This window comes from Taudactylus pleione, unplaced genomic scaffold (genome assembly GCF_031769625.1).
Source record: "Taudactylus pleione unplaced genomic scaffold, aTauple2 ptg000038l, whole genome shotgun sequence".
Classification (NCBI taxonomy): Eukaryota; Metazoa; Chordata; class Amphibia; order Anura; family Myobatrachidae; genus Taudactylus; species Taudactylus pleione.
Genome location: NW_028284440.1, coordinates 535,269 through 607,357, shown reverse-complemented (window position 1 = coordinate 607,357; position 72,089 = coordinate 535,269). Strand labels below are relative to the sequence as shown.

Here is a 72,089-nt window from a genome sequence, read left to right as displayed (position 1 = left end):
AGGCCACAATTCCCAATACCAGACCCAGCCACATAGACTCACCTCAAAGAAACGTTTGTAAAGTGGTCCAAACCAGACCAACAAGAATAAAACAGAAATAAATAATATGCACATCAGCTGATCAGCTGGTATCTCTACAGCTTAGGCAGCAACTATAAGAACACACCCCACCCCCATTTCCCCCCACCATATAAGACACTAAGCACCCAACTTATGTCATATCTGGATCCCAAAACTAAGCCCCACCCCAACTATACTTAACTACCTAATTCCCCACCCAGATAAATGAGGTGCAACAATACCCATGTAGCCAAGGGCCAGGGAACATCCAGCCCAGGGTCAATAGGCCAACAAAGTAAACTCCAAAGCAAAAGAATAAATCTACGGCAACAGTCTCTGCCGTGCTAAGGGGATATGGAGTGCGTACCGGGTGTCACCAGAACTGGTGACACCTTTGCTTAGTTGCAGCCCATACACAAAGGGTGCTATGATGCTGACACCGTAGAATAAATGGCGGCAACGATTGCGATCCATTTTCATCACATTGACTATCGATTTATGATCAGGGTCAGATTAACAATGGTGTGGGTGGGTCTCCACATAATCATTGGTCACTTTTACGGCTGCCTGCTTACTACACTATGGTAATGCGAGAATCCGCTCATGTATACTAAATATCCGCGTGACTGCTGTGGAAGCCTATCCCAGCCGCTGTTCTTACAAACCAGCAAGGAAGTCGGTCTACACAGCCACAACACTCAAATTAAATTGAACAGATCAGTGCTATCTCATGCTTTCCATTACTTTCTTGACATTGTAAAAGCTTTGTTACATTTATTATTCCTATAACGAAAACTATTCAAAATAAAGCAACACATCAGCGTCAGTTTGGCCCTCTCATCTCACGACATATTTATTGTCCTACTTGGGTACATTCAGCATCACTGTGGAAGTGGAGGCAGATTGATAAGTAAGCATAGCCAGCACTGACTAATGGTGCCGATTTTGTCACTGGTCAACTCTGGTTGTTAATGACTGGGGACAGTATTTTTCATTATAATCCATAGATACCAAGACAAAAATCACATAGGTATGACAGATGCTGCTTCTGCTGATTACACAGACTGGTGATGTCACAATGTATTACCATGTCTGGCCATTATGAGGTCACATATGGATCATATACACTGAGCTGTTTGGCTTGATTCTTACTTCTTGAAGGGAGCTGGAGGAAAGAAGTTTCCATTGCAAAATGGGATGTTGCGGAAGCAAATGCTGTAAAGACGATGATGATGATAATGATGGGGATTATGCTGCATCTGCCGTAGATCAGAATCCTGACATCTGCTCTAATGTCCAATCCATGGATCTCTCGTTAGAAGAGGAAGCAGATATTCTGCGAAAAATCATCACCACCCCACCAATGTATAGCAAACGTAGGATCTACAAATACAAGAGCTATGTATTTAGGCCAAGTCTTCCCAGTATACGTGAAGAGGAAGAGCCGGAGGAGCCTGTGGAAGAAAATCTTCCCAGTATGCGTGAAGAGGAAGAGACGGAGGAGCCTGTGGAAGAAAGTTCTAACAATGGAGAAGGAAACAACATTGGCTGTAAGAATGCTGATGACCCATATGTTTATATGTTGTTCAGCATTCTATCATGGATAATCGGAATCCACATCTATTTCTGGTTAAATTGCATATTCTAACCGGTCATGATAGCCAGAAAATGGATGGTCCCTGTCGCTCCAACTCCCCAAACATGGGTGGCACCAATAAAGAAACAACTGGGCTTGAGAGCATGTGGTGCAAGACTATCGATGGTGGAAGAGGTAGAACGATGGTGAACCCCCATGCTCTATTTTATGTATGGACTCTCTGCAGAGAGCAAGACATGAGTAGGAGCAAAACTAACTCCTGCCCACAGTGCTGTCATTAGGATTTCAAAAAGAGTAGGAAAACCAGGAGAAAGAAAAACATTTGTATATAATTAGCAATAAACCAATTTATAACAACAAAAAGTAAGTGTAAGTGTATGTGATGTATGCATGACATAATCCTGGTGCAAATGCTAGCGCAGACAGACACGCATCTTGCAATTTTTGCAAATTTGTATTTACAAGCAATCATTTTTATTTAGTTAACGCATTTTACCATTCGGAAATTGTGACGCATAGGTGATCTAATTCCCCATAGTATTATAGATTTATTGGTATTCATCAACATAAAACCAATCTTTGGCCGGATGTTCCCCCCCACAAGAAGTAAGAAGTTGCTAATACTGTTCACAAGTTCTATTTCTTACTAACTATAATTAAATCTTGTGTATCATAAGGTGCAATATACCCCCCTACCTTACATTACTACGGATATCAGAATTCACCGCAGAGTTCTATGACCTGTATAATAGACTAGGCCGGCAACCCTGTACATCTATATGGTCAGTCATCAACATAGATGGGCTTTCCAAAGGCAAAATATGCAAATTTATCATCCGTAGGGTTTCAACTTCGAATTGAAGATGAAACCCTACGGATGATAAATATGCAAATTTTGCATTTGGAAAGCCCATCTATGTTTTAAATCTAGCTAAATCAACATTTAGTAAATTTACCCCTTAGGGGCCTATTCATTATGTTAATTATTGGGGTTCGATAATTAACATCTTAACTCGCCGCGGATTCAGGAGCAATTCATCATTGCTTCATCAGCTGATCCGAAAATCAGTGAATCTTTTCACTGTTCCTTTTCGGAGTAGTGATGGGAATGCGCATGCGCCACCTACAGATCACGCATGCGCTCAAGAGCCCCGACGTCCGGCAGAAGGAGACGGACAGAAGCGAAGGTATCCGAAAAGATCCCTCTTCACAACATGGGACTCCTCACCATAGGGAAGGATCGGGTATCGGTAGCATTCGCCACCTGAAGATGGCGAATGGTCCCGCACTCAAGCTGAAAATATAATATTTTCGGAGCTTGATGAATTCTGTCCCCATGCTAGTGTATGGGGACAGCAGGCCATTCCGAGAGAGAAAGGTAAGCAGGAGATGTCTGTGATACTAGAGTATGGGGACAGCAGGCCATTCCGCGAGAGAAAGATAAGCATGAGATCCCTGTGATACTAGTGTATGGAGACAGCGGGCCATTCTGCGAGAGAAAGGTAAGCATGAGATCCCTGTGATACTAGTGTATGAGGACAGCGGGCCATTCTGCGAGAGAAAGGAAAGTAGACATCGGAGCCCAGGGCAAATTTAAAATCGGTGCGCCCCCTCCCCAACACCACCACCCATTAAAAGATGTTTAGAGCGCCTTAGGCTTATGGTAAAAAAGGGTGTGGTCTACTGAAAATAGTGCGTGGCAACATGACACGCCAACCATTTCTTGTCAATCTGGAAACATTCCTTTGCATTCTATATGCACTTTACCTATACGGTGGTTTCTCACAATGTGGAACCTCTGAAGAAATACATCCTCACTGGCACGAAGGCGTCTTCAGTTGGTATTCAATATTCATGTAGGTCACATCATCCGGAAGATGCCTGTTTGTGTAGGAATATCAACAAGGTCATCATCATACGACAGCGGTTCAACCAGACTCATTCCCCCCTTGTAACTTCCTTCCCCCTATGTCTCTCAGCCCCACTATCATCTCACTGCATCATCTCTCAGCACACCATCACCTCCCTCCCTGTGTAATCTCTTCTTAGCCACACCATCGCCTCCCCCCACCTCGTCTCTCAACACACCATCAACTCCCCACCGAGTTGTCTCCCAGCACACCATCACCGCCTCCCCTGCGTCAATTCTCAGCACACCGTCACCTCCCCCCCTGCGTCAACTCTCAGTCACACCATCACTTACCCCCCGCGTCAACTTTCAGCCACACCATCACCCCCCCACGTCAACTCTCAGCACACCATCATCTTCCCCGTGTCATCTCTTAGCACACCATCACCTCCCCCTACCTATCTCTCGGCCACACCATCACCCCCCCTGTGTCGTCTCTTAGCACACCATCACCTACCCCCTGCGTCAACTCTCAGCACACCATCACCTCGCATTGTCTCTCAACACACCATCACCTCCCCTCGTGTTGTCTCTCAACACACAGACACACAGTGACACAGATATACATACACTGACACAGATACACACAGACATATTTACACACATGACACATACACACACTGACAGATATACAGATATATACACACATTGACACATATACACACACACACTGAAAGCCTATACAAAAACACACTGAAAGCCTATATATACACACTGACACATATACACACACACTGAAAGCCTATACAGACACAAAATTATTTCACGCAAATAAAGCCAGCAGCTGCCCACCCCTCCCCCGGCGCCACACCTAAAAAATGACCACCACCTCTCCCCCCTTCCGTGGCATCTTAGCCATTCACCCCCTCCTCCACCCACCAATAACTTACCTGCGCTGAGAGGAGACGGAGAGCGCCGGGGAGGTAACAATCACTCCTCACCCGCCGCAGACGGCAGCTCTAGTCCAAGTCAGGAGGAGGATAGAGCTTTTAGAAAGGCTGCCTAGGAGGGGCTGCACGCTTCTGCTGCAGCTCCCCCTACAGGGTTTGCCATGGTGCCCAGGGCATGTGCCCCGCTCTACCCCCCCTTAGTTACGCCACTGTCTGTGATACTAGTGTATGGGGACAACGGGCCATTCCAGGAGAGAAAGGTAAGCAGGAAATATCTGTGACACTAGTGTATGGGGACAACGGGCCATTCTGGGAGAGAAAGGTAAGCAGGAGATATCTGTGATACTAGTGTATGGGGACAGCAGGCCATTCCGGGAAAGATAGGTAAGCTGGAGATATCTGTGATACTAGTGTATGGGGACAGCGGGCCATTCCGTGAGAGAAGGTAAGCAGGAGATATCTGTGATACTAGTGTATGGGGACAGCGGGCCATTCCGGGAGAGAAAGGTAAGCAGGAGGTATCTGTGATACTAGTGTATGGGGACAGCGGGCCATTCTGGGAAAAAAAGGTAAGCTGGGGATATCTGTGATACTAGTGTATGGGGAAAGCAGCCATTCCGGGAGAGAAAGGAAAGCTGGAGATATCTGTGATACTAGTGTATGGGGACAGCGGGCCATTCCGGGAGAGAAAGGTAAGCTGGAGATATATCTGTGATATCTCCTGCTTTACCTTCGTGATGAATGGCCCAATAACTTCATTTTTACAATTGCAGGTGAAAATGTTAATTATAACCTGCTCTTGTAAAAATTAAGTGACGATGACTAGGCCCCCATGTGTGGCATAAAAAGAGATAAAAGCAGCTAGTAAGAGACCTGAGGGTCCAATTCAGACCGCTCGCTAATATGCATACTTTCGCTGCTGCCGATGGTATGCATTGTGCGCATGTGGATACCTTAGTGAAAGATCACAATGCATTCGCTCGCTGCACATAGACAGCCCAGCAGAGTGAGTGACAGTGAAAGCCGTTTGTAGGTGGTAACAGGGGCTGGCCATTAAATACGGGGGAGTGGATGTGCAAATGCAGGCGTGCCTGAGCATCTCAGCGGCGTTTTAGAGGTGTGCATAATTATAAGACAGCATCATAGTACCCGTCCCCTGGCTTGTTTTTACACTGAGGTGCTCGCAGTGCTTGTGGTAAGGTATGGCCAACCTCAAGTGCTGCAATAGCATCTGATGTTACCCGATGTACCGATGGTTGCATACACTTCCTGGACATGACGTGCACAAGTGGCCTGCTCCAGTCGACGTGGGACTTTGGAGAGGTAAGTATTAAAAAGTATGTGTACAGGGTGTGCCGTGTGGGCCCACCCTGAACACAGGCGCCCGTGGGCACCGCACACCCTGCACCCATTATAAATACGCCCCTGCTCCATCCCTCCTTCCTTCTGCTCTGTCCCAGAGCCGGATTAAGGGTCTGATTCAGCAGCGGACGCTAATGCAATCTCAGCTGCGATTCCACATGCGATATGCTGCTGCGAAAATATACTAATGCTTCCAAAGCTTACCCGAGCATAGGGACGCCCACTGCTGCCTTCCCATATCCACCCAACGATGAGCAATAGCATAAACATCGGTACCAGCATTTAAAACGGTGAGACACGTCTGCGTTTTTCTAACCAACCCCATTACCACCCCCAAACGCTGACTACCTGTCACTCTCTTCACGAATGGTTCTTATTTATGAATGTAATCGCAATGCAGTGTTCACACATACGCAATAGCTAACAAACGCTCGATCTGTGAAAATATCGACATTGAGTCTGCTATGGGGCATTTCTAGAGAGGAGGGAGCCCGTCTCCGACACAGGCCCCCTCCTCGCTGTCCTGCGCCCTGAGCGGTGCGTGGCCAGCGCCACACTTATATTCTGGGCACTAGAGTTTGCCCTGAGTCAATAGCGCATGTGCAGGTCACCAGGAAAGTGGCCACAGCGGCACCTGCACCCATTATAAATACACCCCTGCGCCTGCTACTAAATCAGGCCCTAAGACCCCACAGGGCCTAAGAATCGTCTCTGGCTTCGTTTGAATAACGGACAGCTCAAATGAGCCAGGAGTGACTTAAACCAGGAGGCTGGGCTTTGGCCTGGGTGGTGATCATTGTGTTGGTCCCAACCTATGAAATCCTTAGTGGGAGGAGTAGGGACAGAGCTTATTTAAGGCCAGGCTTACAAGCCTGAGGCCTCTTTCCTGGGAATTATTTGGTCAAGGTACTGTGTGCACAGGAAAAATGACTCTTTCCTTTATATCTTTAATTCTTTACTTTTCATATCTCTGTTAATTCTCTCCCTGTGCCCCCTTTTATCTACCTTTCTTTTCTCTTCTATTCTCTCTCTGTGCCCCTCCAGTCACTTGGCCTGGTTTTATTCCCGGGTAGCTGCCTGCATTGCCGTTGCCATTATGGTCCGCCCTCGTCGCCCTGCACCTCCCCCCGCCAGTTACTTACCAGCGCCAGCAGCTAGTTCGGTACCTGGAGCTTTGCCTCTGGGCCCGCCAGCACCACTGAGCCCCCTGCTGCTGCTCCCATGTCACATAATGCCCAGCGCCGTGCCCCGTCTTTGTGCGCCACTCGCCGCCGGGCGCGGAGCTCTGTGACTTTGGTCATGACCCCCCTAATCGGCCGTAGTGCGGGAGGTATTAATACGCCCGGCGATGGCTGAGGGCGCCGCGATCTCTGGCTCCTCTGCTAGTATAAGCGGCCGCCATTTTAGGGCTCGGTGGGGGGCGGGGCCTGTTGCGTCTGATGCAGTAACCCCTTCAGTGCTGCCGGGGGCTGCATCTCAGCTTGGTGGGCTCCCTGTGATTCTTGCTGTCCCTGGGCCACTGGCTCCTCTATCTAATATAGCAGCTCCCTCAACCCTGCATGTAGCTAGCCAAAATGTGTTCCTGCATTTGACCCCACTGCTACAATGGGGCATTTTTTGTTAATATGGCCTCTAATTTCGCACCCATGTTGGCGGCCCTCCTTCCTCCTAATGCACAAGCTGCACCATTTAACATGGTGGATCCCCAGACCGCTAACTCCACATCACAGGCTGCGCTGATGCAGATTATTGATGCTCCGGTCGTCAGTGCATCTGCAGGAGTCTCGGCAGAGGGTCCGTCTAGGGCTCCTCTTGCTGTTGGGGTTCCGCAACCCGCCCTGGCCCCGGAGGCCCTTGCTCCATTTTATTTCAAGTTCCGATGATCCCTCATTGGATGCTGGCTGCGAGACGACTTCTGGTGCTTATCAATCCCGTAGCCACGCTGTTCCCCCAATGGAGGCGATTGGTGAGTGTTTGTTTATTTCTTATTCTACGTTTAGCGATGGCAGTTATTCCACCTGGACTCCAGTGACACTAGCCCTTCCCAGAAAGCTCGCTAGACGCGCAAGCGTGCAGCTAAGTTTGCTAGGATTGAGGCTGTCAGGCGCTTCCGGAGGCCTCAGCGTAATCGCCATGCCCCTCGTGATGACAAGGAGCCCACTGACGCAGGGGTGGTTTGTTGCGCTAACACTGCGGCCCTGAGGGGCCTCCGCCCTACCGTTAAAGACAAAATACGGAAGGATCGTTATGTGGATGTATTCTCCCTTACAGATAAAATGCGCAAGGAGTTGCGAGCTGCTAAGCGCAAAGGCGGTATTGGTTTGGAAGTTTTCCAGACTTATTCTAACTGGCAGGCTGGGATATTTATCTTCTCGGCTTGCTATTTGGAAACTCGCCCCAATATCATTCAGTACTTTCAGCATATTCCTAGTATGCAAAGGTCCGGCCGAGGGGTTGCATGGCATTTTTACAACTAAGAATTTTGTCGTAAGCAGGACTGGCTCCCCATTATTGATTTTGGGTGTAAGGATGTTGAGGTTTGGTTCGACGTCACTCAGGGCCTGAAATTTTCCACAGCTGCAGTTAACCAGCGATGAAAATCAGGCGCTACCTGGCCTGGCCCTTCGATCAGTAGTAAGGGTAAGTGCTTCGCATTTAACTCAACTCAGTGTTCATTTGGCCAGCGTTGTCGTTTTCTCCACCTCTGCAGCAAATGCAGCGATGCCCACCCAGCTTCCAGCTCCTCGAAACCTGTTGTTTCCCCGGTCCCCAGAAAGCCTGCCGGCCCCGGGCCGGCTAGTTAAAGCTGTCTCCCCTGTTAAGCTCGATTCCCATGTTTACCTGGATGCCATGGCTTAATGGCTCGCATGGCACCCCGACACAGTTACGGCGCAGTTTTTGAGTATCGGTTTTGAGTCTGGTTTTCGTTTGCCGATAACTTCAGTCGTGCATGCGGGTTCTCCATGCAACCTTCGATCGGCCATAGGGCTGCCCCTCATAGTTAAGGACAAAGTCCGTAAAGAGGTGCGGCCCAGTCGCCTCATTGGCCCCTTTTCTCGAGCCACCAATAGCAGACTTGGTATTGTCCCCCGTCGGCGTAGTCCCTAAGAAGAAGCCGAGTTCTTTCAGGTCATTTGGCATCTGTCTTGCCCGTCTGGCTGTTCAGTTAATGATGCCATTCCGCAAGAGCTTTGCTCGGTGTATTATCAGTCTTTTGATAAGGTGCTGGAGCAAACCAGGGCTCACGGACTCGGCACATTGATGGGCAAGGTAGATGTCGAATCGGCTTTTCGTTTGTTGCCCCTGCGCCCGGACTCGTTCAGGTACATGGGTTTTCGGACGGACGACGTATATTACATAGACAAGTGCTTGCCTATGGGGTGTTACATGTCCTGTGCTTATTTCGAAGGGTTCAGCACCTTTTTGCATTGATGTTTTGAGGCTGGTACCCGGGGGCACGGCTTGGCCCATTACCTGGACGATTTTCTGTGCGTCGACCCTGCTGATTCCCCACGTTGCGGGTTTTTTGTTAGTCCATTCAACCCCTTTTTTTTCCTTTTTTGGGGTTCCGATTGCCAGCGAGAAAACCTTGGGCCCCGTTTCCCGGCTATCCTATTTGGGTATCGAAATCGATACCTCGGATGGCTGCTGCAGACTTCCGTCTGAGAAAAGTTTCAACTTAAAACATGCCATTCAGGATTGCATGGCTGTGGGTAAGCTGACACTGCGGCGAGTGCAATCTCTCCTGGGATTGCTCAATTTCTCATGCCGGGTGATTCCCATGGGTAGGGTATTTTCCAGGAGGCTCCAGAGAGCCACCGTGGGTGTTCGCAGGGCGCACCATTTTATTCGGCTCTCTGCTGAAATAAAACGGGATCCATCTATTTGGCTCTCTTTTTTAGCCGACTTTAATGGTGTTCTCTTGTGGCTGCCCCCTCCGGTCCCCAGCTAGCAGTTACAGTTGTTCACTGATGCGGCCGGCTCGTCAGGCTTTGGGTGTTACCTTCGAGAGTCATGGTGCCCTGCCCCTTGGCCGCCAGAGGAGACTTGCTACTCGAATTGTTTCCCATTATGGTGGCGCTGGAACTGTGGGCCCGAGTTGAGCGATAGTATTGTTTTTAGATGCAACAACCTAGGCTTTGTGCACGTTGTTAATGGACTGCGCACCTCTTTGTTGCCAGCCTTACGCTCGCTTGCGCAGTTAGTGCTGCGTTGCTTACAATTTAACTCCCTGTTCAAGGCGATTCACCTTTTTGGCTCTAACAATAACTTTGCTGACGCGCTCTCACGTTTCCAGTGGGACAGGTTTAGGTCGCTTGCTCCTGTGGCTTGTTTAGATGGTGAGCCTTGCCGCCCCCACTGTGCTCGCCTAGTCATCGAGCCGGCATGGAGGGCCTAGCCGAGCAATCAATGCTCCGGCTACGTTGCGGGCCTATCAGAAGGCTTGGTCCGTTTGGGAAAGCTACCTCAAGCACCACGGAAGCAGAGGTGAGAGCACGCATTGTTCAATGCTTTCTTTTGCTTTAAGTCTTTATGTCTCAGGTTGGCCCCGTGAGGTAGCTGCGCGCATGCTGACGGGCATTTCTTTCGCGACTGAAGGGGCATCCAGACCTTACCAAGAGCTTTGTCGTTATTAAGCCCCTTAAGGGTTGGGCTTGCGCCTCACCTCGGCCAGTTGATAAGAGAAGGCCAATCGATATTCCCCTATTGCTTAAGCTGATAGCTGCGATTTTGGATGTTGTGGTTTCCCAGTTTGATGCTAATCTTTTCTGTTTAGCATTTTCAATGGCGTTTCACGGCGCCTTCCGAATTTCGGAACTAGTTGCCCCTGCTGAATTAGCGTTTTCGCCCATGTCCCGTTCGATTGTCAGTATCAGGGTGGGGGCTGTGTTGTGCAGAATACGGCACTCTAAAACTCATCAAATGGGTCGCGGCCGTCGGGTCTCCCTAGCAGCTTGCAAAGACGACCGTGTATGCCCAGTACATCTGGCAAAACTTTGTATGGCATTGCGGCCTGTAGTTGGCGGCGCATGGTTGCTTCATTCTGACGGTTCGCCTCTTACCAAACATCAGTTCCAATTCATTTTTAGATGCTGTTTGCTTCACATTGGCCTCTCCCCTGGGGATTTCGGGACCCATTCTATTAGAACTGGCGCAGCTACTGCTGCCGCCGCGGCTGGGTTGTCGGTTCCGCAGATCATGGCCTTGGAGCGTTGGGAAGCTGCTTGTTGTAAGCGTTATGTTAGGCCGGTGGCCGCTGGCTGAAACTACTGTTGCGTATTTCTTAATGTTTTGTTTGCCTATGTGTCATGTGTTTGTTCGTTGTTCATCTTGTTCTATCTGTGTGTAGTTTGTATTGCTATGTCTCCCCTGTCCATCCTACTCGGGTAATACTTGCCACTTGTCGCTTGTAACAAGTGGGGGACTTGAGGGATTTTATTTTACCTGACTAGACGGACTAATTCGGCCAAACATACAGTCCCTCAGCAGGTTTTTGGTTTACCTCTCGCCGAGTTGTTTTGTTTTTTCCTCTCTCCATCCAACTCCCCTTACCATCCCTGGTTTTTCCTTATCGTTCTCTACTGTTGTCCAAGCTAATCTAGATTAAACTTAAAAAGCATTTGTTCAATGTTTCATTAGGTGGCTAAAATTAAACTGGATATACAATATATCTTAATTACCTTTAATTGTATACTTTAAAGTTTGTCATTCAAAGGAAACATTAATTACTGCTTAGTTTAGAATTTAGTTATAATCAAAAAAATTGTGTTACGCTCCTGTCTGTTGCATTTCTGTTATCTACTCTATCTTAAATTATTAATTTTTATTGTAGCCGCAGTACGGCAATTTGGTGTACCCAAAGTGTTGGTGATACATCTAGATGGGAACGATATTGGTTCCTGGATTGCCCTTGATTTGCGGCTTGACTTTGTGTCAGAGCTCCTTCTCATTATGGGCGCTTGGCCTTTCTGTACTGTCATGTGGTCATGCATTACTCCTAGGCAACAGTGGTGTGGTGCTCGTTCTCCTAAAGCTTCAGACGAGGCTCGTAAAAGATCAATGCTACAGTGACAAAATTTATGCTGTCTCATAGAGGTTTTGTTATTACACATCCGTTAATAAAGTACCATGATAAGCATCTCTATAGGCCTGATGGGGTACATTTGATGGAGGCTGGTGTTTGTTTCTGGGAAGTTTGTTTGTTTTAAATAAATAGCTGACCTGTTTTAAAATCCATTACTATCTCTGTGTGTTTATTCTTAGATAAATTTGAAGTGTTTATATTTTATGGTACAATGATCACACACACTGGGCACACATCAGCCGTTACTAGGTTTAGAATAATGGAGGGCTCGAATGAGCCAGGAGTGACTTAAACCAGGAGGCTGGGCTTTGGCCTGGGTGGTGATCATTGTGTTGGTCCCAACCTATGAAATCCTTAGTGGGAGGAGTAGGGACAGAGCTTATTTAAAGCCAGGCTAACAAGCCTGAGGCCTCTTTCCTGAGAATTATTTGCCCGCCCTCCCGTACCCTAGGGTTCATTGTTTGGTAGCGATAATTTTGTGTGGCGGTAAGTACGGCTTATCATCAGCCCGGGTGTAGTGTGTGTGCATTGGGTGTGCTCACCTTCTATTATGTGTAGAGAAGTATTGTACCACCTCTACGGGGGCAGTACAGCCATCTAAGGATGGGATTGTGTTTAGTAGAAGTTCTATGCTTGATACCCAAGTGCAGGGTTTGACATCCACAGGGAGGACTCCGCCAGCACTGCTGTGTTTTGTTGTTGAGTTTGCATTGTTGGGCTGCTCTGTGTAAGTGCTGGGTATTGCATGGACACCAGTGAGTTTGTTTCAAACAAACTCACAAATTTACTAAGTATCGTGTTTGACAGAATGATATTTGTCTGCCTGTTAGCTGCGTGCTTAACAGAAATGCAGAAGTGCCTGAAGGGCCCACCTTGGGAATGCAGTGGTAGGGGCCCATGCTTAAAGGGTGTGGTCATCCACCAGAGGGGTTGTGGAAAGCAACCACAGATGATTGCCTAACCATGAGGCAAATCTTGGTGTAGTTTCTCTAGAAGGGAACCAAGCCCCCATGTTGATCAGTAGTCCTGCTCCTCCAAGTAACTAACTGTCTAATAGAGTAACTATCTATAATTTGAAGTCTGGAACCTGACACCTAGAAAAGGGGGTTGGACCCATAGGCGGTGGGGACCACCGGGGATTTCCCCGTACCCCTGTGATCCAGTCCGAGCCAGCTCTTATTTGAAGAGCTGTCCTTTGAGGTTTATTTTTTTATCAGTTTATACTTGCAATTTTTTTTAAAGTTTACACCCAAAATAACAGAATACATTTGAAACAAGACAAATGTGCAGTTTCAGAATAAACAATACAAAAGGACTGGCATGAATGAAGACAGTAATAAAAGGAAATAACATAAAATATACAATATCAAAGACAGTAGAAAAAGACAATATGAAAAAGTTTTACGCATATCCAGTCAGTGGCCAAGTGTGGTGAAGGATAAGTACAGAATATATTAAAGAAAACAAAAAGAAGAAGTGCGGTCAACATAAATCCTTAAGGCCCGCACAACGTCCAAAGTGGCCTCACCCACAGACAGGTCAGGCAAGTTGAAAGCCGGCAAGACGATTTCCTCGTTGATGTGGAAACTTGAAACAACTTTAGGAAGGAATCCAGGACGAGTGCGCAACACCGCCCTGTTCCTATGAAAAATCAGAAAAGGGGGTCTACAGGAGAGAGCCCCTAAGTCAGAAACACGTCTGGCCGAAGCAATAGCCAGAAGGGAAATTGTTTTAGCTGTCAGCCATTTAAGATCCACTGAGCCCAGTGGTTCAAACGGCGGTCCCTGGAGAGCCCTCAGGAACACAGCTAAATCCCAAGGCGCCACCGGTGGAACAAAAGGTGGCTGAATCCGAAGAACACCTTGCATAGAGGTGCGCACATCAGGGATTGCAGCAATCCTACGATAGAACCAGACTGACAGGGCAGACACCTGCACCTTCAGAGACGCAAGGCGAAGCCCATAGTCCAGTCCCGCCTGTAGGAAAGCTAACACTCTAGACAGACGGAACACCCGAGGGGCATAACCTCTCAGCCGACACCACTGGAAGAAGGTATGCCACACACGATGGTATATCCTTGCAGAAGATGGTTTCCGAGCCCTTAGCATAGTTTGCACTACAGAGCTGGAAAACCCCCTGGACCTTAACATGGCCGTCTCAACAGCCACGCCGTCAAAGACAGCCGAGTCAGGTCCGGGAGAAGACAAGGACCCTGTGACAGAAGGTCCGGGCGTAACGGAAACCGCAGAGGAACGTCCACGGACAGCCTCTGTAGGTCTGAGAACCAGTGCCGCCTGGGCCACGCGGGAGCTATCAACAGGAGCGTCCCTCCTTCCTGTTTGAATTTCCGGATTACCCGTGGAAGAAGGGAAAACGGAGGAAATAGATAAGCAAACCGGAACGTCCACTGGACAAACAGAGCATCCACCAGAGACGCCCTTTCGTCTCTTGTGCGAGACCCGTACACCGGCAACTTGTTGTTGTGCCGTGACGCCATGAGGTCGATCTCTGGAAGACCCCACCTGTCCACCAGAAGTTGAAAGACATCCTGGTGTAGAGACCATTCCCCCGGATGAACGTTCTGGAGACTGAGAAAGTCCGCCTCCCAGTTTAGAACTCACGGGATGAATACCACTGATATGGCCGGGAGATTGCGCTCCGCCTAAACCAGGATCCGTGACACTTCTAGGAGCACCGCCCGACTTCGTGTTCCTCCTTGCTGATTTATGTAGGCCACGGTGGTGGCGTTGTCTGACTGGACCTGCACAGGGTGACCTTGGAGAACCCGATGTGCCTGCTGGAGAGCATTGAAAACCGTGCGGAGTTCCAAGATGTTTATTGGAAGCTCTGTTTCTGCCTGAGTCCACCTGCCATGGAACAAGTGTGGACCCGTGATTGCTCCCCAGCCCCGAAGGCTGGCGTCCGTTGTCAACAGGACCCAGTTCGCCACCCAGAATGGACGACCCTTGTTGAGATGGGTCGTCTGCAACCACCAGGCTAGGGACAGGCGAACCTCCGGAGTGAGCACCATTGTCTGGGACTTTAGAGTCTGAGGCAGTCCATTCCATTTGGACAGGATCAATTGCTGCAGAGGTCTGGAGTGAAACTGGGCATATTCCACCATGTCGAATGCTGACACCATGGAGCCCAGTAAAATCATTGCCGAGTGCAGAGACACACGGCGACTCTGCAGACAACTGCGCACCCTCAACTGCAAGGCAGAGATCCTTTCCCTCGTCACAAAGATCCTCTGCTGACAGGAGTCCAATAAGGCTCCGAGGTGCAGAATCCTCTGAGACGGGATCAGGGTGGACTTCTGCCAGTTTATTAACCAGCCGTGCCGTTGCAGTACTGCAATCGTTAGGTCCAAGTGTCGCAGAAGGAGCTCCGGAGATCCTGCTACCAACAGAAGGTTGTCTAGGTACGGCAACATGCGGACTCCCTGCTGCCGTAGGAAAGCCGCCATGACCGCCATAACCTTGGTGAACACACGGGGTGCTGTCGCCAGGCCAAAATGTAACGCCCGGAACTGGAAGTGATCTTTGCTGATTGCAAACCTGAGGAACTGTTGATGGCGCGAAAGAATAGGGACATGCTGGTAAGCGTCCTGTATGTCCAACGACACCATGTAATCCCCAGGATCCAGCGCCAGAATGATGGACCGTAGGGTCTCCATCCGAAACCTCGGCACCCGCAAGGACTTGTTGAGTGCTTTGAGGTTGAGGAGCGGATGGTACGACCCATTGGGTTTCTGCACCAAAAACAGATTGGAATAGAAACCCAGGCCCCTCTGGGAGAAAGGAACAGGCACTATAACTCCAGCCTGGAGCAGTGTGCAAAACCTTCCGCAGTTCCGTGGCTTTGTTCCGGTCAGATGGAAGACCCGTGGTGAAGAATCGGGATGGGGGCCTGTGCCGAAAGGAGAGGGCATACCCGTGAGAAACCACCTCATGAACCCAACTGTCTCAGGTGGCCTCCCACTTTGGGATCCCCCAAAGGGAGGCCCGGACCATCAGGCCGCAGGCTTGACATCGGACTTAGGGGCCGGACGTCTGGTACTCCAGGCCTGCTTCCGGGGCTTGACCGATTTCTTGGGGCCAGCCTGTCGGGGAAAAGAATGTGCTTTAGGCATACCCTGGGCCCTGTAAGGTCGAAAGGACGACGTACCTGAACTGGAAGGCACTGCAGCAGATGGGAGACATGCCGATTTGGCTGCCGCCAGCGTGGTTACAATTTTGTCCAGATCCGGACCAAAGAGGACTTCTCCATTAAAAGGCAAAGCTTTCAAGCCCTTTTTGGAATCAGCGTCCGCCTTCCAAGATCGCAACCATAAGGTGCGACGAGCAGCCACAGCTGCCGAGGAAATCCGAGAAGTCAGGGTACTGATATCTAAAGCCGCTTCATTAATGTAAGTGGCCGAATCCCAGAGATTGCCTATCAACTCGGTCTGTTCAGCCGAACAGTCAGAATCGAAAGACGCCTCCAAACTATCTGCCCAGCGCTCCATAGCTCTGGCTACCCAACAAATGGCCATAGCCGGCCTGGCTGCCCCCCCCCCCCGAATAAACGGACTTTAGGCAGATCTCCACCTTACGGTCCGTGGCATCCTTCAAGGACATGGAGAGCATGGGCAATGTGGCACTTCGGACCAGGCGTGTCACATGGGAATCCACCTGTGGCGGGGATTCCCACTTAGAAAAATAATTGTCCGCAAACGGGTAAACCACCGCCAAGCGTCTCTGAGGCTGATACCGTTTACCAGGGTGTTTCCATGCCTCCTCTAAGTGATCTACTAATTGACCCGAAAGAGGAAACACTGTGGCGTCACCCTTAATATCCTTAAAAAAGGCATACTTCGACTTGGACACCGGAGAATCTTCATCCTCAATCACTAAAGCCGTGCGGACTGCCCGAATAAGGCCAGGAATATAAACCTTGGACTTAGCGTCCGGCTCTTTAGTACGGAGAGGTTCTTGGTCAGAAAGATACAGAATCTCCCCATCATCAGACGTCCCATCGTCATCCTCGTAAGGAGCGGACAAAGACGCCACCGGCCACTTATGTGGCCGCAACACAGACTCCCCCTGTAACACGTCCGAACTGCAAGGGCTTTAGCATAAGAAGAGCAGGGACAGTGAAATGGCTGACAGTAGAAAGTGAAAGTACAGGCAGCAGACGCTAGCAGAAGTCACATACAATGCAAAGAAATCAATTCCTGCACTATCAGCGCTGATCCTCAACTACGCAGACACAGAGCCTGGTAGGACACAGCGCTGCATACACAGACCTGTAACCAACGGAGGAGAGGAATGCCGGGGGACCCAGACCACGATGCTACCGATCACCAGCGTCCAGCAGCGCTCACCATGCTTCAGTAAAGATGGCCAACGAGGACCAGAGAGAAGGCCGGCCTGGGAGAGGAGCGCTGCCACAGGGCCAGTCAGCAGATGCAGAGAGGGCTGTGTGCAGCGGGGGAGGCGCCGGCTGTGTACAGGGAAGGCGCGCTCCCCTAGCATGCAATTAACCCCTGGGACGCTGCAGAGCTACCGCTCAGCCGTGGTCCGCTGTCCCAGGGGGGCAGTGGAAGCGCAGGTTAGGTACCTGGCTCCACACTGCAGCCAATCCCCAGGGAGCCCCCTGCCTGGGGACTCTGGACCATGTGTTCAGCAGGGACCCACCGCAGGACCCCGCTGCTTACCTGCAGCCCCCTTGAATCCGGCCACGGTCACAAACATCTGGGGTCACCGCTAGCTGTGACCCCAGATGCTTACCAGCATCCCCGGATCAGTACCGGCGTTCTGGTACCGGCGGGGGTGTAGGGAAGATAGCATGAATGTCAGCACTGACTGTCCATGCTGTACTTCCAGATGAGCAGCCACAGCTGCTTACGAAAAAACTTCAGGGGCTAATCCTTAGCCCCCCTCTATACAGGTGCATCCGACTCCGAGCCGGGCACCAACGAAAACTGAGATGCCTTATCTCGGGGGCGGGGTATAGGAGGGGGACCCTAGTGCATCCTGGGAGGCTGAAAACTTAACTCTATGGTGCCCGATGCCTGACGTCATCACCTATACCCCAAGGTATCCTGTGGATACCCTATGGACCCTGATGTAGAAACATAATCTTTGTCATAGGGGCTACTTGTCCCCTTCCCCCTACTGGACTCTCAGTTCTTCTTGTTCAAAATGTGCACCTCCAGGCACTGCCTCCTGTGCACCTCCTGTTATACATTTCAGGAGGTAAATTTACCTCTATAATTCTACCCATTTACTTTCTATGCCCCAATTTCCCCAAGGTGGGCAATATTGGTCATTCCTCTTTGAAATTGATAAGAGATAGGAGAAAACATGTATTGATCGCCATGACTGTGTGTCCTTCAGGCAAACCCTCCACCTATGCAATTATGGACTGTGCACTGGAGCATGAAGGGCCCGCCAGGGGATGCAGTGATAGGGGCCCGCTGAAGGGGTGTGACCATCTGTACCCAATGAACAGAGAGGTGTGGCAAGGCTGATTCTGAGGGAAATGCATCTTTTACGGCTGCCTGCTTACTACATTATGGTAATGCGAGAATCCGCTCATGTATACTAAATATCCGCGTGACTGCACGTGGAAGCCTATCCCAGCCGCTGTTCTTACAAACCAGCAAGGAAGTCGGTCAACACGCCCACAACACTCAAATTAAATTGAACAGATCAGTGCTATCTCATGCTTTCCATGACTTTCTTGACATTGTAAAAGCTTTGTTACATTTATTATTCCTATAACAAAAACTATTCAAAATAAAGCAACACATCAGCGTCAGTTTGGCCCTCTCATCTCACGATATATTTATTGTCCTACTTGGGTACATTCAGCATCACTGTGGAAGTGGAGGCAGATTGATAAGTAAGCATAGGCAGCACTGACTAATGGTGCAGATTTTGTCACTGGTCAACTCTGGTTGTTAATGACTGGGGACAGTATTTTTCATTATAATCCATAGATACCAAGACAAAAATCACATAGGTATGACAGATGCTGCTTCTGCTGATTGCACAGACTGGTGATGTCACAATGTATTACCATGTCTGGCCATTATGAGGTCACATATGGATCATATACACTGAGCTGTTTGGCTTGGTGCTCACTTCTTGAAGGGAGCTGGAGGTAAGAAGTTTCCATTGCAAAATGGGATGTTGCGGAAGCAAATGCTCTAAAGACGATGATGATGATAATGATGGGGATTATGCTGCATCTGCCGTAGCTCAGAATCCTGACATCTGCTCTAATGTCCAATCCATGGATCTCTCGTTAGAAGAAGAAGCAGATATTCTGCGAAAAATCATCACCACCCCACCAATGTATAGCAAACGTAGGATCAACAAATACAAGAACTATGCATTTAGGCCAAGTCTTCCCAGTATACGTGAAGAGGAAGAGCCGGAGGAGCCTGTGGAAGAAAATCTTCCCAGTATACGTGAAGAGGAAGAGCCGGAGGAGTCTGTGGAAGAAAGTTCTAACAATGGAGAAAGAAACATCATTGGCTGTAAGAATGCTGATGACCCATATGCTTACATGTTGGTCAGCATTCTATCATGGATAATCGGAATCCACATCTATTTCTGGTTAAATTGCATATTCTAACCGGTCATGATAGCCAGAAAATGGATGGTCCCTGTCGCCCCAACTCCTCAAACATGGGTGGCGCCAATAAAGAAACAACTGGGCATGAACAATTTATACATACTGGGAGAAGCTGTATGCTGACATATGACAGCATGTGGTGCAAGACTATCGATGGTGGAAGAGGTAGAACGATGGTGAACCCCCATGCCCTATTTATGTATGGACTCTCTGCAGAGAGCAAGACATGAGTAGGAGTAAAACTAACTCCTGCCCACAGTGCTGTCATCAGAATTTCAAAAAGAGTAGGAAAACCAGGAGAAAGAAGAACATTTGTATATAATTAGCAATAAACCAATTTCTAACAACAAAAAGTAAGTGTATGTGATGTATGCATGACATAATCCTGGCGCAGACAGACACGCATCTTGCAATTTGTGCAAATTTGTATTTAGTAAACGCATTTTACCATTCGGAAATTGTGACGCATAGGTGATCTAACTCCCCATAGTATTATACATTTATTGGTATTGATCAACATAAAACCGTAAGAAGTTGCTAATACTGTTCACAAGTTCTATTTCTTACTAAATGTAATTAAATCTTGTGTATCATAAGGTGCAATATACCCCCCCTACCTTACATTACTACGGATATCAGAAGTCACCGCAGATTTCTATGACCTGTATAATAGACTAGGCCGGCAACCCTGTACATCTATATGGTCACTCATCAACATAGATGGGCTTTCCAAAGGTAAAATCTACAAATTTATCATCCGTAGGGTTTCAACTTCGAATTGAAGTTGAAACCCTACGGATGATAAATATGCAAATTTTGAGTTTGGAAAGCCCATCTATGTTTTAAATCTAGCTAAATCAACATTTAGTAGATTTACCCCTTAGGGGCAATTATTGGGGTCCGATAATTAACATCTTAACTCGCCACGGATTCAGGAGCAATTCATCATTGACAGCTGAACCGAAAATCAGTGAATCTTTTCACTGTTCCTTTCAGAGCAGTGATGAGAGTGCGCATGCGCCACCTACAGATCATGCATGCGCTCAAGAGCCCCGACGTCCGGCGGAAGGAGACGGACAGAAGCGAAGGTATCTGAAAAGATCCCTCTTCACGACCCGGGACTTCTTCCCATAGGGAAGGATCGGGTATCGGTAGCATTCGCCACCTGAAGATGGCGAATGGTCCTGCACACAAGCTCTGAAAATATTATATTTTTGGAGCTTGATGAATTCTGTCCCCATACTAGTGTATGGGGACAGCGGGCCATTCTGAGAGAGAAAGGTAAGGAGATATCTGTGATATTAGAGTATGGGGACAGCAGGCCATTCCGCGAGAGAAAGATAAGCATGAGATATGTGATACTAGTGTATGGGGAGAGCGGGCCATTCTGCGAGAGAAAGGTAAGTAGAAGATATCTGTGATACAGTGGCATAACTAGGGTCTTCGGAGCCCAGGGCAAATTTAAGATCGGTGCGCCCCCCCACTCCCCAACACCACCACCCATTTCAAGATGTTTAGCACACCTTAGGCGTATGGTAAAATAGGGTGTGGTCGAATACCCGAAGGGGCCTGACTACTAAAAATAGAGCGTGGCAACATGACACGCCACCCATTTCTTGTCAGTCTGGGAACATTCCTTTGCATTCTATATGCACTTTACCTATACGGTGGCTTCTCACAATGTGGAACCTCTGAAGAAATACATCCTCACTGGCACGAAGGCGTCTTCTCAGCACACTGTCACCTCCCCCTCCTGCATCAACTCTCAGCCACCCCATCACCCCCCGCGTCAACTCTCAGCACACCATCATCTCCCCCGCGTCATCTCTCAGCACACCATCACCTCCCCTACCTATCTCTCGGCCACACCATCACCCCCGTGTCGTCTCTTAGCACACCATCACCTCCCGTGTCGTCTCTTAGCACACCATCACCCCCCCTGCATCGTCTCTTAGCACACCGTCACCTCCCCCCCTGCGTCGTCTCTGTCACATGATCAGATCCAACCCTGCGTTGTCTCTCAGCACACCATCACCTCCCCCTCGCATTGTCTCTGAACACACCATCACCTCCCCTCGCGCTGTCTCTCAACACACAGACACAGTGACACAAATATACATACACTGACATATTTACACACGACACATACACACACTGACAGATATACACACAACACACATACTGAAAGCCTATGACACATATACACACACACTGAAAGCCTATACAGACACACATTTATTTCACACAAATGCAGCCAGCAGCTGCCCCCCCCTCCCCCGGCTCTACATCTAAAAAATTAACACCCCCCTCCCCCCTTCCGTGGCAGCTTAGCCATTCACCCCCTCCATCCCCCACCAATAACTTACCTGCGCTGAGCGGAGACGGAGAGCGCCGGGGAGGTAAGAATCACTCCTCACCCGCCGCAGACGGCAGCTCTAGTCCAAGTCAGGAGGAGGATAGAGCTTTTAGAAAGACTGCCTAGGAGGGACCGCATGCTTCCGCTTCAGCTCACCCTACAGGCAGCCCAGCCAACACCAGGCTAGCAGGCAGTAGCACACATGCCTGCTCGGTAAAGTGCAAACAGGACACAATGGTGTTGGGCGGGTATGAAGCCCTGACTGGCGGCGCACCCCTCTGCCCCCCCTTAGTTACTCCACTGTCTGTGATACTAGTGTATGGGGACAACGGGCCTTTCCAGGAGAGAAAGGTAAGCAGGAGATATCTGTGATACTAGTGTATGGGGACAGCGGGCCATTCAGGGAGAGAAAGGTAAGCAGGAGATATCTGAGATAATAGTGAATGGGGACAGCGGGCCATTCCAGGAGAGAAAGGTAAGCTGGAGATATCTGTGATACTAGTGTATGAGGACAGCGGGCCATTCCAGGAGAGAAAGGTAAGCAGGAAATATCTGTGATACTAGTGTATGGGGACAGCGGGCCATTCTGGGAGAGAAAGGTAAGCTGGAGATATCTGTGATACTAGTGTATGGGGACAGCAGGCCATTCCATAAGAGAAAGGTAAGCTGGAGATATCTGTGATACTAGTGTATGGAGACAGCGGGCCATTCCAGGAGAGAAAGGTAAGCTGGAGATATCTGTGTTACTAGTGTATGGGGACAGTGGGCCATTCCGGGAGAGAAAGGTAAGCTGGAGTTATCTGTGATACTAGTGTATGGGGACAGCAGGCCATTCCAGGAGAGAAAGGTAAGCAGGAGGTATCTGTGATATTAGTGTATGGGGACAGCGGGCCATTCCGGGAGAGAAAGGTAAGCTGGAGATATATCTGTGATATCTCCTGCTTTACCTTCGTGATGAATGGCCCGATAACCTCATTTTTACAATTGCAGGTGAAAATGTTAATTATAACCTGTTTTTGTAAAAATTAAGTGACGATGACTAGGCCCCCATGTGTGGCATAAAAAGAGATAAAAGCAGCTAGTAATTAACATCTGATTCAGACCCGCTCGCTAAGATGTATACTTTCGCTACTGCCGATGGTATGCATTGTGCGCATGCAGATACCTTAGTGAAAGTTCACAATGCATTCGCTCGCTGCACATAGACAGCCCAGCAGAGTGAGTGACAGTGGAAGCCGTTTGTAGGTGGTAACAGGGGCTGGCCATTAAATACGGGGGAGTGAAGGTGCAAACGCAGGCGTGCCTGAGCATCTCAGCGGCGTTTTAGAGGTGTGCATAATTATAAGACAGCATCATAGTACCCGTCACCTGGCTTGTTTTTACACTGAGGTGCTCTCACTACTTGCGGCAGGGTATGGCCAACCTCAAGTGCTGCGATAGCGTCTGATGTTACCCGATGTACCGATGGTTGCATACACTTCCTGGACATGACGTGCACAAGTGGGCTGCTCCAGCCGACGTGGGACTTCGGAGAGATAAGTACGGTATTAAAAAGTATGTGTACAGGGTGTGCCGTGTGGGCCCACCCTGAACACAGGCGCCCGTGTGCACCGCACACCCTGCACCCATTATAAATACGCCCCTGCTCCATTCCTCTTTCCTTCTGCTCTGTCCCAGAGCCGGATTAAGGGTCTGATTCAGCAGCGGACGCTAATGCAATCTCAGCTGCGATTCCACATGCGATATGCTGCTGCGAAAATATACTAATGCTTCCAAAGCTTACCCGAGCATAGGGACGCCCACTGCTGCCTTCCCATATCCACCCAACGATGAGCAACAGCGTAAACATCGGTACCAGCATTTAAAACGGTGAGACACGTCTGCGTTTTTCTAACCAACCCCATTACCACCCCCAAACGCTGACTACCTGTCACTCTGTTCAAGAATGGTTCTTATTTATGAATGTAATCGCAATGCAATTGCTGCCCGTGCGCAGTGCAGTGTGCACAATAGCTGACAAACGCTCGATCTGCAAAAATATCGACATTGTGTCTGCTTAGGGGCATTTCTAGAGAGGAGGTAGCCAGTCTTCAACACGGGCCCCCTCCTCGCTGTCCTGCGCCGAGCGGTGCGAGGCCAGCGCCACACTTATATTATGGGCACTAGAGTTTGCCCTGAGTCAATAGCGCACGTGCAGGTCACCAGGAAAGTGGCCACAGCGGCACCTGCACCCATTATAAATATACCTCTGCGCCTGCTACTGAATCAGGCCCTAAGACCCCATAGGGCCTTAGGCAAAATATAGCCTCATGCCCCATATTAATGTATACTGTATATAAATACATAAGGGTATATTTACTAAGAATCGTGTCTGGCTTCGTTTGAATAATGGAGAGCTCGAATGAGCCAGGAGTGGCTTAAACCAGGAGGCTAGCCTTTGGCCTGGGTGGTGATCATTGTGTTGGTCCCAACCTATGAAATCCTTAGTGGGAGGAGTAGGGACAGAGCTTATTTAAGGCCAGGCTTACAAGCCTGAGGCCTCTTTCCTGGGAATTATTTGGTCAAGGTACTGTGTGCACAGGAAAAATGACTCTTTCCTTTATATCTTTAATTCTTTACTTTTCATATCTCTGTTAATTCTCTCTCTGTGCCCCCTTTTATCTACCTTTCTTTTCTCTTCTATTCTCTCTCTGTGCCCCTCCAGTCACTTGGCCTGGTCTGATTCCGGGTAGCTGCCTGCATTGCCGTTGCCATTATGGTCCGCCCTCGTCGCCCTGCAACTCCCCCCGCCTGTTACTTACCAGCGCCAGCGGCTAGTTCGGTGCCTGGAGCTTTGCCTCTGGGCCCGCCGGCATCACTGAGCCCACCGCTGCTGCTCCCGCTCCCATGTCACGGGACGCCCAGCGCCGCTCCCTGTCTGTGCGCGCCACTCGGCGACGGACGCGGAGCTCTGTGACTCCGGTCATGACCCCCCTAATCGGCTGCCTCCAGCCGCAGTGCGGGAGGTATTAATAAGCCCGGTGGTGGCGCTGAGGGCGCCGCCGTCTCTGGCTCCTCCGCTAGTATAAGCGGCCTACATTTTAGGGCTCGGCGGGGGCGGGGCCTGTTGCGGCTGATGCAGTAACCCCTTCAGTGGTGTCGGGGGTGCATCTCAGCTTGGTGAGCTCCCTGTGATTGCTACTGTCCCTGGGCCACTGGCTCCTCTATCTCGTATAGCAGCTCCCTCAACCCTGCATGTAGCTGGCCAAAATGTGTTCCTGCATTTGACCCCACTGCTATAATAGGGCATTTTTTGTTAATATGGCTCTACTTTAGCACCCATGTTGGCGGCCCTCCTTCCTCCTAATGCACAAGCCGCGCCATTTAACATGGTGGCTCCCCAGACCGCTAGCTCCACATCACAGGCTGCGCTGATGCAGATAATTGATGCTCCGGTCGTCAGTGCATCTGCAGGAGTCTCGGCGGAGGGTCCGTCTGGGGCTCCTCTTGCTGTTGGGGTTCCGCAACCTGGCCCCGGAGGCCCTTGCTCCATTTTATTTCAAGTTCCGATGATCCCTCATTGGATGCTGGCTGCGAGACGACTTCTGGTGCTTATCAATCCAGTAGCCACGCTGTTCCCCCAATGGAGGCGGTTGTTGAGTGTTCGTTTATTTCTTATTCTACGTTTAGCGATGGCAGTTATTCCACCTCTGACTCCAGTGACACTAGCCCTTCCAAGAGAGCTCGCTAGATGCGCAAGCATGCAGCTAAGTTTGCTAGGATTGAGGCTGACAGGCGCTTGCGGAGGCCTCAGCGTAATCGCCATGCCCCTCGTAACGACAAGGCGCCCGCTGACGCAGGGGTGGTTTGTTTGCATGAACACTGCGGCCCCGAGGGGCCTCCGCCCTACCGTTAAAGACAAAATACGGAAGGGTCGTTATGTGGATGTATTCTCCCTTACAGATAAAATGCGCAAGGAGTTGCGAGCTGCTAAGCGCAAAGGCGGTATTGTTTTGGAAGTTTTCCAGACTTATTCTAACTTTCAGGCTGGGATATTTATCTTCTCGGCCTGCTATTTGGAAACTTGCTCCGCAGAACGCCGGCTAGTTAAAGCTGTCTCCCCTGTTAACCTCGATTACCATGTTTACCTGGATGCCATGGCTTAATGGCTCGCATGGTACCCCGACACAGTTGCGGCGCAGTTTTTGAGTGTCGGTTTTGAGTCTGGTTTTCGTTTACCGATAGCTTCAGTCGTGCCTATGGGTTCTCCACGGAACCTTCGATCGGCCATAGAGCTGCCCCTCATAGTTAAGGACAAAGTCCTTAAAGAGGTGCGGCCCGGTCGCCTCATTGGCCCCTTTTCTTGAGCCGCCAATAGCAGACTTGGTATTGCCGGGTTCTTTCATGGATTTGGCATCTGTCTTGCCCGTCTGGCCGTTCAGTTAATGGTGCCAATCCGCAGGAGCTTTGCTCGGTGTATTATCAGTCTTTTGATAAGGCGCTGGAGCAAGTCAGGGCTCACGGACCAGGCGCATTGATGGGCAAGGTAGATGTTGAATCGGCTTTTCGTTTGTTGCCCCTGCGCCCTGACTCGTTCAGGTACATGGGTTTTCGATTGGACGATGGATACTACATAGACAAGTGGTTGCCTATGGGGTGTTCCGTGTCCTGTGCTTATTTCGAAGGGTTAACCCCCTTTTTGCATTGGTGGTTTGAGGCTGGTACCCGAGGGCACGGCTTGGCCCATTACCTGGAAGATTTTCTGTGCGTCGACCCTGCTGATTCCCCACGTTGCGGGTTTTTTGTTAGAGTCAATTCAACCCCCCTTTTCCAGTTCCGATTGCCAGCGAGAAAACTTTGGACCCCGTTTCCCGGCTGTCCTATTTGGGTATCGAAATTGATACCCCGGATGGCTGCTGCAGACTTCCGTCTGAGAAAATTTTCAACTTAAAACATGCCATTCAGGATTGCATGGCTGTGGGTAAGCTGACACTGCTGCGAGTGCAATCTCTCCTGGGATTGCTCAATTTCTCATGCCGGGTGATTCCCATGGGTAGGGTATTTTCCAGGAGGCTCCAGAGAGCCACCGTGGGTGTTCGCAGGGCGCACCATTTTATTCGGCTCTCTGCTGAAATAAAACGGGATCCATCTATTTGGCTCTCTTTTTTAGCCGACTTTAATGGTGTTCTCTTGTGGCTGCCCCCTCCGGTCCCCAGCTAGCAGTTACAGTTGTTCACTGATGCGGCCGGCTCGTCAGGCTTTGGGTGTTACCTTCGAGAGTCATGGTGCCCTGCCCCTTGGCCGCCAGAGGAGACTTGCTACTCGAATTGTTTCCCATTATGGTGGCGCTGGAACTGTGGGCCCGAGTTGAGCGATAGGAGTATTGTTTTTAGATGCAACAACCTAGGCTTTGTGCACGTTGTTAATGGACTGCGCACCTCTTTGTTGCCAGCCTTACGCTCGCTTGCGCAGTTAGTGCTGCGTTGCTTACAATTTAACACCTTGTTCAAGGCGATTCACATTTCGGGCTCTAACAATAACATTGCTGACGCGCTCTCACGTTTCCAGTGGGACAGGTTTAGATCGCTTGCTCCTGTGGCTTGTTTAGATGGTGAGCCTTGCCCCCCCCCATGCTCAGCTAGTCATCGAGCCGGCATGGAGGGCCTAGCCGAGCAATCAATGCTCCGGCTACATTGCGGGCCTATCAGAAGGCTTGGTCCATATGGGAAAGCTACCTCCATCACTGCGGAAGCAGAGGTGAGAGCACGCATTGCTCAATGCTTTCTTTTGTTTTGCGCCTTTATGTCTCAGGTTGGCCCCGTGAGGTAGCTGCGCGCATGCTGACGGGCATTTCTTTCGTGACTGAAGGGGCGTCCAGACCTTACCAAGAGCTTTGCCGTTATTAAGGCATTTAAGGGTTGGGCTTGCGCCTCACCTCGGCCAGTTGATAAGAGAAGGCCAATCGATATTCCCCTATTGCTTAAGCTGATAGCTGCGATTTTGGATGTTGTGGTTTCCCAGTTTGATGCTAATCTTTTCTGTTTAGCATTTTCAATGGCGTTTCATGGCGCCTTCCGAATTTCGGAACTAGTTGCCCCTGCTGGATTAGCGTTTTCGCCCATGTCCCGTTCAATTGTCAGTATCAGGGTGTGTTGTGCAGAATACGGCACTCTAAAACTGATCAAATGGGTAGCGGCCGCTGGGTCTCCCTAGCAGCTTGCAAAGACGACCGTGTTTGCCCAGTACATCTGGTAAAACTTTGCATGGCATTGCGGCCTGTAGTTGGCGGCGCATGTTTGCTTCATTCTGACGGTTCGCCTCTTACCAAATATCACTTCCAATTCATTCTTAGATGCTGTTTGCTTCACATTGCCCTCTCCCCTGGGGATTTCGGGACCCATTCTATTAGAACTGGCGCAGATACTGCTGCCGCCGCGACTGGGTTGTAACAAGTGGGGGTCTTGAGGGATTTTATTTTACCTGACTAGACGGACTAATTTGGCCAAACATACCTCAGCAGGTTTTTGGTTTACCTCTCACCGAGTTGTTTTGTTTTTTCCTCTCTCCATCCAACCCCCCCCTCCCCTTACCATCCCTGGTTTTTCTTTATCATTCTCTACTGTTGTCCATGCTAATCTAGATTAAACTTAAAATTAAAATGCATTTGTTCAATGTTTCATTAGGTGGCTAAAATTAAACTGGATATACAATATATCTTAATTAGCTTTCATTTTATACTTTAAAGTTTGTCTTTCAAAGGAAAACAAGAGATAGTTGTCCATAGGGTCCACAGGGTTGACCTTGGGGTATAGGTTGGGAACCAAATCCGGGCACCACGCAGTTAAAGCTTTTAGCTCCCAGGATGCACTGGGTCCACTCTCCCTATAACCCCACCCCCAAGCCAGAGGCACCTCAGTTTGTAAGTAGCCAAAGGCCGGAGGACGAGAGAAAAAGAGAGAGAAAACTGGAACACTCAATAACCATACTCACAGAAATGGGAGACGGAAAACCGGTGACCAGCCACACAGCCCATATGAAGCCAGGTGCGTCAGGGTGGGCGCCCTGTGGACCCTATGGACTTCGTAGAAACAGAGATAACAAAGGTAAGTTCTTACCATATCTCTTGTTTTCTACTTCAGGGTCCATAGGGGGTCCACAGGGTTGACCTTGGGGATGTCCCAAAGCAGTTCAGCCAAGGGTGGGGACGCTCCTGTGCTGAGAGGAGAATCAGTCGCCAAAAAGAAAGCATCCTGAGAGGCAAAGGAAACCAATGCCTAGAACCTTAAAAAAGGTGTGGATAGAAGACCACGTGGCCACCTAGTAAGGCAAAACAGCCGAGGTGCCACAGCAAGCCGCCCACGAGGGTTACATGGCCCGAGAAAAAACAAGCCTCCACAACAGAAAGGCCTACCCATGGGTAGGCCCCTGAGGAAAACATACGAGGCCATCCGGCCAACATTTGGTTATAGGCCGGCCATCCTTTCCTGTGAAAACCAGAAATCTCAGACCACCAATAAGGAGTCCGATTTCAGTAAGGAACTTGAACGGATCACATAAATCCAACGAGGCCGGACCACAGTCAATGAGGCCACACCAGCCGAGAGGACTGGGGACTGAATGGCCGTACCATAAGTTCCAGAATAATATGAAACCTAAAAACCACATTAAGAAGAAACACAGGGCGAGAGCAACTCACACCCTGACATGATGCCTTCCAGAAGAGGGAGCCACATGAGAACGCTCCCAATTCAGACACTCTCCTGGTTAATATAAACACCCTGAGAGAAAGAGAGAGCCTAAGCAATAGACCATGTAATGGCTATCACAACCAGCAGTTCCATCGACTGTCCCCGGAGGGAACGAAGAACCACAACTAACTCCCAAGGAGTCCCTAGGGAGGACAAATGGAGGCATAATCCAGAAAACACACCAAAGGATGAACTGGATACCAGATTGGAGCAATTCCATATCTTAACCATACCGACAGTGTAGAGATCCGCACTGTCAGGAAGGCCAGGCCAAGGGTGAAACCCAAGCCAGCCAGAAGGAATGCCAGAATATCTGGAAATCCTGGACACCGGAGGATCTTATCGACAGGAACGATACCATAAGAATTATGTATGCCACAGTCTGTGGCAGATCCCAGCAAAGTCTGGCCTATCTGCTCTAAACATCTCAATGAAGACAGAGCCAGGGAAGCCCTAGGACCACAGTAGAGGCGAAGTCAAAGACAAACGATCCTGGTCCAGGGAAAAACAAGGACCCTGAGACAACAGGTCCAGATAGTGAAGCAGTAGGAACGGAGCATCGATGAGACTCCGAAAATCTTAGTACCGGTGACGTCTGGGATGAACTGGAGCCCCCAGAAGGAAAGCCCCTCCGACTCAAATTAAACTTCCGAAGACCTCGAGGAAGAAAGGAGACCGGAGGACACAGGTACACAAAGTGGAAGGACCACTTCACTGACAATGAGTCACTAAAGGTAGCTTCAGTACTCCTAGAGCTGGACTGTAACACCGGTAGTGTGTGATAGAGTCAGAAGGCCATGAGGATCAATCACCCCAGGGAGGCCCCTCTGCTCACCAGGAGTTGAAACCTCTCTTGGAGAAGAGACTAGTCCCCGGGATACACGTCGTGACGGCTGAGGAAGCCCGCTTCCCAATGGAGAGCTCCCGGAATGAACACTGCAGAGTTGGCCAGGAGAAGACTCTTGGACTATGTCAGAATGTATGACATTCCTGTCATTGCCACCCAACTACCAGTGTTGCCTAGATGGAAGCCACTGTTGTGACACTGTCGGACTGAACCTATGTAGGTTTACCGTGACATATGGGTTAGGCCAGAGTGAAGGCCCAAGACAGCCTAAAGTTCCAACAAGTTAAGTGGCAGGGCGGAAGCGACAGATGTCCAGCTGCCCCGAAACGAATGCGGACCAGACACTGTCTGTAGCAAAGAATACCCTGGACGAGATGGCCATAGCCACTCGGACAGAGACCGACTCGCCTCCGGAGAGAGCATCAACGTTCGAACAGCGATCCGATGGAAAAAACTCGATCCATCTGGAGAGGAGTCAATTATAGCAAGGCCTGGAAAGGAACTGAGCACATTCCACCCTACCAAAAGGTAGACAGATACTCTGGTAGACCGCACATCACCAAGAGTAATGACATATGTCGACTGCGTAGACATCCGCACACTCCAAGTTGAAGAGCGGAGATCTTGTCTTACGCCAGAAAAATTCTCAGATTCTGAGAATTCAGCAGTGCTCCCAGATGAAGAACACCCTGTGAGGGATGCAGGGAGGACTTTTTCTCCGTTGACTAATTATCTGTGCCGAGAAGAAGCCACAGTTATCCTGACCTGGCGGTAAAGTACCTCGGTGATCCTGCTTAAAGCAGGAGGCCGTCCAGATAAAGGAGCATTCGGATACACTGAACAGGTGAACTGTCAGAAAATCCATAAAGCTGATAAACCCCGGTGGAGTTGAGGACAGTCCCAAAAGGCAGAGCCCGAAACTTGCAAGTGTTGCTGTGGCACAGCAAACCTGAACCCATGCTGATGAGAGGGCTCTGTATGTACTCGTAGGTACGTATCCTGAATACTCAGATATACCATAAAGTCCCCAGGCTCCAAACGTCGGATGATGGAGCATGGAGGATTCCACCTGAGTCCAGGCACCCTTGGAACCTGATTCAGGGATTTGAGACAGAGTATAGGCAAATGAGGACCAGTCGGTCACTGCCCCAGAAAGAAAGTAGAACAACCAGTCCCTCGCTGAGATAGTGAGGCTGGCGGAAATAGCTCTGCTTACCGCAAAGACTGTATAGCTTTCTGAGTTTGCAAGGCCCTGATCGGGTCTGAAGAAGGGCCCGTGTAACAACGCCTGTGAGGAGGCCGCCTGAGCAATGAGAGGCAGTTGAGAATCAGTATCTCACTCTGGAATCCCCCAGATAGAGACCTGTCCCATCAGGCTGAAGGTTTATCCTCAGGCGTAGAAGCAGGGTCGTCCGGAAGTCCAGGACTGCTCGGTACTGGATATGGTGGCCCCCGTGGAGGCCAACAGCCCAGGAAAAAACAGGCCTTTAGGCTGACCCTGAGGACAAAAAGACTTAACAGAGTTAGTCCGAATGTAGTGGGAGTAGCTAAAGATGGTATCTCTCCATTAGTGATACTGCCAATGATGCAACAATCTTGTCAAGGTCAGGACCAAACAAGATCTTCCCCATGGAAGGAGTCTGCACCTCTGCTTTCCCATAAGGCAGCCATAGGGTATTGCGGTGGATACAGTCGCGGCCGAAACCCTGAAAGTTAGAAGACCGGCATCCAATGTAGGTAATCCCACATATGACAACTGCATATTTTATGTGAGCGGCAAAAGACATTTGAACCCCAGACGTGTTGGAGGGGAAAAACGTTACAAATGCATCAGCCCAGTATGCAACAGTATTAACAAACCATGCGATGGCCATGGTAGGACGGGCAACAGGCCCTGAAAACGAGTACATTGATTTCAGGCAAAGTTACCACCTACGGATCCGTAAAATCCGTCCAGGCCGGGATGGGAGGCGTATTAATGCCTGTAACCCGACGATTAACATACAAATCCACCCCAGAAGGAGATTTCTATTACTTGTGAGGACCCTCAGGGATGGGAAACAGGAGGCCTTTGCGACCCCTCGTATCTGGCGACAGCCAGACTCCCGCCATGAGATCCACCCGCTGGGCAGAAACAGGGAATGCATGATACAGATGCAGGATCGACATGCTCTATATCCAGAATTAACCTGGCTACCAGCCCCAAAGCAGGGATAATAATACTTGAAATCAGCTCCCCCCATGTGAGAGGGAAAGAGACGAAAACACCATCCAGTTCACGGCAGAGCCACTGGGAAGTAACCACAGGGCGTATATCACGCCATTTAGTATTTCGTAGAAAACGACATCCACCAGGGTGGCCGTTGTGGTAATCCCTGCAAGGGGAATGACACACCGATGTGGTACCGAAGGTAATTCATGTACTGTGAAAAACCCCGGCAGGGAGCAATAGTCTGTGACACAGGGGTAAAGTGCAAGAAATTGCGAGATACCCCGAGTTGAAAAGGGTAGTATGGTGAAGTAACCCCAAGCGAGTTACGACAATGGGGCCCGCCCGGCGATCCTCAAAGGAGAGGATCCTGAGAAATAAACCGCCCAAGGGGGTCGTGCACCAGATGGCGCCGCATACATAAACCTTTCTGAGTCAAATCCTCCACACTACAACCTGCAGGCTATGACTTGCAGGATAGCAATAATGGGTGCAGTATCTTGTGCAATCTCCTGGTCAGATATATTTGATAATCTTGACGGAAATATTAAGCAGCGCCATACCGGTCCTGACGGACGCTAAGATTAGCGGCAGGGACCCATTACCAGCGTATGCAACATACTGAGGGTCATTCAGACCCGCTCGTGAGCGCAGGACGCTCGCAAGCGGGTCGATGTTACCCCACTGCGCATGCGCACGACGGTGGGAGCTCCATCGTGCGCATGCGCGAGACCCGGCTAGCGACGGGGTAGCCGTCACTCCGGGTCTCGCACCAAAGGGGGCGTGCTGTCGATGTTGATTGATTTGGTGGGCGTGCCAGGGGCGTGGCTGCCAGACAGAGGCGTTCCCATGGGAACGCCTACCGTCTGAAGCCGGCCCCACTGACATCACTAGTGATGTCAGTGGGAGTGATTTTGGCTCTGATTGAGCCAAAATCACTCCAGGGCTTGCGGCAGCGAGACCCTACCGCAGGGTCTCCGTCGCAAGCCCGATGGTCGCGATGGTCTTGACCATCGCGACCATCATCATGGACGCTCACATAAGCTGTGGGTGGTCACCCACAGCTATGCGAGCGTCCAGGAGGACGCTCCATTTTCATGAAGGAGGGCCCTGATTCAGAGCGAGCGCTCTGGTCAGAGCGTCCGGCTCTGAATCAGGCACACAGTTCCATCTAAAATATGGCAACGTGCAGCACGCAACAGTATGTGACAAACCTCACAAATATAAACAAGTATATATATATGTGAGGTCTCAGAACCACCCTAGGTACACCTGTATTAGGACAGATAAAGAAAAGGGATAGATATACACTGACAGGTGAGAGAAAAAGCAAACAGTCAGCACTAGCATAAGTCACATACAATGCAGAAAAATATATATACATACATTTGCATGACATATAATATACTGCACAATGTCGCTACATTCAACTGCCCAGATTCAGTGTCTGGGAAGGCTATAGCACTGTGTACACTCACCCAAAATGGCCAGGTACGCAGGGGGACTGGGCTCACTGTCATCCTAGGAGTTCTGCAGCACCACAGAGAGAAAATGGCCGCTAGAGACCTCAGAAGAAGCGCGGCCCGCGGAAGAAGAAGCTCAGCGACGCCAGACTGTAGTATTGAAAGGCGCGCTGAGCTGAGGGAGGAGCCGCTAGACAGGGAAGGCTTCCTCCCCTGGCTAGCAATTAACCCCCCGGGATGCCGGCTCCCGCTGGCGCTATAATCCCTGGTGGGCTAGTGGACACGCGGGGTATGCCTCCATGGAGGGGGAGCCCGCTGCCACCGCTAGCGCCTCCGGTCTGTCCCCAGAGACCGGAGGCATAAGACTGTATACACACGTGGATCACCGCAAGCGGTGACCACGCGACTTACCTATCCCCGTCGATCCGGCAGCAGCCCAGGGATTCCTCCAGAGCCCGGCTAGTACAGACTCTGGGGTCCCGCTGCGATCCCCAGATCTGTACTGGCGTCGCAGCACCGGCGGGGTGTAGGAGCGGCAGCTTAGACGTCCATTGGACAGTCTGATGCTGCCGCTCTGAAGAGTAGTAAAAAAATAATAAAATAAAACTCTTTTTAAAATAAATTTTAAGCTTAGGGGCTGCTAAGCAGCCCCCCTGCAGTAACGGTGACCTGACTCCGGCCGGGCACCAACTTAAACTGAGGTGCCTCTGGCTTGGGGGTGGGGTTATAGGGAGAGTGGACCCAGTGCATCCTGGGAGCTAAAAGCTTTAACTGCGTGGTGCCGGATTTGGTTCCCAACCTATACCCCAAGGTCAACCCTGTGGACCCTGAAGTAGAAACATTAATTACTGCTTAGTTTAGAATTTAGTTATAATCAAAAAAAAATTGTGTTACGCTCCTGTCTGTTGCTTTTCTGTTATTTACTGTATCTTAAATTATAAATTTTTATTGTAGCCGCAGTACGGCAATTTGGTGTACCCAAAGTGTTGGTGATACATCTAGATGGGAACGATATTGGTTCCTGGTTTGCTCTTGATTTACGGCTTGACTTTGTGTCAGAGCTCCTCCTCATTATGGGCGCTTGGCCTTTCTGTACTGTCATGTGGTCATGCATTACCCCTAGGCAACAGTGGCGTGGCGCTCGTTCTCCTAAAGCTTCGGACGAGGCTCGTAAAAGATCAATGCTACAGTGACAAAATTTATGCTGTCTCATAGAGGTTTTGTTATTACACATCCGTTAATACGGTACCGTGATAAGCATCTCTATAGGCCTGATGGGGTGCATTTGACGGAGGCTGGTTTTTGTTTGTGGGAAGTTTGTTTGCTAGCATAGAGCAGGTGGTTTAGTGTGTATGGTGGCGGGCTGCGATTCTCTGAGGTAGAATCTTCATTGGCGGGATGTACGGCTTATCATCAGCCCGGGTATAGTGTGTGCGCATTGGGTGTGCTCACCTTCTATCTATTTGTAGAGAAGTATTGTACCACCTCTACGGGGGCAGTACAGCCATCTAAGGATGGGATTGTGTTTCGTAGAAGGGCTATGCTTGATACCCAAGTGCAGGGTTTGATATCCACAGGGCGGACTCCGCCAGCAATGCTGTGTTTTGTTGTTGCGTTTGCATTGTTGGGCTGCTCTGTGTAAGTGCTGGGTATTGCATGGACACCAGTGAGTTTGTTTCAAACAAACTCACAAATTTACTAAGAATCGTGTTTGACAGAATATATGTCGATATATCAGAGCATATTTGTCGGAGTATGCAATCATGTAGCAAGTTTGTGTATTCAGTCGTATTTGGAATGAATACAATAGAGCTGCCTGTTAGCTGCGTGTTTAACAGAAGTGCCTGAAGGGCCCACCTTGGGGAATGCAGTGGTAGGGGCCCATGCTTAAAGGTTGCGGTCATCCACCAGAGGGGTTGTTTAAAGCAACCACAGATGATTGCCTAACCATGAGGCAAATCTTGGTGTAGTTTCTCTAGAAGGGAACCAAGCCCCCATGTTGATCAGTAGTCCTGCTCCTCCAGGAAACTAACTGTCTAATAGAGTAACTATCTATAACAAGACAAATGTGCAGTTTCAGAATAAACAATACAAAAGGATTGGCATGAATGAAGATAGCAATAAAAGGAAATAACATTAAATATACAATATCAAAGACAGTACAAAAAGACAATATGAAAAAGTTTTACGCATATCCAGTCAGTGGCCTAGTGTGGTGAAGGATAAGTACAGAATATATTAAAGAAAATAAAAAATAAAGTAGAGAACAAGGTAAAAACCAGCAGGTAACAGCTTTATAATATACTGTGCAGGTATTCCAGATGCAAAACCGCTAATAGGATAATATCAATGAGATGGGTGCCTGGAGGAGCCTTCTAGGACCACGTAATGACAAATAAAAATAACAGGAGAGATAGGTACCAGCAAAGTAAGGAGAAATTCCAGCCTACACATAGGGTCAATATAGCTCTTTATGAAACTTAGGATAAACGAAATAGGAAAGGCCACAATTCCCAATACCAGACCCGGCAACATAGACTCACATCAAAGAAACGTTCGTAAAGTGGTCCAAACCAGACCAACAAGAATAAAACAAAAATAAATAATATGCACATCAGCTGATCAGCTGGTATCTCTACAGCTTAGGCAGCAACTATAAGAACACCCCCCACCATTTACCCCCACCCTATAAGACACTAAGCCCCCAACTTATGTCATATCTGGATCCCCAAACTAAGCCCCACCCCAACTATACTTAACTACCTAATTCCCCACCCAGATAAATGAGGTGCAACAATACCCATGTAGCCAAGGGCCAGGGAACATCCAGCCCAGGGTCAATAGGCCAACAAAGTAAACTCCAAAGCAAAAGAATAAATCTACGGCAACAGTCTCTGCTGCGCTAGGGGGATATGGAGTGCGTACCGGTGTCACCAGAACTGGTGACGCCTCTGCTTAGTTGCAGCCCATACACAAAGGGTGCTATGATGCTGACACCGTAGAATCAATGGCGGAAACGATTGCGATCCATTTCCATCCAATCAGGAACATTGACTATCGATTTATGATCAGGGTCAGATTAACAATGACGCCGGTGGGTCTCCACATAATTCAAAAATAATAATAATACTAATTCAACTTACACAAGTCAGTTTTATTGAGCGATTTGGATTTGGCTTGGATCTTTCCACAAAGTTTGCATCTCAAAATGAGGAAAAACATAATCTTTGTCATAGGGGCTACTTGTCCCCTTACCCCTACTGGGCTCTCAGTTCTTCTTGTTCAAAATTTGAACCTCCAGGCACTGCCTCCTGTGCACCTCCTGTTAAACATTTCTGGAGGTAAATTTACCTCTATAACTCTACCCATTTACTTTTCTATGCCCCAATTTCCCCAGGGTGGGCAATATTGGCCATTCTTCATTCCTCTTTGAAATTGACCAGAGATAGGAGAAAACATGTATTGATCGCCGGGACTGTGTGTCCTTCAGACCTGGATACAGGCAAACCCTCCACCTATGCAGTGATGGACTGTGCACCGGAGCGTGAAGGGCCCACCAGGGGAATGCAGTAATAGGGACCCGCTGAAGGGGTGTGACCATCTGCCAAAGTGGGTGTACCCAATGTACAGAAAGGTGTGGCAAGGCTGATTCTGAGAGAGACGCATCCTTGGTCAATTTTACGGCTGCCTGCTTACTACACTATAGTAATTCGAGAATCCGCTCATGTATACTAAATATCCCCGTAACTACATGTGGAAGCCTATCCCAGTCGCTGTTCTTACAAACCAGCAAGGAAGTCGGTCTACACGCCCACAACACTCAAATTAAATTGAACTTATCAGTGCTATCTCATGCTTTCCATGACTTTCTTGACATTGTAAAAGCTTTGTTATATTTATTATTCCTATAACAAAAACTATTCAAAATAAAGCAACACATCAGCGTCAGTTTGGCCCTCTCATTTCACAATATATTTATTGTCCTACTTGGGTACATTCAGCATCACTGTGGAAGTGGAGGCAGATTGATAAGTAAGTATAGGCAGCACTGACTAATGGTGCCGATTTTGTCACTGGTCAACTCTGGTTGTTAATGACTGGGGACAATATTTTTCATTATAATCCATGGATACCAAGACAAAAATCACATAGGTATGACAGATGCTGCTTCTGCTGATTACACAGACTGGTGATGTCACAATGTATTACCATGTCTGGCCATTATGAGGTCACATATGGATCATATACACTGAGCTGTTTGGCTTGTTTCTCACTTCTTGAAGGGAGCTGGAGGTAAGAAGTTTCCATTGCAAAATGGGATGTTGCGGAAGCAAATGCTGTAAAGACGATGATGATAATGATGGGGATTATGCTGCATCTGCCATAGCTCAGAATCTTGACATCTGCTCTAATGTCCAATCCATGGATCTCTCATTAGAAGAGGAAGCAGATATTCTGCGAAAAATCATCACCACCCCACCAATGTATAGCAAACGTAGGATCTACAAATACAAGAGCTATGCATTTAGGCCAAGTCTACCCAGTATACGTGAAGAGGAAGAGCCGGAGGAGCCTGTGGAAGAAAATCTTCCCAGTATAAGTGAAGAGGAAGAGCCGGAGGAGTCTATGGAAGAAAGTTCTAACAATGGAGAAGGAAACAACATTGGCTGTAAGAATGCTGATGACCCATATGTTTATATGTTGGTCAGCATTCTATCATGGATAATCGGAATCCACATCTATTTCTGGTTAAATTGCATATTCTAACCGGTCATGATAGCCAGAAAATGGATGGTCCCTGTCGCCCCAACTCCTCAAACATGGGTGGCGCCAATAAAGAAACAACTGGGCATGAACAATTTATACATACTGGGAGAAGCTGTATGCTGACATATGACAGCATGTGGTGCAAGACTATCGATGGTGGAAGAGGTAGAACGATGGTGAACCCCCATGCCCTATTTATGTATGGACTCTCTGCAGAGAGCAAGACATGAGTAGGAGTAAAACTAACTCCTGCCCACAGTGCTGTCATCAGAATTTCAAAAAGAGTAGGAAAACCAGGAGAAAGAAGAACATTTGTATATAATTAGCAATAAACCAATTTATAACAACAAAAAGTAAGTGTAAGTGTATGTGATGTATGCATGACATAATCCTGGCGCAAATGCTGGTGCAGACAGACACGCTTCCTGCAATTTTTGCAAATTTGTATTTACAAGCATATTTATTTAGTTAATGCATTTTACCATTTGGAAATTGTGACGCATAGGTGATCTAACTCCCCATAGTATTATACATTTATTGGTATTGATCAACATAAAACCGTAAAAAGTTGCTAATACTGTTTACAAGTTCTATTTCTTACTAAATGTAATTAAATCTTGTGTATCATAAGGTGCAATATACCCCCCCTACCTTACATTACTACGGATATCACAAGTCACCGCAGAGTTCTATGACCTGTATAATAGACTAGGCCGGCAACCCTGTACATCTATATGGTCGCTCATCAACATAGATGGGCTTTCCAAAGGCAAAATTTACAAATTTATCATCCGTAGGGTTTCAACTTCGAATTGAAGATGAAACCCTACGGATGATAAATATGCAAATTTTGAGTTTGGAAAGCCCATCTATGTTTTAAATCTAGCTAAATCAACATTTAGTAGATTTACCCCTTAGGGGCCTATTCATTATGTTAATTATTGGGGTTCGATAATTAACATCTTAACTCGCCACAAATTCAGGAGCAATTCATCATTGCTCCGGCGCGGTGACAGCTGATCCGAAAATCAGTGAATCTTTTCACTGTTCCTTTTGGAGCAGTGATGGGAGTGCGCATGTGCCACCTACAGATCACGCATGCGCTCAAGAGCCCCGACGTCCGGCAGAAGGAGACGGACAGAAGAGAAGGTATCCGAAAAGATCCCTCTTCACGACCCGGAACTCCTTCCCATAGGGAAGGATTAGGAATTGGAAGCATTCGCCACCTGAAGATGGCGAATGGTCCCGCACTCAAGCTTTGAAAGTATTATATTTTCAGAGCTTGATGAATTCTGTCCCCATACTAGTGTATGGGGACAGGGGGCCATTCCGAGAGAGAAAGGTAAAGAGAGATCTGTGATACTAGAGTATGGGTACAGCAGGCCATTCCGCTAGAGAAAGATAAGTATGAGATCCTTGTGATACTAGTGTATGGGGACAGCGGGCCATTCCGGGAGAGAAAGGTAAGCAGGAGATATGTGATACTAGTGTATGGCGACAGCAGGCCATTCTGCGAGAGAAAGGTAAGTAGAAGATATCTGTGATACAGTGGCATAACTAGGGTCTTCGAAGCCCAGGGCAAATTTAAGATCGGTGCGCCCCCCCTCCCCAACACCACCACCCATTTCAAGATGTTTAGCGTACCTTAGGCGTATGGTAAAAAAGGGTGTGGTCGAATACCCGAAGGGGCCTGGCTACTGAAAATAGTGCGTGGCAACATGACACGCCACCCATTTCTTGTCAGTCTGGGAACATTCTTTTGCATTCTATATGCACTTTAGCTATATAGTGGTTTCTCACAATGTGGAACCTCTGAAGAAATACATACTCACTGGCACGAAGGAGTCTTCAGGTGGTATTCAATATTCATGTAGGTCACATCATCCGGAAGATGCCTGTTTGTGTAGGAATATCAACAAGGTCATCATCATATGAGAGCGGTCCAACCAGACTCGTTCCCCCTGTGTAACTTCCTTCCCCCTGTGTCTCTCAGCCACACTATCATCTCACTGCATCATCTCTCAGCACACCATCACCTCCCTCCCTGTGTAATCTCTTCTTAGCCACACCATCGCCTCCCCCCACCTCGTCTCTCAACACACCATCAACTCCCCACTGAGCTGTCTCTCAGCACACCATCACCGCCCCCCTGCATCAATTCTCAGCACACCGTCACCTCCCCCTCCTGCGTCAACTCTCAGCACACCATCATCTCCCCCGCATCATCTCTCAGCACACCATCACCTCCAACTACCTATCTCTCGGCCAAACCATCACCCCCCTGTGTCGTCTCTTAGCACACCATCACCGCCCCCCCTGCGTCGTCTCTGTCACACGATCAGATCCAACCCTGCGTCGTCTCTCAGCACACCATCACCTCCCCCTCGCATTGTCTCTCAACACGCCATCACCTCCCATCGCACTGGTGATACTAGTGAATGGGGACAGCGGGCCATTCCAGGAGAGAAAGGTAAGCTGGAGATATCTGTGATACTAGTGTATGAGGACAGCGGGCCATTCCAGGAGAGAAAGGTAAGCAGGAAATATCTGTGATACTAGTGTATGGGGACAGCGGGCCATTCTGGGAGAGAAAGGTAAGCTGGAGATATCTGTGATACTAGTGTATGGGGACAGCAGGCCATTCCGGAAGAGAAAGGTAAGCTGGAGATATCTGTGATACTAGTGTATGGGGACAGCGGGCCATTCTGGGAGAGAAAGGTAAGCTGGAGATATCTGTGATACTAGTGTATGGAGACAGCGGGCCATTGCAGGAGAGAAAGGTAAGCTGGAGATATCTGTGATACTAGTGTATGGGGACAGTGGGCCATTCCGGGAGAGAAAGGTAAGCTGGAGTTATCTATGATACTAGTATATGGGGACAGCAGGCCATTCCAGGAGAGAAAGGTAAGTAGGAGATATCTGTGATACTAGTGTATGGGGACAGTGGGCAATTCTGCGAGAGAAAGGGAAGTAGGAGATATCTGTGATACAGTGGCGTTAACTAGGGTCTTCGGAGCCCAGGTCAAATTTAAGATCGGTGTGCATCCCCCACCCCCCAACACCACCACCCACTAAAAGATGTTTTGCGCACCTTAGGCGTGTAGTAAAAAAAAGGGTGTTGTCAAATGCAAGGGGCATGGCTATTGAAAATAGGGCGTGGCAAGATGACACTCCACCCATTTCTTGTCAGTCTGGGAACATTCCTGCGCATTCTATATGCACCTTACCTATACGGTGGTTTCTCACAATGTGGAACCTCTGAAGAAATACATCCTCACTGGCACGAAGGCGTCTTCAGTTGGTATTCAATATTCATGTAGGTCACATCATCCGGAAGATGCCTGTTTGTGTAGGAGTATCAACAAGGTCATCATCATATGACAGCGGTTCAACCAGACTCGTTCCCCCTGTGTAACTTCCTTCCCCCTGCATCTCTCAGCCACACTATTATCTCACTGCATCATCTCTTAGCACACCATCACCTTCCTCCCTGTGTAATCTCTTCTTAGCCACGCCATCGCCTCCCCCCACCTCATCTCTCAGCACACCATCAACTCCCCACCGAGTTATCACAGCACACCATCACCCCCACACGTCAACCCTCAGCACACCATCATCTCCCTCCCACGTCAACTCTCAGCCACACCATCACCTACTCCCCTGCGTCAACTCTCAGCACACCATCACCTCCCCCTTGCATTGTCTCTCAACACACCATCAGCTCCCCCCGCGTTGTCTCTCAACACAGTGACACATATACACATACACTGACAGATACACAGACATATTTACACATGACACATACACACTGACACATATACACACACACACTGACACATACACACACACTGAAAGCCTATACACACACACACACACTGAAAGCCTATACAGACACACATTTATTTCACACAAATGCAGCCAGTAGCTGCCCCCCCCCCACCTCCCTCGGCACCACACATAAAAAATTAAACCACCCCCTCCTTCCCCCACCAATAACTTATCTGTGCTGAGCAGAGACGGAGAGCGCCGGGGAGGTAAGAATTACACCTCACCCGCTGCAGACGGCAGCTGTAATTCAGGTCAGGAGGAAGATAGAGCTGTTCAAAAGGCTGCCTAGGAGGGGCTTTGCGCTTCCGCTGCAGCTCCCCCTACAGGAAGCCCAAACACTGTCGGCTTACCATGTACTAAATCTTAGATATCTAATTACATTTATTTCACAACATTAATAATACTGAATAAACCTTGAATATTACACTTTAATGCTAGTGAATCTTTCTATGTAAGTGTGCAGTGTGTGAGTATTGAGAAAAGACGCTAGTTAGCGTTGTGTGACTACGTGTTTGTGGAGTACACCATGGTACGTGTTTTGCAGGGTTGATCATATTATATGTTTTGGTGAAGGTCTGTATTTATATAATGAGGACCTTTAACATCTTTCTATTGTGTGGGAATCACACGACGCTAATAGCATCGCCGTATGTACTTATAAAAGTTATAATGGGCGAGATTCACTAAAATGGCGCTGGGCGGCCAGTCGCAAAATGGCGTCTCACTGCCATTCGCAAAATGGCATCGTGCAGATTTAATATTAAACTGATTCTAACAGATTCTGGGACTGATTCAGAGCCGCTCGTAAGCGGCCGGTCGTTCGCTCCGAGCGATGTTTGCCCAACTGCGCATGCGTACGGATCGTTATACGCATGCGCGAACCAGTCAGTGCGGCCGAAATTCGTTTGTTCGCTAAATAGCGAATGCCTGCTATTTTGAGTGACAGAATGAGGCGTATGTGGGTAGTAACAGGGGAAGGTGCTTGAAAACGGGGAGTGGAGATCCAGGCGTGCCTAAAGGTCAAAACGGGCGTTTTAAGGGTGTGCATAATTAATACAGCAGCGTCATTGACCACGTCACTGGGTTATTTTATAGCTAGAACTGCTCGCAAGATTGTGGTAGCAAAAACCAACCACAAGAATAGCGAGCAGTTCATACGCTGGTCGATGTACTCGATTAATCTAATAAATAGCGGACATGACGTAGGATGCGAGCGGCCAGGGGGCGTATTTTTCCAAAAAACGACCTTAAGTTTTGTTCACTCGTTCAGACCTAGAGGCGTGAACAGACCGCAAAGAGCGAACGGTTCATTTGAATAGCCACCCCTATTTTCTGGACGAGCAAGCGCTAATTGCGTCCGGCTCTGAATCAGGCCCTCTGTCTTAGCTAATTATCCAGCTTCGACAGATCATATATATTTATTGATTTATATATATATATATATATATGTGTGTGTGTGTACAAATGTAGAACCGAGGAGCGGTCATAGATCCAAGGAGCGGTCTGTCCGGACGGCAGCGGATGCAGGAGCAGGGCTTAAGGTAAGTATTGTGTTTGTATTTTAAAATGTATTTTTTTTTTAGAGGTGCTATCACTGGGGGTACTATTATAGGGGGCACTATTAATGGGACTTTACTATAGGGGGCATTACCACTGCGGGCACTACTACCGGGGCCACTACTATAGGGGGCATTACCACCGCAGGCACTACTACTGGGGGCACTACTATAGGAGCCACTACCACTGGGGGCACTACTAATGGAGCACTACTATAGGGGGTATTACCACTGCAGGCACTACTATAGGGGGCATTACCACTGGGGGCACTACTAATGGGGGGCATTACTAATAAGTAATTTACTACTGTGGCACTACTATAGGGGGCACAACTCCTGGGGGCTCTGTGTAGGGGGCACTACTACTGTTGGCATTGTATAAGGGACACTACTTCTGTGGGCATTGTGTATAAGGGGCACTAATTTGGACATTGTGTAAAAGGGGCGCTAGTGTCAATATGAGTAAGGGACTACTGTGTGGCGTAATTTGAATTGGGGACAATATATTATACATGGCAATACTGCGTGCGGCATAATGTGTGATAAAGGGCATTACTGCATGGGACAATGTGTTATGAAGGGCATTACTACATGTGGAATAATGTGTTATAAAGGGCATTACTGCGTGTGGCATAAGGTGCTATAAAGGGCACTACTGCGTGTGGCATAATGTATTATAAATGGCATTACTGCATGTGGCACAATGTGCTATAAAGGGACTACTGCATGTGGCATAATGTGTTATACAGGTCATTACTGCATGTGGCATAATGTGTTATAAAGGGGATTACTGCGTGTGGCATAAAGTGCTATACAGGGCATTACTGCATGTGGCACAATGTGTTATAAAGGGCATTACTATTAGATGTTGCCAATTGAAATTAATTGTGAACTTAAAGTTAGTATGGTGGCGGACAACAAAGAACGGACACTCCCATAGACACAAGCAGACCAAACACATCACCCGTTGGTGTTCAACTCTCCCCAAAAAGCACGCCCGGACGACCTGTGTCATTCCCGGTAGGGATGGGTTTGGCCTATCATTGAATCAGGAGAGCGCACCCATCTAATTTGTATAACTAAGAGCACACTACCCTTCTTTCCGCCAAAGCGAGGCAACTGAAAGCCGTAGCCCGCCACCAAACTAAACCCAACTCCACCATCACCTTAAACAATGCCTCCACAAAACAGAAGCAAACCTGCCCCTGTCAAAAAGGTCCCCATCAGACCCAACAAATGCACGTATTACTGTAGATCATGAGTGCATGATAAACCAAGGTCCCCATCAGACCTAACAAATGCACGTATCAGACCATAAATGCATGCTAAACCAAGGTCCCCATCAGACCTAACAAATGCACGTATCAGAACATTAGTGCATGATAAACCAAGGTCCCCATCAGACCTAACAACTGCACGTATTAGATCATGAGTGCATGATAAACCAAGGTCCCCATCAGACCTAACAACTGCACGTATTAGATCATGAGTGCATGATGAACCAACAACTCCGCCATCATGTCCATTCAAGTGCACGATCAACACCTTTAGGCCAACCAAACATTCACACCGTATTCATCAGACGCCCCTTCAATTCACGCCACAACATTCCTCTATCCATCCACAGACAAAACAACATAAAACAACAATAACGATGTTAGTGACAAATACAAACATGCTAACCACACTGGAGGTAAAAATAAAACCTACTAGGATCATTTCTACTTTTATGGGGAACTATTTGTTGCCTCCGTAGGAAAAAATAAAAATCCCTCCAAACCCCTGAAAGCGAGTAGTCTAAACACCTGGTTAGCATGCCGAAGCGCTAGCAAGCACCCTGCTCTGTTGCGCTGGTTGTGTCGCGCATCATAGACTCCGCGCTGCATAATACATCCTGCTAAAGCAGAGCAGCCGCCGAAACACGGAATGCACTATGAAACGCCATTGCAAACGCCAATTTGAGGAAATGAAATTCAAATTGGTCCACCCAGCTAACGTTACCCATTTTAGCAATGCAACCAAACTATTCAGAAAACCACCGCACCATCAATCTGGTCAGCAGAGGTCATAGCCGCAACAACACCTGCAGAGAAGGGAAAAGGGGGAACAGGCACAAAATCCATAGCCACATTCACAGATGTAGAAGGAGAAACCAAGGGCGCAGCACCAGGACGTAAAACGACGTAAAACCCCCTGCAAACCGAAAACATGCAAAAGCTGACCCGTCGGGGAGGGGGGCCAAAGTGTTCTGCAAGTGTGCAGATGACTGCACCGATGTGAACTGCGCTGCCAACATATTAAATTTTTTATTCGCCTGCTGACTGGTTGTGATGGAATAGTTATGCCTCATGTTCTGCTGCTTATACCCATGCTAATAAGACCAGTGTTTGATTTTTAAAAACTGTATTTTATGACCTTGACATAGGTTTTTATACGTATGCTTTTAATGTTTTTGTGTAATCGTATCTGTGTTTTACAGATATATTGTGGCAATAGATCCTATGAATTATTCATCTTTGTATTTTGAGTAAATTAATAGGTCTTAATTGCGAAATGTGCTAAAAATTATATTACCCAAACCAACAGCCGTTTACAAGTGCCCCTATTTTCTATAGTTGTGAGGTAATGGTACCTGGTGCACTACAGGTGCAGCATCACCTAGCAAAAGCGGCAGGGGAAGAAACACGTGAATTGCTTAAGCGCGCCCGCCGCACACGTAGTGCTAATGGCAGGGCGTAGGTGTGACCCAGTTTTAAGTGACCCCCACCAGTGGCAACCGAAGGATTTCTAGGGGGGGGGGTCCCAATGCTTGATTTTAGAGTGAGTGTGGCCAATCACTGAAGAAATAATAATTAGCACTAATCCCGCTTTCATATGTGTCATACAAAATATTTTCAGTGTGTATGAACTCCAGCATATACAGGACCAGCGATCACAATAAGCCATTAGATTCGGCAGTACGGCCATCCTGCCTGAGCTGAATATTTTTATTTCAGATGTGGGCACCATTGCAGATCATTGGAGCAAGTCCGGGGTTCTGGGGGAACTCAAAAGGATGTAGCACTGCCTTGGACATATATGTACATATTGAGCTCTATAGCAGTACATCCCCAACAGTGCATGTTTTCCAGATCTCCCTGTTGGTGTTACAGGTCACCCATCACTGGCTGACACATGTCAAAAGGTGGTGCTATGTAATCCGTGACATTGAGAAGAAGATGCGATACTAGCTAACCTGCAGTATTATTATATTATATTGTATAGCAGTCATCTGCTGCACCTGATCTACAGGGACATTCAAAGTCGCTCCCCTACTCTCCCAGGCCTAGAGCCCCTGAGTATCTGCCAGCAATAGCCGTTGGCCGCTGACCCCCGCCAGGGACAGCAGCGACCATGGACCCAGCACTATGCCCTGCAGCAGCAGCAGGAGGAGGTAGGGGTGACATACATTAGGGGCCGACGAGTGAACGGCAAGCAGATTCTCAGGCTGGTGTATGTGAGCGCACACAGAATCAGACTTGGCCGGGAGCGCACAATAAGTGATCCACCACCAGATGGAAACTGGAATGATCCAGCAGCTTGGTGGTCAGCTGAAACGGCTGGATAGCATAGTGCAGTCAGAGAACTCACACATAACCACTGCAGTCACTGATAATCTGCACCAGACTCACTGCTCAGTAGAGATAGCTACTGAGTTGCTGTCTCAACACAATGACTCAAATCATTTAGAAGTTCGGATGATTCGAGTCATTCAAAGTTTAGTGTGTCGAGACAGCCGTCAGTAGCTTCTCTCAGTCACACACACAGTCAGATGTTTTACATAACAGTGTGTCATAGTCACTCTGTCATTATTACCTTCACTGTAGTGACTCTGAGGCTTCAGGACTCAGGTGTATCATCATGGATATGATCCTGGCTGCCAGTGTTTTGTTCACTGTTGATCCTCTGTGCGCACTGCCTGCCCATGCTCTGCTGCGGCCTCCGGGTCACGCCGCTATCACGTCTGCAGGGTGTGCATGTGCACTGACCCGAGTCAGTGCACGTTATTCTGCCAATGCCGCCGCTTCTGCGGCGGCATTGACTCGAGAGACGAATCATCACAACACGCTGGGGCTGCAAGGGGCGGAGCTGACTCATGACTCACTCGGAGCCAGCAGCGCCCCTACATGGCATACTCACAGTGACACACCCCTTGGGAGTCAGTGAATTTAGTGTTGCTATTATAAGCCCATACCCGCCAAAACAAAATTAAAACAATTGCAAAGTAGCCAATTCGCTAAGCAAAACAAAGTAGCAAGGTTGTTTAGTCACACTGTTACTGAAAACAACCTTGCTACTTTGCTTAGCTACTTGGCTGTCAGCCTGTCACAGTGAATGTAGTGATCTGTACTGTCAGTCAGTCACTCATTCAGAGTCAGCAGTTGATTGTTAATTTCGCACACGCACTTGCGCAGTTGTTTAGTTTCACGCTGAGTGCAGTGAGTATACTGTACTATTATTATCATGGCGTTAAAAAGTCCGGTATGGGATTACTTTGTTCGCCCCTCAAAGGAAAAAGTTAAATGCAACATATGCTCATCCGTGTTGTCTGGCAAGGGGTCTTCCACTTCATATATGACAAGACATCTACGGGTTAAACATCCGACTATTAACCTAACAGAAAGTTGTTCAAGGCCATTGCAATTAGCAATTGAAATTCATGAAGAACATCCTTCAAATGAAGGTAACAACCAGCACGATAATTCATCAGCAGCTCCTCCTGAGCAGCTTGTTGTAGCATCTACTTCTTCAAATTCAAAACAAAGCAAAATCACTACATTTACAACTAAACCAATATCTGCCGCCAAACGTTCTAAAATAGATGAACAAGTTTTAAGGATGGTTGTTAAAGAGTACCATCCTTTCAATGTTGTTGAGAGTACTGAATTTAAGAAATTACTATCCATGCTTAACAAAAATTATGAACTACCAAGCAGAAAAACTTTATCCAATAGCTTATTAAATAAGTTTTATGATAATACATTGGAGGGAATTAAAAATGAGATTCAACACAATGCAATATACATAGCTCTCACTACAGATGGGTGGACTTCTTTGAAGAACGAAAATTATTTTGCTGTGACAGCACATTTTATTGATAAGGACTGCTGTCTGAAATCATACCTCCTATCGTCTTTCAAATTTATTGGCAAACACACTTCAGACAATATTGCCAGCGAGTTGGAAAGAATTACAAGGGAGTGGAACATACATGACAAAATTGTGGCGTGCACAACAGACAACGCGGCCAATATGGTCAAAGCTGTGCAGCTTTGCAATTGGTGGCATGTGCCATGTTTTGCACACATCTTGAACTTAGTTGTGCAAGCAAGTCTGGAAACACTAGGTGGAATAAGGGCAAAAGTGAAGTCTACAGAGGAATATTTCAAACGAAGTCCACAGGCTAGTGATAAGTTGCACAGCATACAAAGGCAGATGGGATATCCCGTTTTAACATTAAAACAAGATTGTCCAACACGTTGGAATTCTACATTTGAAATGTTACAGAGGATTTCAAAAATAAAAGAGCCTCTTCAAAGTGCCTTAGCTATATTGAATCCCGATTCAGTTCAACGTTTGACAAATGAAGACTGGTATGTTATTGAAAAGTCATCTGAAATCCTTGGGTGCTTTGAAGAGGTCACCAGGGAAATCAGTAGTGAGCACAATGTTACGTTGTCTAAAGTTGTCCTACTTAGCAAAGGCTTGCTAAGCCACTGTCTCCGGCTGAAGAACACTGTCTTTGATAGCGAAACTGTCCTTGCTCTAGTTACCAAACTTACAGAGGAAGTGTCGGACCGTCTACTAAAAAATTATCGGGATCTGACCATCGTATGGAAATCGACTTTGCTGGATCCTAAATTCAGAGAACATGGATTCTCCAAAGATGACCATCGCTTTAAAGAGACCAAAGAAACCGTCATTAATAAATGTTGCGCAATACGTGGACGAAATGAATACCAAGAGCCTAGGCCACCAATAGCTCAATGTATTCTGCCGGCCACAGAAGATCTTGGAACTTCCACACCTTCCAGCTCTGTATGGGAAGATTTTGACATGTCTGTAGGAGGCCTAGTCCAAACTCATGCAGAGAATTCTCGAGCAGCAAGCATTATCGAGTTCGATAAATTCATGAGGATGCCCCTTTTGCCCAGGGTAGACAACCCGCTACTTTTGTGGAAAGAAAGAGTGATTTTTCCGACTCTTTTTGACCTGATGAAACGACGCCTCTGCATAATGGCTACTTCTGTACCATGTGAGCGCATCTTTTCAAAGCAGGGACAAACTGTAACAGAAAGGCGTACTCGACTCTCAAGTGAAAAAGTTTCAAAAATAATGTTTTTGAATTTCAATTTAAAGTAAATTATTTGATCACAATGTGAAATAACATTCCGTTTAATAACAAGTTTTCTCTCAGAAAGATACGTGTGCGCTGTATTTTCTTAATCTTAATACATTTGTAGTATTGTGATTTATTTATAATATAGACCTGAAATGAGAAAGAAATGCTATATTAAGTATGCTAGTTAACATGATGTTGCTGGTACTACTTATAATAATCCATACTATGCAGAGGATGTAGTCAGCATACTGACTTTCGGGATGCTGGGCAGTCGAGATCCCGGCGCTGAAATGCTGAAACCACTCACAATGCCACCAGAATTCAGACTGTTGGCATCCCGAATGTAAGAATGTCGGGGCTGGTTAGGGTTACGCTGTGGGGTGGAGTATTAGGGTTAGGCACTAAGAGGGGACGTGTGTAATGTGCAGAGTGTGTGCTTAGCTTCCTACAGGCGTGCACATGTGGCTGCAGCTCTGTCATATGCATGTTCTTGTGTGCACTGGTAATGCAACAAATCGATATGTGTGTGGTCAGTGGGCCTGATTCACTACGGAACGCAACTGCAATAGCGATTACGCACGCAGTTTAACTGCGATAGTATGCTAATCCATTGCGATCATAATGCCATTAGTTGCACTACATAAGGACACCCACCTTACCTTACACACATCCGTAATGTTTAGCAAGACTGCAAAACCATCGGTAACACCGAGTACCATCGCAGCCTCACGCACACTTGCACAGGCTCTGACCTTGAACTAGTCTAAGTCTACAGCGCAGGTCAGTGGGAAAATGGCGTGGCAGCCATTTTCCCGGTGATTTCCCTACTGTGCTTGCGGAAAATGCCGGGAAAAATGGCAGTGGCGGCAGGCATCTTGTGTAGCACTGCTCCAGCCGACGTGGGGCTTCGGAGAGGTAAGTATTAAAAAGTATGTGTGCAGGGTGTGCAGTGTTGGCCTACCCTGGACACAGGCACCCGTGTGCACCGCACACCCTGCACCCATTATAAATACGCCCCTGCTCCATCCCTCCTTCCTTTTGCGCTGTCCCAGAGCCGGATTAAGGGTCTGATTCAGCAGCGGACGCTAATGCAATCTCAGCTGCGATTCCACATGCGATATGCTGCTGCGAAAATATACTAATGCTTCCAAAGCTTACCCGAGCATAGGGACGCTCACTGCTGCCTTCCCATATCCGCCCAATGATGAGCAACAGCGTAAACATCGGTACCAGCACTTAAAATGGTGAGACACGTCTGCGTTTTTCTAACCAACCCCATTACCACCCCCAAACGCTGACTACCTGTCACTCTCTTCACGAATGGTTCTTACTTATTAATGTAATCGCAATGCAATTGCTGCCCGTGCGCAGTGCAGTGTTCACACAGGCGCAATAGCTAACAAACGCTCATCTGCGAAAATATCGACATTGTGTCTGCTATGGGGAATTTCTAGAGAGGAGGGGGCCCGTGTGCAGTCTCCGACACGGGCCCCCTTCTCTCCGTCCGTGGGTCTGACTGCACCCTGAGCGGTGCGCGGCCAGCGCCACACTTACATTCTGGGCACTAGAGTGTGCCCAGAGTCTTTAGCACATGTGCAGGTCACTGGGATAATGGCCGCGGTGGCCATTTACCCTGTACTGTGCATGCGCAAACGGCGGGAAAATGGCAGCGGCGGCAATTTTCCAGCTGTTTTTACAGGCGCAGACTATGGAGCCGACATGGGACTCCGGAGAGGTAAGCTTTATGGGTGCAGGGTGTGCGGTGCAGAACCCCACTGGACCCAGGGGCCATGTGCCCCGCACACCCTGCACCCATTATAAATACGCCCCTGCGCCTGCTACTGAATCAGGCCCTAAGACCCCACACGGCCTTAGGCAAAATACAGCCTCACGCCCCATATTAATGTATACTGTATATAAATACATAGGGGTATATTTACTAAGAATCGTGTCTGGCCCCGTATTAAACACGCTGGGTATTGCATGGACACCAGTGAGTTTGTTTCAAACAAACTCACAAATTTACTAAGAATCGTGTTTGACAGAATGATATTTGTCAATGGTGTATGCAATCATGTAGCAAATGTGTGTATTCAGTCGTATTTGGGGGTAAATTTACTATTGCTCGATTTGAGGAGTGATTTAGCACTTCTCAAATCGACTCAAATCGCATGCAGTGAAAAACGTTTTTTCACTGCATTTACCATTAGTCGATTTGTTTTGTGATTTGCAAAACAAATTCGATTTGAGTCGGTTTTGAAGAGTGATTTGCTGTTCAATTTGGCAAGTTCATGTCCAAATCGAAAAGCAAATCACCCTTCAAATCCCCGACACAACGAACTGCTTCATGCTTTCACTTTCAGCATGAGCAGTTCGTTGACACACAGATACATGCAGACATCAGTGAGATGCCTGCATGTATCTATCACTGGGCCTCCCAGCCACAGCATCAGCCCTGACCGTTAGTCAGCCCAGGCCAGAGATCCCTGGGGAGTTGGAGACCCCTTCAAAAAAAGGGGTCTCCCACACCAGGGCACCCCTAGCCTGGGCTGATAGCTCGGGGCTATCCCCACCACCCCTGGGCGGTGGGTGGCGGGTTGATTGTGACAGTGTGGTGTAAAAATAGATATAAATAAACATTGTCTTTCCAGTAGAACTGCAGGTCCCAGCAAGCCTCCCCTGCATGCTGGTATTTAGAGAACACAAGTACCAGCATGCAGGGCATTAAGGGCACACTGGGACTTGTAGTTCACCTGCAAAGAAATGTCCCAAGAAACCCACCTTACAAAGTATAACTTTAATACATACATACACACACTCACACAATACTCACCTATCTTACCTCCATTGGTCCCCTTCTCCAGTTGGCATCCAAGGGTTAAAATAAAATAAAAAATAACCCGACCCTCGCATTAAGGAGTAATCAGTCTAACCAGACGGATTACTCCTTCCCGAATGATGCACACAGACCCTTCATCCTTTGAAGCTCCGTGTCTGTGCGTTCATTGGCTGAGAGAGGTCAGGCCCCGCCTTTCAGCCAATGAACAGCTCCTCCATTGTACTCAATGGTGGGAGCCGCAGAATAAACTTTAGTGCCCTGGAGAGGGAGACCCCTTTTTTGAAGGGGTCTCCAACTCCCCAGGGATCCCTGGCCGAGACTGACTAACGGTCAGGGCTGATGCTGCGGCTGGGGGGCCCGGTGATAGATGTCCCCTAGCTGTGGCATCAGCCCCCCATTAGAAAGGGTCCAGGGCTGGTTCTGGATCTTACAGGGAGACCCTACGCAATCCAGAACCAGCTCGGCTTCCCATAGCCCTGTGCTGGTTGTACTAAGTACAGGGAGACCCTACATCATTTTTTTCCCTGTACTTAGTCAACCAGAACAGGGTTGGCAAAGTCTGGGGCTGGTTGTGTGTTGGGGACTGACCTCACGTTTTTTTTCTTTCTTAACTCTTAAGACGCTTTTTACAGTGAGATACATGCAGGCATCTCACTGATGTCGGCATGTATCTGTGTGAATCCGACCTGCTAATGCTCAAATCAAAAGCATAAATCAGGTCTATTGTATTGGGAATTTGAAGAGCGATTTGAAGTCCGATTTTGAGGACGATTTCAAATCGAATGATAGTAAATAAGGGTTTGTGTGTTAGGCTATATAAAAGTACCAATGTTTTTCCGATGGTCGATTTGAGGGTGATTTGAGTCCAAAGTCTATTTGAAGTCCGATTTTACATGCGATTTGGCCTTTAGTAAATACTCAAAACCAAAATCGAATCCAAATCAAATGAAAATCGCACCTCAAATCACTCAAAATGCAAAATCGACCTTTAGTAAATTTACCCCTTGGACTGAATACAAAAGAGCTGCCTGTTAGCTGCGTGTTTAACAGAAATGCAGAAGTGCATGAAGGGCCCACCTTGGGGAATGCAGTGGTAGGGGCCCATGCTCAAAGGGTGTGGTCATCCACAAGAGGGGTTGTGGAAAGCAACCACAGATGATTGCCTAACCATGAGGCAAATCTTGGGTGTAGTTTCTCTAGATGGGAACCAAGCCCCCATGTTGATCAGTGGTCCTGCTCCTCCAGGTAACTGACTGTCTAATAGAATAACAATCTATAATTTGAGGTCTGGAACCTCACAACTAGAAAAGGGGGTTGGACCCATAGGCAGTGGGGACCATCAGGGATTTCTCCGCACCCCTGTGGTCCAGAGCGACCCAGCTCTTATTTGAAGAGCTGTCCTTTGAGGGGTTTTTTATCAGTTTATAATTGCATTTTTTATCAAGTTTACACCCAAAATAACAGAATACATTTGAGACAAGACAAATGTGCAGTTTCATAATAAACAATACAAAAGGACTGGCATGAATGAAGACAGCAATAAAAGGAAATAACATTAAATATACAATATCAAAGACAGTACAAAAAGACAATTTGAAAAAGTTTTACGCATATCCAGTCAGTGGCCTAGTGTGGTGAAGGATAAGTACAGAATATATTAAAGAAACAAAAAATAAAGTAGAGAACAAGGTCAAAAACGAGCAGGTAACAGCTTTATAATACACTGTGCAGGTAGTCCACAGATACAAAACCCCTAATAGTATAATATCAACGAGTTGGGTGCCTGAAGGAGCCTTCTAGGCCCACGCAATGAGAAATAAAAATAACAGGATAGGTAACAGCAAAGTAAGGAGAAATTCCAGCCTACACATAGGGTCAATATAGCTCTTTATGAAAATAAGGATAAACGAAATTGGAAAGGCCACAATTCCCAATACCAGACCCGGCAACATAGACTCACCTCAAAGAAACATTTGTGAAGTGGTCCAAAACAGACCAACAAGAATAAAACAGAAATAAATAATATATCAGCTGGGGGGGTATGGAGTGCGTACCGGGTGTAACCAGAACTGGTGACGCCTTTGCTTAGTTGCAGCCCATACACAAAGGGTGGTATGATGCTGACATTGTAGAATCAATGGCAGCAATGATTGTGATCCATTTCCATCCAATCAGACACATTGAATATCGATTTATGATCAGGGTCAGATTAACAATGACGCGGGTGGGTCTCCACATCATTCAAAAATAATAATACTAATTCAACTTACACAAGTCAGTTTATTGAGCGATTTGGATTTGACTTGGATCTTTCCACCAAGTTCGCATCTCAAAATGAGGAAAAACATAATCTTTGTCAAAGGGGCAGGGCCGGATTAACAATGGGGCGGGTGGAGCTACAGCTCCAGGCCTCCCTTTGAAAATAGGCCCACAGCATACACAGGCTCTAGTGCAGACGGTAAAAAAATATAAAAAAAATTTCTATCATCAGCAACGGCCCCGTTCACTGCCCAGCTCCATTACCTCCTGGCCGACGTTTAACAAAATCACGGTCTCACACAATCCCTTGGCCCTCTCCTCTCCGCTGGTAGACTGGCACACCGAAGCCCCACCCACCTCTGACCTGTGGAAGCTCCGCCCCCGAGGCAACCATAGCTCCGCCCCCTCATAATCGTCCTGCTCTGAAGCTGTGTCAACCAGTCGGACTAGCTCAGGAGGGGAAGTAACAGGCAAGCACATCCAGGTTATCTTTCCACAGGACAGTGTAATGTCTGGCCACTGTGTATTTATGTGTCTATTTGTGAGTGTGTGTGTGCGTATGATTATATATATTTATTGATATATATATATATATATATATAAATGTATATGTGTGTGTATAAATGTAGAACCGAGGAGCAGTCATAGATCCAAAGAGCGGTCTGACCGGACGGCAGCTGATGCAGGAGCAGGGCTTAAGGTAAGTATTGTGTTTGTATTTTAAAATGTATTTTTTTTAGAGGCACTATCACTGGGGGTACTATTATAGGGGCCACTACCACTGGGGGCACTACTAATGGGACTCTACTACAGGGGGGCATTACCACTGTGGGCACTACTATAGGGGCCACTACCACTGGGGGCACTACTGTAGGGGGCATTACTAATGGGGGCACTACTATAAGGGGCATTACCAATGGGGGCATTACCACTGCAGGCACTACTACTGGGGGCACTGCTATAGGTTCCACCACCACTGGGGGCACTACTAATGGAGCACTACTATAGGAGGTATTACCACTGCAGGCACTACTATAGGGGGCATTACCACTGGGGTTACTACTATAGTGGACATTACCACTGGGGGCACTACTAATGGGGGCATTACCACTGGTGGCATTACTAATAGGGCATTTACTACTGGGGGCACTACTATAGGGGGTATTGCATAGGGGGCAACACTCCCGGGGGCTCTGTGTAGGGGGCACTACTGCTGTTTTCATTGTATAAGGGACACTATTTCTGTGGGCATTGTGTATAAGAGGCACTGATTTGGGCATTGTGTGAAAGGGGCGCTAGTGTGTGTCATAACATGAGCAAGGGACTACTGTGTGGCGTAATTTGAATTTGGGACAATATATAATACACGGCATTACTGCGTGCGGCATAATGTGTGATAAAGGGCATTACTGCATGTGACATAATGTGTTATGAAGGGCATTACTACGTGTGGAATAATGTGTTATAAAGGGCATTACTGCGTGTGGCATAATGTGTTATACAGGGCATTACTGCATGTGGCATAATGTGTTATACAGGTAGCGTTCTCGCTAGGCTGTTTTAGCGGGGCGCGGCGCCCTGCCCTCCTTCTGCAGGGCAAAAAGCACCCTGCCCTCCAGGAGGAGGCTAAAAAGCCCCCTGCCCTCACAGCCTGCGGGTGCCATCCTCACCCGCGAGACGCAGTGTCCCGCGGGTGGAGAAACGTGCGGTGACCCGGTCACCGCCAGAGAATAGACGCCGGGTGCATGCGCCCGGCATCTATTCTCCCTTTGTGCAGCGCTTGGGGGCTGCCCGGCGTGTCCGTAAGTGCCGGGCACGCCCCCAAGTATGACGAAAAGGGGACACGTCTCATAGACACGCCCCCTTTTCATGACCACGCCCCCTTTTCAAACGCGCGCGCACAAGGTTGCCCTGACTAGCTCCGGCGCCCTGCCTGCCGCCGGAGCTAGAGTGAACACTATACAGGGTATTACTGCATGTGGCATAATGTGTTATACAGGGCATTACTGCGTGTAGCACAATGTGTTATAAAGGGCATTACTGTGTGTGGCATAATGTGTTATAAAGGCAATTTGTTATAAAGAGCATTACTGCGTGTGGCATAATGTGTTATACAGGGCATTATGGCGTTAGGCACAATGTGTTATAAAGGGCATTACAGCGTGTGGCACAATGTTTTATAAAGGGCATTACGGCGTGTGGCATAGTGTGTTATACAGGGCATTACTGCGTGTGACATAATGTGTTATACAGGGTATTACTGCATGTGGTAAAATGTGTTATACAGGGCATTACTGCGTGTGGCACAATGTGTTATAAAGGGCATTACTGCGTGTGGCACAATGTGTTATAAACGGCATTACTGCGTGTGGCATAATGTGTTATAAAGGGCATTACTGCGTGTGGCACAATGTGTTATATAGGGCATTACTGTGTGTGGCCCAATGTGTTATAAAGGGCATTACTGCATGTGGCACAATGTGTTATAAAGGGCATTACTCCGTGTGGCATAATGTGTTACACAGGGCATTACTGCGTGAGGCATAATGTGTTATAAAGGGCATTACTGCATGTGGCACAATGTGTTATACAGGGCATTACTGCGTGTGGCACAATGTGTTATATAGGGCATTACTGTGTGTGGCACAATGTGTTATAAAGGGCATTACTGCATGTTGCATAATGTGTTATAAAGGGCATTACTGCGTGTGCCAATTATTCGCTGTGAGGGGAGAGCTTGGGGGAAGCCCAGCACCTCCATAAGTGCTGGGCTTGCCCCAATGTGTGATGATGGGGAGCTCCGCAAGGACACGCCCCCTTTCTGGAAGCGCACACGCCTCCGGTATGTGCAGAGGAACACCATCTATAAAATAGCCCCCCTATTTTATAGATGGTGTTCCTCTGCACATACCGGAGGCGTGTGCGCTTCCAGAAAGGGGGTGTGTCTGGGAACTTTCACCCTCTGGGAACTTTCACCCTCAGCTCCACAATATCTAGAACCGGCCCTGAATAGAGCCTACGATTGCCATTGGAGAATCTACTGTATATGTATATATAATTTTTTTTTATTATTTTTATTTTAGTGGTGTTTGGAGGGATGGACAGAGAGGGTTTCCATTCCAACATCGGTAAAGTGTGAACACATCTCTATAAAATATTGTATGTAACCAGTGATGTGTAAAACATTTTTTATTGAAAGAATTTTGATAGATGTAAAATTACTTTTTAAACACCGAATTGGTTGCTTTTGTCACAGTAAGGTGTTCATCTGGTAAGAGGAGGTGCCTACAGGAACTATCCCATCATCAAGCTTACTTTGTTTGTATAAAGGGTAGTGTATTAGTTTCTGAGATACCATTTGCCATCATTCTCTGAAAAATTCACTTTCACCAACATCTAATGGAATAACAATATCATTAAGTGTGTATGTATGTATGTATGTATGTATGTATGTATGTATATATATATATATATATATATATATATATATATGCACAGACACACAGAGATATTACCTCTGCCTGTGAAGCTGTGAAGAGAGAGGACGATGTAGCAGTCGGATGCGCGGCACTTTGGACGGCTGGTATAAAACACAGTAAAATCCGTTTATGTAATCGACGTTTAAGAACTTGTATTAGTCCTTACGTTAATCCTGATGAAAATGAAGTTCTGAAATGTTGAATACATAAAAGGATTTTAGTCTGTTTTATACCAGCCATCCAAAGTGCCCCATTTGACTGTTTATCGCACATTTTTGCTTGCACCTTCCTGAGGGTGCGAGCAGAGATGCCGGAGCCGGCAGCTACCGCGCCTGAACAGAGCAATTCAATTGCTCCGTCGGGCGCCCTAAATAAAATAGCCACTTTTAAAAAAATTGAAATCGCGCTCAGTGTGTACGGGTTATTGGACATGTATCAATTATCATATATTGTGTACCCAGCATAAGAAGTCAGTTAATGAATGTGTCCATTTACTGCAGTGGCTAGGGTTGCGGGATGTACCCTTATAGAAATATGCCAATAACTTGTTTGGATTTGTTTTCTTTTCTTTTTTTAATCTAAACTATTCTAGCACTCAAAGAAAGGCAGCAAAACACAGTACATCATTTCACAAGGTTGAAGGTAGGCCCAGCTATACCCTCCATGGAACTAATCACACCCACAGCCCTACGTAAACCACACTGATCACGACCTTACATTATCAGTCTGCAGCACTTGTCACACTCACTGCATCGGCGCACAATAGGCCCTTCATAAATTTCAGCTCCAGGCCCATGTGGACATTAATCTGGCACTGACCCCCAGGCTGGTGTGTGTGAGCGCACACAGAGTCAGATTTGGCCGGGAGTGCACAATAAGTGATCCACCACCAGATGGAAACTGGAATGATCCAGCAGCTTGGTGGTCAGCTGAAACGGCTGGATAGCATAGTGCAGTCAGAGAACTCACACATAACCACTGCAGTCACTGATAATCTGCACCAGACTCTCAACACAGCACCCGGCTCAGGCCTCCCCTCAGCAGCAGGGAAACAGCCACCGTGATCCCTCCTCCTGTGTGACTGACGCTCCATTCATGCCATCCGGGCCAGCATGGGACCCAGCTCAGTGGAGGCAAAGAGGAGGAGCCATGGGTGATTATGGGAAGGGACTGCCTCCTCACTCTTTGTTATTGCTCGGGCTCCATCCCAGGGCCGAATTAAGAGAGGATGGGGCCCGTGTGCATTCCCCATCTGGGGCCCCCTCCTCTCTCCTTGATGCCGCCTGCGCACTGACAGCAGCAGTAGACTCCGGGAACTAGTCTAAGTCTACTGCACAGGTCAGTGGGAAAATGGCCGCGGTGGCAATTTACCCTGCACTGCGCATGAGCAAAAGGCGTGAAAATGGCAGCAGCGGCCATTTTCCAGCTGTTTTTACAGGCGCAGACTATGGAGCCGACATGGGACTCCGGAGAGGTATGTTTTATGGGTGCAGGGTGTGCGGTGCAAAACCCCCCTGACCCGCACACCCTGCACCCATTATAAATACGCCCCTGCGTCTGCTACTGAATCAGGCCCTAAGACCCCACACTATACTGTATATAAATACATAGGGGTATATTTACTAAGAATCGTGTCTGGCCCCGTATTAAACACGCTGGGTATTGCATGGACACCAGTGAGTTTGTTTCAAACAAACTCACAAATTTACTAAGAATCGTGTTTGACAGAATGATATTTGTCGATGGTGTATGCAATCATGTAGCAAATGTGTGTATTCAGTCGTATTTGGGGGTAAATTTACTATTGCTCGATTTGCAGGTCGAGTTAAAGAGTGATTTAGAACTTCTCAAATCGACTCAAATCGCATGCAGTGAAAAACTTTTTCTCACTGCATTTACTATTAGTTGATTTGCAAAACAAATTCGATTTGAGTCGGTTTTGAAGAGTTATTTGCTGTTCGATTTGGCAAGTTCATATCCAAATCGAACTGCAAATCACCCTTCAAATTTCTGACACAACGAACTGCTTCATGCTTTCACTTTCAGCATGAGCAGTTCGTTGACACACAGATACATGCAGACATCAGTGAGATGCCTGCATGTATCTATCACCGGGCCCCCCAGCCGCAGCATCAGCCCTGACCGTTAGTCAGCCCAGGCCAGGGATCCCTGGGGAGTTGGAGACCCCTTCAAAAAAAGGGGTCTCCCACACCAGGGCACCCCTAGCCTGGGCTGATAGCTCAGGGCTATCCCCACCACCTCTGGGCGGTGGGTGGCGGGTTGATTGTGACAGTGTGGTGTAAAAATAGATATAAATAAACATTGTCTTTCCAGTAGAACTGCAGGTCCCAGCAAGCCTCCCCTGCATGGTGGTACTTGGAGAACCACAAGTACCAGCATGCGGGGTATTAAGGGCACTCTGGGACTTGTAGTTCACCTATAAAGAAATGTCCCAAGAAACACACGCACCTTACAAAGTATAACTTTAATACATACATACACACACTCACACAATACTCACCTATCTTACCTCCATTAGTCCCCTTCTCCAGTAGGCATCCAAGGGTTAAAATAAAAAAACGATAACCCGACCCTCGCATTAAGGAGTAATCAGTCTAACCAGACGGATTACTCCTTACCGAATGATGCGCACAGACGTGGCTTCATCCTTTGAAGCTCTGTGTCTGTGCGTTCATTGGCTGGTACTCAATGGTGGGAGCCGCAGGATAAACTTTAGTGCCCTTTTTGAAGGGGTCTCCAACTCCCCAGGGATCCCTGGCCGGGGCTGACAAACGGTCAGGGCTGATGCTGCGGCTGGGGGGCACGGTGATAGGGGTCCCCTGGCTGTGGCATCAGCCCATTAGAAAGGGTCCAGGGCTCTTTCTGGATCTTACAGGGAGACCCTACGCAAATTTTTCCCTGTAAATCCAGAACCAGCTCTGCTTCCCATAGCCCTGTGCTGGTTGTACTAAGTAAAGGGAGACCCTACGTCATTTTTTCCCTGTACTTAGTCAACCAGAACAGGGTTGGCAAAGTCCTGGGCTGGTTGTGTTTTGGGGGGTGACTTCACGTTTTTTTTTTCTTAATTTAACTCTTTAGACGCTTTTTACAGTGAGATACATGCAGGCATCTCACTGATGTCTGCATGTATCTGTGTGAATCCGACCTGCTCATGCTCAAATCGAAAGCATAAAGCAGTTCTATTGTAATGGGGATTTGAAGACTGATTTGAAGTCCGATTTTGAGGACGATTTCAAAACGAATGATAGTAAATAAGGGTTTTGTGTTAGGCTAAGTACCAATGTTTTTCCGATGGTCGATTTGAGGGTGATTTGAGTCCAAAGTCGATTTGAAGTCCGATTTTACATGCGATTTGGCCTTTAGTAAATACTCAAAACCAAAATCGAATCCAAATCTAATGAAAATCGCACCTCCACTCACTCAAAATGCAAAATCCACCTTTAGTAAATTTACCCCTTGGACTGAAAACAAAAGAGCTGCCTGTTAGCTGTGTGTTTAACAGAAATGCAGAAGTGCATGAAGGGCCCACCTTGGGAATGCAGTGGTAGGGGCCCATGCTTAAAGGGTGTGGTCATCCACCAGAGGGGTTGTGGAAAGCAAGCAAAGATGATTGCCTAACCATGAGTCAAATCTTGGTGTAGTTTCTCTAGAAGGGAACCAAGCCCCCATGTTGATCAGTGGTCCTGCTCCTCCAGGTAACTGTCTAATAGAGTAACAATCTATAATTTGAGGTCTGAAACCTCACAACTAGAAAAGGGGGGAGGGCCCATAAGCAGTGGGGACCACCGGGGATGTCTCCGCACCCCTGTGGTCCAGTCCGACCCAGCTCTTATTTGAAGAGCTGTCCTTTGCGTTTTCTTTTATCAGTTTATGGGCCTGATTCAGAGCCGCTCGTAAGCGGCCGCTCGTTCGCTCCGAGCGATGTTTGCCCAACTGCGCATGCGTACGGATCGTAATACGCATGCGCGAACCAGTCAGTGCGGCCGAAAATCGTTTGTTCGCTAAATAGCGAATGCCTGCTATTTTGAGTGACAGAATGAGGCGTATGTGGGTGATAACGGGGGGAAGGTGCTTGAAAACGGGGGGTGGAGATCCGAACGCAGGCGTGCTTAAAGGTCAAAACAGGCGTTTTAAGGGTGTGCATAATTAAAACAGCAGCGTCATTGACCACGTCACTGGGTTATTTTATAACCAGAACTGCTCGCAAAATTGTGGTAGCAAAAACCAACCACAAGAATTGCGAGCAGTTCATACCCTGGTCGATGTACTCGATTAATCTAATAAATAGCGGACATGACGTAGGATGCGAGCGGCCAGGGGGCGTATTTTTTAAAAAAACGACCGCAAATTTTGTTCGCTCGTTCAGACATAGAGGCGTGAACAGACTGCAAAGAGCGAACGGTTCATTTGAATAGCCACCCCTATTTTCTGAACGAGCGAGCGCAAATAGCGTCCGGCTCTGAATCAGGCCCTATATTTGCAAGTTTTTTTAAAGTTTATACCAAAATAACAGAATACATTTGAGACAAGACAAATGTGCAGTTTCAAAATAAACAATACAAAAGGACTGGCATGAATGAAGACAGCAATAAAAGGAAATAACATTAAATATACAATATCAAAGACAGTACAAAAAGACAATATGAAAAAGTTTTACGCATATCCAGTCAGTGGCCTAGTGTGGTGAAGGATAAGTACAGAATATATTAAAGAAAACAAAAAATAAAGGAGAGAACAAGGTCAAAAACGAGCAGGTAACAGCTTTATAATACACTGTGCAGGTAGTCCACAGATACAAAACCCCTAATAGTATAATATCAACGAGTTGGGTGCCTGAAGGAGCCTTCCAGGCCCTCGCAATGAGAAATAAAAATAAACAAGAGAGATAGGTACCAGCAAAGTAAGGAGAAATTCCAGCCTACACATAGGGTCAATATGGCTCTTTATGAAAATAAGGATAACGAAAATATGAGATATGGTAAGAACTTACCTTTGTTATCTCTATTTCTACGAAGTCCATAGGGTTCCACAGGATACCTTGGGGTATAGGTGATGACGTCAGGCATCGGGCACCATAGAGTTAAGTTTTCAGCCTCCCAGGATGCACTAGGGTCCCCCTCCTATACCCCACCCCCGAGCCAAGGCATCTAAGTTACGTACCAAGCCATAGGCCGGAGGAGGAGAAGGAAGAGAGAGAAAAAAGATCTGGACACACACAAGAATCACATTCTCACCAAAAGGATACGGAAAAACCGGTGACCAGAGTAAAGCCCATCTGCAGCACAGGTGCAACAGGGCGGGAGTCCTGTGGAACCCTATGGACTTCGTAGAAATAGAGATAACAAAGGTAAGTTCTTACCATATCTCATATTTTCTACATCAGGGTCCATAGGGTATCCACAGGATACCTTGGGGATGTCCCAAAGCAGTATCCTTCAAGGGTGGGGACGCTCCTGTGCTGAAAGGAGAATCCGCCGCCTGAAGGAAGCATCCTGAGAGGCAAAGGTGTCAAACGCATAATACCTCACAAAAGTATGGACAGAGGACCACGTGGCAGCCTTGCAGATCTGGACTGCAGAGGCACCACGTCGAGCTGCCCACGAAGGACCCACAGACCTAGTGGAATGAGCCCTCACAGAGGATGGAACCGGAAGGCCTTCATGAAGATAAGCTTCTGAAATCGCCATACGGATCCAACCTGCCAAAGTTTGCTTTGAAGCAGGCCAACCCTTTTTACTGAAGCCATAGAGGACAAACAAGGCGTCCGACTTCCTAAACGTAGAAGTGCAGTCAACATAAATCCTTAAGGCCCACACAACGTCCAAAGTGGCCTCACCCACTGAAAGGTCAGGTGAGTTAAAAGCCGGCACAACGATTTCCTCGTTGATATGAAAACGGGAAACAACTTTGGGAAGAAAATCAGGACGAGTGCGCAGCACTGCCCTGTTCCCATGAAAAATCAGAAAAGGGGGTCTACAGGAGAGAGCCCCTAAATCAGAAACACGTCTGGCCAAAGCGATGGCCAGAAGGAAAATTGTTTTAGCGGTCAGCCATTTAAGATCCACTGAGCCCAGTGGTTCAAACGGCGGTCCCTGGAGAGCCCTCAGGACCACAGCTAAATCCCAAGGCGCTACCGGTGGAACAAATGGCGGCTGAATTCGAAGAACACCTTGCATAAAGGTGCGCACATTAGGGATTGTAGCAATCCTACGATGGAACCAGACAGACAGGGCAGATACCTGCACCTTTAAAGAAGCAAGGAGAAGCCCATGGTCTAGTCCCGCCTGTAGGAAAGCTAACACTCTAGACAGACGGAACTCCCAAGGTGCATAACCTCTCGGCCGACACCACTGGAAGAAGGTATGCCACACACGATGGTATATTCTTGCAGAAGATGGTTTCCGAGCTCTTAGCATAGTTCGTACTACGGAGCTGGAAAATCCCCTGGACCTTAACATGGCCGTTTCAACAGCCACGCCGTCAAAGACAGCCGAGTCAGGTCCGAGTGAAGAAAAGGACCCTGTGCCAGTAGGTCCGGTCGTAGCGGCAACCGCAGAGGAATGTCCACGGACAGACCCTGAAGGTCTGAGAACCAGTGCCGTCTGGGCCACGCGGGAGCTATCAACAGGATAGCTCCCGCGTGGCCCAGACGGCCTCCTTCCTGTTTGAATTTCCGGATTACCCGTGGAAGAAGAGAAAACGGAGAAAAGAGATAAGCAAACCGGAACGTCCACTGGACGGACAGAGCATCCACCAGAGACGCCTTTTCGTCTCTTGTGCGAGACCCATACACCGGCAACTTGTTGTTGTGCCGTGACGCCATGAGGTCGATCTCTGGAAGACCCCACCTGTCCACCAGAAGTTGAAAGACGTCCTGGTGCAGGGACCACTCCCCCGGATGAATGTCCTGAGAACTGAGAAAGTCCGCCTCCCAGTTGAGGACTCCCGGGGATGAATACTGCTGATATGGCTGGGAGATTGCACTCCGCCCAGACCAGGATGCGGGACACCTCTACGAGTGCAGCCCGACTTCGGGTTCCTCCTTGCCGATTTATGTAGGCCACGGTGGTGGCGTTGTCCGACTGGACCTGCACGGGGTGACCTCGGAGAACCCGATGTGCCTGCTGGAGAGCATTGAAAACCACACGGAGTTCCAAGATGTTTATTGGAAGCTCCTTTTCCGCCTGAGTCCATCTGCCCTGGAACAAGTGTGGACCCGTGACCGCTCTCCAGCCCCGAAGGCTGGCGTCCATTGTCAATAGGACCCAGTTCGCCACCCAAAACGGACGACCTTTGTTGAGATGTGTTGTCTGTAACCACCAGGCAAGGGACAGGCGAACCTCCGGAGTGAGCACCATCGTCTGGGATTTTAGACTCTGAGGCAGTCCATTCCATTTGGACATGATCAATTGCTGCAGAGGTCTGGAGTGAAACTGGGCATATTCCACCATGTCGAATACTGACACCATGGAGCCCAGTAACCTCATCGCCGAGTGTAGAGACACAGGGCGACTCTGCAGACAACTGCGCACCCTCAACTGCAAGGCAGAGATCTTTTCCCCCGTCACAAAGATCCTCTGCTGACTGGAGTCCAATAAGGCTCTGAGGTGCAGAATCCTCTGAGACGTGATCAGGGTGGTCTTTTGCCAGTTTATCAACCAGCCGTGCCGTCGCAGTACTGCAATCGTCAGATCCAAGTGGCGTAGAAGGAGCTCTGGAGAACCTGCTACCAACAAAAGGTCGTCTAGGTACGGCAACATGCGGACTTCCTGCAGCCGCAGGAAAGCCGCCATGACCGCCATAACCTTGGTGAATACACATGGTGCTGTCGCCAGGCCAAAAGGTAATGCCCGGAACTGAAAGTGATCGTAGCGGATTGCAAACCTGAGGAAATGTTGTTGACGCAAAAGAATAGGGACATGCAGGTAAGCGTCCTGTATGTCCAACGACACTATGTAATCCCCAGGTTCCAGCGCCAGAATGATGAACCGTAGGGTCTCCATCCGAAACCGCGGTACCCGCAAGGACTTGTTCAGGGCCTTGAGGTTGAGAATCGGACGGTACGACCCATTGAGTTTCTGCACCAAAATAGATTGGAATAGAAACCCTGGCCCCTCTGGGAGAATGGAACAGGCACTATAACTCCAGCCTGGAGCATAGTGTGCAAAACCTTCCGGAGTTCCATGGCTTTGGTCTGGTCTAAGGGAAGACCCGTGGTGAAGAATCGGGATAGGGGCCTGTGCCGAAAGGAGAGGGCATACCCGTGAGAAACCTCCTCGTGAACCCAAGTGTCTGTCGTAGTTGCCGACCAATACTGGGCGAACTGCAGCAGGCGGCCTCCCACTTTGGCATCCCCCAAAGGGAGGCCCGGACCTTCAGGCTGCAGGCTTCTCATCAGACTTAGGGGCCGGACGTCTGGTACTCCAGGCCTGTTTCCTGGTCTTGGCCGATTTCTTGGGCCCAGCCTGTCGGGGAAAGGACTGTGCCTCAGGTCTACCCTGGGCCCTATAAGGCTGAAAGGACGACACACCCGAACTGGAAGGGACCGCAGCAGACGAGAGACATGCAGACTTGGCTGCCGCCAGCGTAGCCACAATTTTGTACAGATCCGGTCCAAAGAGGACTTCTCCATTAAATGGCAAAGCTTCCAATCCCTTTTTGGAATCAGCGTCCGCCTTCCAGGAGCACAACCATAAGGTGTGACGAACAACAGCTGCCGAGGAAATGCGAGAAGTGAGGGTACTAATATCCAAGGCCGTTTCAATGATGTAAGTGGCCGAATCCCGGAGGTTACCTATCAACTCGGACTGTTCAGCCGAACAGTCGGAATCCAAAGACGCCTCCAAACTATCGCCCCAGCGCTCCATAGCTCTGGCTACCCAACATATGGCCATAGCCGGTCTGGATGCCCCCCCGCAAGGGAATAAATGGACTTTAGGCAGATCTCCACCTTACGGTCCATAGCATCCTTCAAGGAGGACATGGAGGGCATGGGCAATGTGGCACTTCGGACTAAGCGTGTCACATGAGAATCCACCTGAGGGGATTCCCACTTAGAGAAATAATTGTCCGCAAACGGATAAGCCACCGCTAAATGCCTTTGAGGCTGATACCGTTTGCCAGGATGTTTCCACGCCTCCTCTAAATGGTCTACTAACTGACCCGAAAGAGGAAACACTGTGGCGTCACCCTTAATATCCTTGAAATAGGCATATTTGGACTTTGACACCGGAGGATCATCATCCTCAATAACTAAAGCTGTGCGGACTGCACGAATAAGGCCAGAAATATAAACCTTAGACTTAACGACCGACTCTTTAGTACGGAGAGGTTCTTGGTCAGAAAGATCCAGAATCTCCCCATCATCTGACGTCCCGTCGTCATCCTCATAAGGAGCGGACAGAGACGCCACCGGCCGCTTGTGAGGCCGCAACACAGACTCCCCTTCTAACACGTCCGACAAATGCTGTACAGAACTTGTCAGTGAATTAACCCACGCAGGCTCCTGAGAGACCTGAGGAGGGGAAATAGGGAGACTGTGGGGTACCATCAGTTGTCTCGGGAACCCCTGCATGGGTGACGACACCACTGACTGCTGGGACAATCCCATCTGAGAGAATGCAGGTTGCGGAGCTAACTGGCCCACTAGAGTTGTAAGAGCTTTGGCGAAACAAGCCCAGGGCGGTTCCTGTACCGAAGCCGACACAGTAATTGGTCGCGCCAATAAAAAACAGTGCCGACATAGCCCCTCTGCGCTACCCTCCCCCTCCGCTATAGGTACCTTGCACGTAGTACACAGAAGCTGGAGAGGAAAATCACTCTCAGACATGATGGCAAGTATGTGACCCCTCTCACTGATACTCGTTAGTATAGTGGCAGAACCGCCCTGCAATCATCGCACCGCAAGGGCTTTAGCAGAAGAAGAGCATGGACAGTGAAAAGGCTGACAGTAGAAAGTGAAAGTACAGGCAGCAGACGCTAGCAGCAGTCACATACGATGCAAAGAAATTAATCCCTGCACTATCAGCGCTGATCCTCAACTACGCAGACACAGAGTCTGGTAGGACACAGCGCTGCATACACAGACCTGTTCCAACGGAGGAGAGGTATGCTGGGGGACCCAGACCACGATGCCACCGATCAGCAGCGTCCAGCAGCGATCACCATGCTTCTATAAAGATAGCCACCGAGGAGCAGAGAGACCGGCCTGGGGGAGGAGCGCTGCCACAGGGCCAATCGACAGGTGCAGAGAGGGCTGTGTGCAGCAGGGAGGCGCGCCGGCTGTGTACTGGCATGCAATTAACCCTTGGGACGCCGCAGCGCTACCGATCAGCTGCGGTCCGCTGTCCCAGGGGGGTAGTGGAAGTGCAGGTTTGTTACCTGGCTCCATGCTGCAGCCAGTCCCCAGGGAGCCCCCTGCCTGGGGACTCTGGACCATGTTTCAGCGGGGACCCACCGCAGGACCCCGCTGCTTACCTGCTGTCCCCCTTAAATCCGGCCATGGTCCAAAACATCTGGGGTCACCGCTAGCTGTGACCCCAGATGCTTACCAGCATCCCCGGATCAGTACCGGCGTTCTGGTACCGGCGGGGGTGTAGGGAAGACAGCATGGACGTCAGTAGTGACTGTCCATGCTGTACTTCCAGATGGGCAGCCACAGCTGCCTTGAAGAAAACTTCAGGGGATATCCTTAGCCCCGCTCTAAACAGGTGCTCCGACTCCGAGCCGGGCACCAACGAAACTGAGATGCCTTGGATCGGGGGCGGGATATAGGAAGGGGACCCTTGTGCATCCTGGGAGGCTGAAAACTTAACTCTATGGTGCCCGATGCCTGACGTCATCACCTATACCCCAAGGTATCCTGTAGATACCCTATGGACCCTGATGTAGAAATAGGAAAGGCCACAATTCCCAATACCAGACCCAGCCACATAGACTCACCTCAAAGAAACGTTTGTAAAGTGGTCCAAACCAGACCAACAAGAATAAAACAAAAATAAATAATATGCACATGAGCTGATCAGCTAGTATCTCTACAGCTTAGGCAGCAACTATAAGAACACACCCCACCCCCATTTCCCCCCACCCTATAAGACACTAAGCACCCAACTTATGTCATATCTGGATCCCAAAACTAAGCCCCACCCCAACTATACTTAACTAACTAATTCCCCACCCAGATAAATGAGGTGCAACAATACCCATGTAGCCAAGGGCCAGGGAACATCCAGCCCAGGGTCAATAGGCCAACAAAGTAAACTCCAAAGCAAAAGAATAAATCTACAGCAACAGTCTCTGCCGTGCTAGGGGGATATGGAGTGCGTACCGGGTGTCACCAGAACTGGTGACCCCTTTGCTTAGTTGCAGCCCATACACAAAGGGTGCTATGATGCTGACACCATAGAATAAATGGCGGCAACGATTGCGATCCATTTCCATCCAATCAGGAACATTGACTATCGATTTATGATCAGGGTCAGATTAACAATGGTGCGGGGGGGTCTCCACATAATCATTGGTCACTTTTACGGCTGCCTGCTTACTACACTATGGTAATGCGAGAATCTGCTCATGTATACTAAATATCCACGTGACTGCTGTGGAAGCCTATCCCAGCCGCTGTTCTTACAAACCAGCAAGGAAGTCGGTCTACACGTCCACAACACTGAAATTAAATTGAACAGATCAGTGCTATCTCATGCTTTCCATGACTTTCTTGACATTGTAAAAGCTTTGTTACATTTATTATTCCTATAACGAAAACTATTCAAAATAAAGCAACACATCAGCGTCTTTTTGGCCCTCTCATCTCACGATATATTTATTGTCCTACTTAGGTACATTCAGCATCACTGTGGAAGTGGAGGCAGATTGATAAGTAAGTATAGGCAGCACTGACTAATGGTGCCGATTTTGTCACTGGTCAACTCTGGTTGTTAATGACTGGGGACAGTATTTTTCATTATAATCCATGGATACCAAGACAAAAATCACATAGGTATGACAGATGCTGCTTCTGCTGATTACACAGACTGGTGATGTCACAATGTATTACCATGTCTGGCCATTATGAGGTCACATATGGATCATATACACTGAGCTGTTTGGCTTGATTCTCACTTCTTGAAGGGAGCTGGAGGAAAGAAGTTTCCATTGCAAAATGGGATGTTGCGGAAGCAAATGCTGTAAAGACGATGATGATGATAATGATGGGGATTATGCTGCATCTGCCGTAGCTCAGAATCCTGACATCTGCTTTAATGTCCAATCCATGGATCTCTCGTTAGAAGAGGAAGCAGATATTCTGCGAAAAATCATCACCACCCCACCAATGTATAGCAAACGTAGGATCTACAAATACAAGAGCTATGCATTTAGGCCAAGTCTTCCCAGTATACGTGAAGAGGAAGAGCCGGAGGAGCCTGTGGAAGAAAATCTTCCCAGTATGCATGAAGAGGAAGAGACGGAGGAGCCTGTGGAAGAAAGTTCTAACAATGGAGAAGGAAACAACATTGGCTGTAAGAATGCTGATGACCCATATGTTTATATGCTGGTCAGCATTCTATCATGGATAATCGGAATCCACATCTATTTCTGGTTAAATTGCATATTCTAACCAGTCATGATAGCCAGAAAATGGATGGTCCCTGTCGCTCCAACTCCCCAAACATGGGTGGCGCCAATAAAGAAACAACTGGGCATGAGAGCATGTGGTGCAAGACTATCGATGGTGGAAGAGGTAGAACGATGGTGAACCCCCATGCTCTATTTTATGTATGGACTCTCTGCAGAGAGCAAGACATGAGTAGGAGCAAAACTAACTCCTG

At 48.2% G+C, this 72,089-nt stretch overlaps 1 protein-coding gene across 1 annotated transcript; it reads left to right on the top strand.

Moving 5' to 3' along the window:
- Positions 1-48,785: 48,785 nt before the first annotated feature.
- Positions 48,786-50,684, top strand: LOC148538630 (E3 SUMO-protein ligase ZBED1-like). Its single transcript, XM_088452561.1, has one exon. It carries the CDS (start codon positions 48,786-48,788, stop codon positions 50,682-50,684), a length of 1,899 nt encoding a protein of 632 aa, XP_088308687.1.
- The last annotated feature ends 21,405 nt before the right edge of the window (positions 50,685-72,089 follow it).

What these genes read in the sequence shown, in the direction of transcription:
- LOC148538630 (XM_088452561.1), top strand. Translation starts at nt 48,786, where the DNA reads ATGGCGTTAAAAAGTCCGGTATGGGATTACTTTGTTCGCCCCTCAAAG.